Source organism: Ovis canadensis, chromosome 14, assembly GCF_042477335.2.
Source record: "Ovis canadensis isolate MfBH-ARS-UI-01 breed Bighorn chromosome 14, ARS-UI_OviCan_v2, whole genome shotgun sequence".
Lineage (NCBI taxonomy): Eukaryota > Metazoa > Chordata > Mammalia > Artiodactyla > Bovidae > Ovis > Ovis canadensis.
In genome coordinates this window covers 78,342,459-78,411,996 of record NC_091258.1, presented here as the reverse complement: position 1 = coordinate 78,411,996, position 69,538 = coordinate 78,342,459, and the positions used below count along the sequence as shown (strand labels likewise).

Sequence of the window (69,538 nt, the reverse complement as noted above, 5' to 3'; positions counted from 1 at the left end):
CATGTCCATCGAGATGCCATCCAGCCATCTCATCCTCGGCCGTCCTCTTCTCCTCCTGCCCCCAATCCCTACCAGCATCAGAGTCTTTTCCAGTGAGTCAACTCTTCGCGTGAGGTGGCCAAAGTACTGGAGTTTCAGCTTTAGCATCATTCCTTCCAAAGAAATCCCAGGGCTGATCTCCTTCAGAATGGACTGGTTGGATTTCCTTGCAGTCCAAGGGACTCTCAAGAGTCTTCTCCAACACCACAGTTCAAAAGCATCAATTCTTCAGCGCTCAGCTTTCTTCACAGTCCAACTTTCACATCCATATAAGAACACTGGAAAAACCATAGCCTTGACTAGACAGGCCTTTGTTGGCAAAGTAATGTCTCTACTTCTGAATATGCTATCTAGGTTGGTCATAACTTTCCTTCCAAGGAGTAAGCGTCTTTTAATTTCCTGGCTGCAATCACCATTTGCGGTGATTTTGGAGCCAGAAAAAATAAAGTCTGACACTGTTTCACCATCTATTTCCCATGAAGTGATGGAACTAGATGCCATGATCTTTGTTTTCTGAATGTTGAGCTTTAAGCCAGCTTTTTCACTCTCCTCTTTCACTTTCATCAAGAGGCTCTTTAGTTCCTCTTCACTTTCTGCCATAAGGATGGTATCATCTGCATATCTGAGGTTACTGATATTTCTCCCGGCAATCTTGATTCCAGCTTGTGCTTCCTCCAGCCCAGCATTTCTCATGATGTACTCTGCATAGAAGTTAAATAAGCAGGGTGACACTATACAGCCTTGATGTACTCCTTTTCCTATTTGGAACCAGTCTGTTGTTCCATGTCCAGTTCTAACTGTTGCTTCCTGACCTGCATATAGGTTTCTTAAGAGGCAGGCCAGGTGGTCTGGTATTCCCATCTTTTGAAGAATTTCCCACAGTTTATTGTGATCCACACAGTCAAAGGCTTTGGCAGAGTCAATAAAGCAGAAATAGATGTTTTTCTGGAACTCTCTTGCTTTTTCCATGATCCAGTGGATGTTGGCACTTTGATCTCTGGTTCCTCTGCCTTTTCTAAATCCAGCCTGAATATCTGGAATTTCATGGTTCACGTATTGCTAAAGCCTGGCTTGGAGAATTTTGAGCATTACTTTCCCAGCATGTGAGATGAGTGCAATTGTGTGGTAGTTTGGGCATTCTTTGGCATTGCCTTTCTTTGGGATTGGAATGAAAACTGACCTTTTCCAGTGCTGTGGCCACTGCTGAGCTTTCCAAATTTATTGGCATATTGAGTGCAGCACTTTCACAGCATCATCTTTTAGGATTTAAAATAGCTCAACTGGAATTCCATCACCTCCACTAGCTTTGTTCGTAGTGATGCTTCCTAAGGCCCACTTGACTTCACATTCCAGGATGTCTGGCTCTAGGTGAGTGATAATTAAGCATACAAGTAAATGAATACATATTTATCTCTGATGGCATAGACAGGAAATTGGCTAACGGTAGTGGAGGTTACCTTCAGTAGGAAACATGGCCGGGAGAGCTGGAGGGGAAGGAGATTTTCTCGTTTCTGTATAATATTTTATCCTGTTGGAAGGTTTCGCCACTCTTGCTGAACCCAAGCCTCCTCTGGATCCATTCCCCCTTTCTTCCAGGACATGAAAGCTCTGAATCTCAGCTGGAATCCTGCTCCCGGAAGGGAAGACAGCATTTCTCCGTGAGCACCCCTGGGCTTCCCAGTGGCGCAGTGGTGAAGCATTGGCCTGCCAGTGAAGGAGGCATGGGTTCCCTTGGCTGGGAAAGATCCGCTGGAGGAGGAAATGGCAACCCACTCCAGTATGCTTGCCTGGAGAATCCCATGGACAGAGGAGCCTCGCGGGCCACAAGAGCTGGACATGACTGGGTGTGCACTCAGGGACCATCCTTAACAGACAGCCCAGGCGAGGTGTGCCCATCCACAAGTAGGTCTCAACTATCCCCAGCAGGCCTGGGAGGTTGAGGGGTCATCTTGGGAGTTTGAGAGTAGGCCATTGTGTGCAGCAGTGAGTGTGTGGGTGTTTGGGAGAGGGATCACCGCGAGCCTGGGGGTCACTGCGTATCTGAAGATTGTGCAGGGCGGGCCCCCAGACACCAGTGCCACCCCCGCCCCGGGCATCCAGGCCCTTGGGTCTCTGTTGCTCGGCAGTGTAACACGGTTCTTCCCTGTGAACCCCACGACCTGCCTCCTGGAAGACCTGGGCCCGGGCGGGGACCAGGTGGAGGAGGGGCACTGGCGGGGCCCAGGTGGAAGCCCCTCCAGGGAGACAGTGATGCCGGGACGCTGGCTCACGGGGTTGGGGGTGTGAAGGCAGAATTTCCAGTCCTGCAACCCTGAGGACCACAGAACCGGGCCAGCGCGAGCGCTTGGGGCACTTCGTTTCGGGCCCTGCTGGAGCCGCTCCATCTGAGCCCCTGCGGGCCGGGGCGGGGTCGCGGGGCGCGAGCCGCTGCTCCCGCGCCGCCGTCGCGGGGGTCCCCAGGGAGCCCCGGCGCGGGACGCCAGCGAGCGGCGCGGTGCAGCCCGCCCGGGCTCCGAGCCGCCGCCGGCCGGGGGGGCCGTCCCGCCGCCGCGCCTGCGAAGGGTCTGCGCCATCCGGGAGAGTGCGCAGTGCGGGGCGGGGGGCGGCGGGCGCGCGGGGTGGCCGCGGGGAGCGCGGCGGCGCCGGGCCGGGAGGTGCGGGTGCGCTGCGGGCGGCGGGGCGCGGGCGCGCGCGCCGGGGAGCCCCCCGAGGAGCCCGCGGCGCCCCGAGGGCGGCCGCAGTCCTCAGACCCTTCCGAGGCGCGAGGCGGGCGGCTCGTGGTCCGAGGGCTCCTCGGGCCGCCGGCGAGACAGCAGGCTGGAGGGCAGCGAGGAGGACTGGGCCGTGCGGGTGAGGGCCTGGCTGGGCCTCCTGCCGGGGCAGGTGCAGGAGGAGCAGGCGCCCGGCCCGGAGCCGCCCGGAGGTACGAGGGCTGGGCTGCGCGCCGCGCGGCGCCCGTGGCGGGCCCGGCGCCCCGGGGAGGCGGCGGGGCCGGGCCGGAGGGAGCCCGGGAGGCCGACCGGGGCGCGCCTGGAGGGGAGCCTGGGCGGGGCGGAGGGGCCAGGCGCCTCCCGCGGAGCCTTTCGGGGGGGGGGGGGGGCACCGGAGCAGGCGGGCGCGAGGCGCGCCTGCCAGGCGTTCCGGAGCCTCGGTGTCTGCGCGCCGCGCCTGCGGCCGGCGGGGCCCGGGAGGGCGCGGAGCGCGCCGCTGAGGGGGGCGGCCTCGGGGGGAGACAGAGGGTCTGCCCCGGGGGCCGGCCCGAGGGGACCCTGTGTCTGGAGGCCGATTCCGGCTTGGCAAGCGTGTCTGCCCAGGCGTGTGTGTCTTTATGCCCCCGTGTCCAAAGTATCTGTTTGGAAATAGGTGTTTCTGCAAGTTCGTACGTGCGTGTGTCTGTGTGTGACTGTCTGGACTGTCTGCTTTTTCAAGCTCCGCGAACCTGAATATGCACGTTTGTGCGTGTGGATTTGTGAGCGGGTCTTAGCGTTTCCAAAAGGCCCGCGAGCTGAGGCGGTGTCTGATTTTCCAGGAACGTCTGTGACTGCAGTGTGGGTGTGGATATGTGTGTGTCTGTGTGCATGCCTGGGTGTCTCTGAGGGTGTCTGAGAGAGACACGCCAGGGTGTCTTTCTGCATATCTGCCTGATTTGATTTCCTAGTAGGTTTCAATTGTTTCCAAGCCTATACTCCCAAAGGAGTGATTCTGAGGTTTAAAGAAAACCATCTGGAGAGAGTGCAAAGGGGAGGGACCGGGGTCTGAGAGGGGGCGTCCTCTGGGGGGTGGGTCCCCAGGTGAGACTGAGGGTGGACCCTGGGGTGTCAGACAGAGGTGGTCTGGGTGTCCCATAGGGTGTCCTTTGAGATCAGAGCGTGCAAAGGTGTGTGTCCTCAGTGTGTGTGCCTGGAAGTGCCCAGTATTTGAAGCTGTATCTGCACGTCTGCGTGTGTGCGTGTGCCTGAGTTTCCCTGAACCTCAGGATGTTCCTGCCCATCTGCGTGTGCTTCAGGATCTACAAGTGTGTCTTCATTTGCACACGTGGGGCTCTGGGGCCAGGGGTGTGTCTGGGAGTTGTTGAGAGTGTCATCCTGGGAGTCCCGGGCAGGGGGTCAGCTCCCAGGAGGGAGTCACTGTGTGTCTGTGATCCTGCAGGAGCCACCCCTCCCCCCACCCCCGAGGGTCCCCAGCGCCCCCCACCCCTGGGTCTCTGAAGGCCGAGCCTCTGTGCCTTTCCCAGGAAGGCCTGGCCTGGACAGTGGGGGAGGGGCGCTGGGGGAGGGGCTTTGTGCTGAGGTCCAGTAGGGACACCTCAGAAGAGGGACAGTGGTGCTGGCAGGCTGGGGGTCTTCCTGGATGAAGAGGCCCGGGACCCCCCGCTCCAACGAGTAATGAAATTGCAGTGAACATTCCAACGACGCCTGTGCGGGTGTCAGAGACCGTGTTAACCACCTGACTTGCTGTTTGGGGTTTGCCGGGGGGCTTGTGTCGCCGAGCAACTGAGCCGCGTTCATTCTCTTGGGTTTGTCCACAGGCTCCGCGGGCATCCCCAGAGCCAGCCCTGTCCGGGTGTCAAGGAAAAGCACCGGCCCCCCCATCCCGCTCGTGCCCAGGGTCGAAGAGAGACCCGGGTCGCGATGTCAGTCTCGAGGTCAGTTCTGTGGCTGCGGTCATGAAGGGTCTCCGCCTTTCCAGCAGGATGGCACTGCGGGGGGTCTCCGCGGGGAGCACGGGGCGGGGGCACCCAGGGAAAATGTGCGGGGGCCTCCTGGACGGTGGGGCGCAGGGGCGCCGGCTGGGGGCCACTGAGGCACAATGGGACGGGCAGAGGGGCCCCTTGAGGAACCAGGTCTCCCTGAGGGTGGCCTCACCTTCTGAGCCTCGCGGCCCCTCCCAAGTCTGAGGGTTTCTGGGGTCACCAGGAGGAACAAAGACTGCAGCCGGCAGAGAAGGCTGGGGTGTCTGCAAGAGGGGGTGGCGGGGACCCCCTCCTGCTCCCCTGGTTTTCAGTTCAGTTGCTCAGTCGTGTCCAATTCTTTGCGACCCCATGGACTGCAGCACGCCAGGCCTCCCTGTCCATCACCAACTCCCAGAGTCCACCCAAACCCATGTTCATTGAGTGGGTGATGCCATCCAGCCATCTCATCCTCTGTCGTCCCCTTCTCCTCCTGCCCTCAATCTTTCCCAGCATCAGGGTCTTTTCAAATGAGTCAGTTCTCCGCATCAGGTGGCCAAAGTATTGGAGTTTCAGCTTCAACATCAGTCCTTCCAATGAACACTCAAGACTGATCTCCTTTAGGATGGACTGGTTGGATCTCCTTGCAGTCCAAGGGCCTCGCAAGAGTCTTCTCCAACCCCACAACTCATATTAGGGACCACAGGGGCAGGCCTGTGGACTTCTGAGTTTGCAGGAGGAGGCAGGACTTTGCGGGGGGCCACTACAGGACCCAGGAGAGGTCAGGTGGGGGTCATGGTCCAGGCACAGCCCTGACCGAAGAGAATATCCAGAAATTATTTCTGGGGGGCAGTCCAGAGGGGAGTCTGCGGCAAGGGAACTTCTGAAGGCTTTTGGAGGTCCTCCGGGACGCCTGTGATGATGCCTGCTGACTAAGGCCTTGGAAACGGGCTTGTCGACCTCCAGGGATCTCGGGCGTCATGTCTGGTTGTTGGGCGGGGGGGGCGCCTCTCAGAGGGGCAGCCTCCGGGGAGGCTCCGGTTTGTGTTTTCATCTCTGGGATGGCAGGGCGGCGTGTCCCCAGGTGGCTCTCGGTTCTTTTGAATAAACCTCTTGGCGCCCCGGGTGCCTCTGCCTGGAGAGCGTCCTGGAGAGCCGGAGCTCAGGAGAGGCCCCGAGGGGTCACCGAGATCCTGGGGGGGGGGTCATCCTAGCTCTGAGGGCTCCGGAGGGCTGGCCCAGTTCTGAAGCCCACCTGACCTGGTGACCCGCCCCTCGTCCCTGTGCCGCAGCGGCTCGGTGACCCAGGGGGCTTCTCCCTCCCGCAGGGTTCCTCTCCCCCGGACGACCTGGCCCAGAAGGAGGCCCTGGACTGGTGGGGAGGGGCGCCGGGGAGGTCAGGGTCAGCCTGGAGGGTCCCAGCATCAGAGACAGTGATTCAGGGAAGGTGGGTGGGAGCCGGTGGGGGGAGGCCCCCTGACCCCCTCCCCCAACAGCGATAGAGTTGGAGCCGACACACGACTGCCTGGGTCTGGGTCAGACTGTGTGCTCAGCACCTGACATGCATTTAATCCTGTTTAATCCTCACGTTTCATCATTCTGCTCATTTTGTGGAGGGGAAAGGTGACAGCACAAGAGGTCAAATACCCCCAAACGGGGGCTTTCCAGGTAAAATACATGATAAATACTTAAATTGAAATTTCAGATAAATAATGAATTACCTTTTAGTATAGTAAGTGAGTGAAGTCGCTCAGTCGTGTCCGACGCTTTGCGACCCCGTGGACTGTAGCCTACCAGGCTCCTCTGTCCATAGTACTAAAGTGGATTGCCATTTCCTTCTCCACCGTTTAGTATAAGTACGTCCCAAATATTCCCTGGGACTTGCCAATACTGAAACACCATTTACAAGAATAAATACAAAATGAATTCTCATGTCATGTGGAGACACGACCCATGCAGTGTTTGGAGACCCTTATGCTAAACAGTGATCTGAGTGTCTGAAACGCAAACCTCAGGGTGCTGTGTCTTTCTTGCTGCTGTTGTTAAATTTTGAGATCCCCAGCCAGTGACTGGCAGGCTGGAATCCCCCAGTTCTCACCCCAGACACACTGGCCCACGTCCTGCCCAGGGGCAGAGGTGAGGTCCCCACACTGAGCCTGGGCCAAGCCCCCTCCCTGCAGGGCTGGCCCCGCCCCAGGGCTGTGCTGGGGGGTCTGGGGCCCGGCCCCTCCCCTCACTGTGGTCCTGAGGGCGGGACCGAAACCTCCTGTACCTGGAAGGGCAAGGACAGGAGGGGAGGGCCTGTCTGAACCCGTTGGGCAGGCTGCCTGGTAGCCCCCTGGACGGAGCTGAAAGACAGCCCTGGTACTGCTCCACAAGTGCACTTACTGAGTGCCTGCTGTATGCCAGACTCCAGAGGCCGAGCTGCAGCTTCCTGGTCCCAGCACTTCGTGTCACGGTTGTTCTAGTTTTAAAGGGGGGTGAGCCCCAGGTACCACGAGCCCTGCCCTTGTCCTCGCCGGGCGCCATGACCACCGCTGTCCCCAGATCACACCCTGGGCCTTGGAGGAAACCAGCAGGAGGCATTGGCAGCTGGTGCCCTTGGATGCTGGGGACCTGGAGACGTGGGAGGGGATGGAGCTGCTGAGGCCACCCGAGCTCTGAGAGCCACACCCGGGCCGCCCGGCTCCACCGCCCAGGCACTAACTGCTCTGTGTCCTGTCTGCAGGGAGCAGTGGTGCCATGATGCTGCCTCTGAGCACCATCGGGGGCCAGGGAAGGGAGGAGGTGCAGACCAGGCCTCCGCAGAGAAGAGGTGAGACTCGCGTGGGGCTGAAACTGTGGGCAGGGGGGAGTGGGGAGGTCTCCAGGCGATGGGGAAGCATGGAGCCTGAAGACTGGCCCCAAGCCCGAGTGCCTGCCGCTGCTCCTCTGAGGGAGGGGTGCCTGAGGGGCGCCCGGCCGCTGTAGCTGATGCGACGATGGTAGGACAGATACTGGCCCAATCCACCGTGTCTTCCCCCACGTATTCTATCAAATCTGTAGCAGTCTGTAAGCATCACATAAAACACAGACATGCCTCTCCATCGCTCAGCTTTATAGTTCCTTCCCCAGACACAGCTACTTCCCAGCTCCTTGTCCAGTCTTCCAGAATGTTCTGTGCTCACTCATGGAGACAAGGATGTGTGTGTATCTGTTACTGTGTATTTATGTCTGATATGTGGGTGTGTACCACACACGCAACTTTCACTCCCACAGTGTTTCGTTTCATTTATTTCTGCTCTGACACTGAGAATCTTCCGGTCACAGTCCCAGGGCTTTCCACACATCCAGTCACGCATGCTTCACAGTGAGGGAGGGACAGGAATCACCTCCTTTTCCAGATGGGAAATCTGAAGGGTGAAAAGTGCGAATCATCAGCTCACGGTGGGATCTGAAGCCGTCTGGCCTGGGGGTCTCGAGGACCCTCCCCCACAAGATGGCCACTTTGTGTTCCAGCTGCCTGGGATCCCACGTCCCTCTGTGCTAGATGTGTGCTAAGTTGCTTCAGTCATGTCTGACTCTTTGCAACCCTACAGATTGTAACCCTGCGTGGCTCCTCTGTCCATGGAATTCTCCAGGCCACAATACTGGTGGGTTGCCATTTCCTTCTCCATGGGATCTTCCCGACTCAGGGACTGAATCCTGGTCTCGTGTGTTTCCTGCACTGGCAGGCGGATTCTTTACCGCTGAGACTTCAGGGAAGCTTAACCAGGTTCCTGCAGGTGGCCATCTGGGTTCTTCCCAGTCTTTGGCGATGACAATAAATGCAGGTGGAAGTCAGACAATGCTTGGGTCACATTGCACACAGCAGAGTGGATCCAGGGCTACATGTTCAAAAAGGGAGATGGCAGCGTCTGAGGGGACGTTTGCACAGGTGGCCTGGATGGTCCTCCAGAGAGGCCAGCTTCTGTTCCCAGGAATGGAGGAGGCTGTAAGGAAATAGATGGATTTGCGGGCAGCTTGGAAATAGCAGGGACTCTCACTCCAAATCGACATGTCTGTCTTCTTCAGGGAATCCCAAGTGTCTTCTGGAGAGATGTGCCCCACGGGCACCTGCGTATCAGCTGTGCCTTCCTCCTGGGCACGGGTGCCCCAGGGCATCACTACCTCCAGAGCCCCTGTTGTCCAAGTCCAGCCCCTCCACTCACTAACGTTCCCTGCCTGTTCCCTGCGGACCTTCAGGATGCAACTTCATGCATCTCTGCAGGCATTGCTTTGCAACCTCCTGCCAGTGTTCTACCCTCTCTGTTTCCTTATCTCTAAAGTTGGATGAATACAGTGCCATCTCAGAGAGTTATCATGAATAACCAAACAAGCTAATACCTGCAAAATACTTAAAAGCGTGCCTGACACACAGCAGGTCCTCCACAGGTATTAGCCATCGTCACTGGTTTCACGATGAACATCTTATTATTTTCGAGTTTCGCAAGCCTCAGCAGGCGAGAGGGCCTCATGCCTCTTTCTTCCTTGCTCAGCCCTGCCTTTTGAGAGCACTACTGGTCAGCGAAGGGAGCCCAGCAGGAAGAATGCAAGAGTGTCAGCCAAACGGGTGCCGACGTGTCCCATGGTGAGTCTGCTTGTTTTCTCCTTTGACTAGAGAACCCTGGGCCTGAGAGGTCAGGCTTATCGGCCACCCTCTCTGCCCAGCAAGGACCCTTGGGTAGTGGGTGCCCCTTGCCCCTCCCTCGTCCCAGATGTGGCCCCATCCTATGAAGAGGATGGTTTTCCTTGAGGGTGTTGCCCTCTTTGCTGCCTCCTTCTCTTTGCTAATTCCAACCTCTGCTCCAATGTCACCTCCTTCATGAAGCCTCCCTTCTCACTGCCTCCCCAACCCCTTGCCTTGCTGAATTTCTTCCGCATTATAATTGCTACTTGAGATTAGACCATCTATCTATTTGTTCCTAATCCGTCTCCCTTATGAGAGCAGTTCAGGGGGAGGATGGCAGCAGGAAGCCCCTGTGTTGCTCAGTGATATACCCCCGTCTAGATCAGATGTAACCCGTGTCTGGCGCCGTATACACTCGGGCTGATTAAGTGAAGGAATGAATTAGGGACCGGTCCCTCCTGCAAAGGCAGCTGTGGCCTTGTCCACCTGGGTACCAGCCCTCCTTCTCCTGCTAACCCCCTTGACTTTTCTGGGGGGACCACCTGTCTCCACGCACTTTGGGTGGATCTGATCCCATCCTCTACCCCTCCAGGTACACCCCTGACCAATCAGGGCCGGCAGTGCCGAGGTTCCCAGTGATTGGCCCTGGGCTGGCACGTGACTCACCCTTGGCCAATGAGGCGTCGGCTCTGTCTCTGGGCTTCTTAACGGGCAGGAGGGGAGGCTGGAGGGACCCTGGTGAGAGGAGTCAGGGGAGGCCCTGGGTCAGATGCCTGCGAGAACGTCTTTCTTACAAGTGCTTGCAACAGTCCCCGGGAGGACTCTTTAGAAATTATATTAGAAAAGAAAGTACGAGTCACAGACGGTATAAAGATCATCCAAATTCACCAGTTGCTAACATTTTTTCTATTTACATATTTTCTTTAATAAAATAAATAATATCTATGTATATATTATACACATATATGTATATTTATTACAGTATATATACACATAATATACCTAAGTGTGTATCGCCTTAGAAAGATAATATTCTATTACATAGGGGTGGGGATATTGTCACCTTCCTGCATTCAGCCCCGATGCACACTTCATCTTATCCCTGTACTGGTTTTGATATTAATAATTTGCTACATACTGTCCATTTGGCATTCTTTTCCCTCCAACACAAGGCCTAGTCCAGGGCAGAGATTGTACTTAGTAACGTATCTGTAGTTTTCTTTAAGCTAGACAGTCTCCTAAGCCTTGTTTGCCTTTTACGGCACTGACCATTTTGAAGTCCAGAGTCACACCCATTCCATATTGTGGTTTATTGGGTATATTTTTGACCATCTCCCTGTGAATGAGATTCAGGATAAGCTATGATCTCTGGAGCACCACCTAAGTGATGCCGTGTCCTTCTCAGAACATCACACTTTGATGCACATGACGTCTGTGCGCCATCACTGGTGATGCGAGTTTTGATCCATTGGGCCAAGATGCTTGTGCCATTTCTTCACTGAATAATATCTGACTTTCTCATTTCTAATAGGAACTCATTGGAGAGACACTTGTAGATGCACTAAATAACTTAGAGAGAATCTGATTGGTCCTTCCAGGTCCTTTGCTCACCACTGAACCAATCATCAGCTATCCTAGAAGCAGAGACCATTCTGATTGGTCCTTCCTGATCCTTTGCTCACCACTGAACCAATCATCAGCTATCCTAGAAGCAGAGACCATTCTGATTGGTCCTTCCAGGTCCTTTGCTCACCACTGAACCAATCATCAGCTATCCTAGAAGCAGAGACCATTCTGATTGGTCCTTCCAGGTCCTTTGCTCACCACTGAACCAATCATCAGCTATCCTAGAAGCAGAGACCACTCTGATTGGTCTTTCCAGGTCCTGTGTCCTCCACGGAACCAATCATCAGCTGAGGTGATGCAGGACCCTAATGGCCCCAGGCCGGGTCACCTGACCATGGGAATGCGAAGGGAAGCCGATCCCTCCCTTTCCCCATACCTGGAGAACACAAGGAAGGATGAGGCGGTGATTCTCAGCCAGAGATGGTTTGTCCCTCAGGGGACGCCTTCAATGTCTGGAAACATTTTTGTTTGTCACAATTGAAGGGGTCGTGCTAATGACATCCGGTGGCCAGGAATGCTGCTTAGCATTTCTGCAATACTCAGGACGCCCCTGCCCCACCCACCGCAAGAAAGCTCTGGACCCCAAATGTCACAAGTGGGAAGGGCTGGTAACCTGGGAATAGGAGAAGGGCGGTTCTGCAGAGGTGAGGGCACCGTGTGGAGGGAACGCCGTCCTGCCCACACCAAGCTTTCCAGCTGGCATCCCAGCCCTCTGAGGCTAAGGGCCCCAACTCCAGAGTCTCAGCGCTGAGTTCAAACCCGGCGTCAGCCACTACCAGCTGTGGGACCGGGGACCAGTTCTTGAACTTCTCTGTGGCTCAGTTTCCTCATCTGTGAAACAGGGCGGTAGGAACTGCACATGGGATTACTAGGAGGATGGAGCGGGTTCACAGCTGTGCTGCGCTTACCTGGGAAAATGGGCTTCCCAGGTGGTGCTAGTGGAAAAGAACTCACCTGTCAGTACAGGAGACACAGGTTTCATCCCTGGGTTGGGAAGATCCCCTGAAGGAGGAGGGCATGGCAACCCACTCCAGTATTCTTGCCTGGAGAATCAAAAAGCTTATGTTCTCATTTCTAATCCTGAGTGCTGCATGTTTCCCACCTATACGTCTGATCAAATGCCAGAGTGGGAAAGCTTACCAGTGCCTCCCTACCCCCATTTCCTCATCTGCAGGATGGAGAAACAAGATCAGAGGCCACCTCGTGAGGATTAAATGGGACCTGATATGTCATTCAGGCTAAAAGCGTCCTAAATGCTCAAAAACCATTGGATAGAAATAGCAGTCCTCCCAGAAATCACTACAGCTTCAATACTGCCAGCACCGTGGGTGATGCTTTCTATTGGGAAGAAGTGTTTAATTTTTTAGGAAAGCAGATGGTTTTAAGAAAACCAGCAAAGCAAACATTGTCACAGCTGACGGGTTTCCAGCTCTCACAAAGCGGCAAACATTGTTACATTTAATGATCCTTTTTTTGGATTACCTTGTTCAGTCCTTACACGCCTCTGTGAGGGAGCAGTTACTTACAGTCCATTATACAGAAATGTAAACTGAGGCCAGGGAAGGGCAGGTTATCTGCCTCAGGATCCCCAGCTGTACTGGGCGAAGAAGGAATTCAACCCCAGGTGGGTCGCCCCTGAAGTCTGTGCTCAGCCCCTCAAACTAAGGGCGAGGGGCCCCTCCCCCCAGGGCAGTAAAGCTCTCCTCTCTCCTCCCTGTTGTCTTTCCTTCCAGCCCGGCTTTTGCTTCACTTTCTACATGGATTCGAAAGACTCCGAGTTTGATTCGCAACCTTCTCCTGGAGGTTCGAGAGCTGGCTCGAAGTACACCTCCCCTTCGAAGCCTCGCGCAAAGTACCAGGAGATCCAGGCCTGGGAGTGTCCCCTGTGCTGCCTCAGCGTCCTCTACATCTCCTGAATCCTGAGGGCCCCCCGGCCTCCCGCTCCAGGCCGCCTGCGCGCCCCCCAAACATGCATGCTGGGCTTCTGTGATGTGAAACCCCCAATATGGCGGCTTCAATAAACCCAACTTGCTGTCTCTCTCAAGGCTGTGGTCTGTGTGTGAAACTCCAGGGCTGGGGCGGTGCAGCACCGTGGAGTTGGGCAGCCAGGGTCCTTTGACCTCGGTGCTCTGTGCCACGTGGCTGGAGAGGGCTCACCCCCACACCCAGTCCACATTCTGGTTCGGGGCAAGTTGGGGGACGAGGAGAGGGGAAGACACCTTCCGTCCTTCAAAGGGCGACTCCTACAAGAAGCCCAGAGCACTTTTCCTTACAGCTCATTGGCCAGAGACGGTCACGTGGTGACATCTAGTTGCAAGGGATGCTGGGAGGTGTAGTCCCTAGCCGGGCAATCCTGTGTCACGTAACAGCTGCCATCATTAGAGCAAAGTTGTGTGTGTACTTAGGGCAACTCGGCGACCCCGTGGACTGTAGCCCGCCAGGCTCCTTTGTCCATGGGTTTTCCAGGCAACAACAGTGGAGTGAGTTGCCATTCCCTTCTCCAGGGGATCTTCCCGACTGTGTCTCCTGCACTGCAGGCAGGCCCTTTACCCTCTGAGCCATCAGGGAAGCCCTTTTATATCAAAGGAGAATGGCTATTGTCTCCACCACTGACGAGATCTGTTCTGTTCATTTATCCTCAGCACCAGGCTGTGGTGATTACACGAGTGAATAAACTTCTTCAGTTCTTCTCTCCCACGGACTAGGATCTCCTCCCTTTCTACACAAATATTTAGAATGATGAACATTTTAGAGCACCCTCCATGTGGGAGGCACTGAGCTAATGTCTTTACACATTTTGATTTCCTTAATTGCCTTCTATTATTACCCCTCTTTCTGAGATAAGAGAACAGAGAGTCCTCATCACTTGCTTCAGGTCACACAGATCAGAAGGAGCCAAGCCAACGTTCAAACCCAGGCAGGCTGGCTCCAGGATCCACGCCCTCAGCCATCATCGTATCCACCTCACAGAGGTGCGCCTGTGGAGATATCCAGGTGGTCACACAATTGTGAGTCAAAGAGCCTCTTTCAACACTCAGACCTTCCAACACTCCCTTCGCATAACTCTTCAGATGCTGCAGAAATACTTGGAACATTTGTGTAGCGTGTTTCTGTAGCCAGTTCACAACCACCACCACAAAATCCATAGAAGGTGTTCACTGAGGTGAGAACGCATACGGAGAGCTGTGAGTTTTCATTTTATCCTGGGGATTTAGTGGGGATTATAGCCCAGGAGACAGCCTCTCGGAGAGCTGTGAGGAACTGCTCCAAACAGGTAGGTGAGAGGTCAGTTTATATGGGATTTTTGGAAAAGGGGTCCACGCAATCACGTGCACCCCTTATTACAAGGTTCATGTTGGTTATAACGCATGGACATCTCCATTAAAGACTGTAGTTCTTTTCTAAGTAAAAGATGCAGGTTGGGCAGAAATGTGAACAGACATGCTTTTTTTTAAAAAAAAATAGTTTATGAAAATTTAAATCCTGTGAAGTAAAATATAAAAATAGTAACATATTCTTGCTATATGGGCAAACTTTGAAACAACCACCTTTAAAAACAGCTTTCATGAGCCTGGGTATCTTTCCTATAAATTGGGGGTCATTTTTGTTCCTGTTTCCCAGGACTCTGGTGAAGGTTACCTGAGCTCGTCTATGTAGAGTGCTCAGCACCACACGTGAGAGATGGAACGTGCCCAGGACGCCAGTCACGCCACAGACCCTTCAGTGGCCATGGAGTTGCATTCAAGAGGGGTCCGGGGTTCATTTTGTTGCCTTCCGCACAACAGCTTCCTGTGGATCCTTCAGTGTGAAGGCATCCCAGACATTTCAGTGGCCCAACAGGGCCAGCGCTGCTGCACTGGACACCACAGTCACAGAACATGTCCGTGGACACTGAAGGATCTGTGTGAGCACTGGCTTAGATCTCTTGTGCTGTGCTGGGTGCTCAGTCATGTCCAACCCTTTGCAACCCCGCAGACTGTAGCCCACCAGGCTCCTCTGTCCACGGGATTCTCCAGGCAAGAATACTGGAGTGGGTTGCCATTTCCTTCCCCAGGGGATCTTCCTGATCCAGGGATTGAACCTGCAACCCCTGCATCTCCTGCACTGCAGGCAGCTTCTTCACCAAGGAGCCACCAGGGAGACGCTTTCGATCTCTTAGGTTATCAGAATGACCATACACTGTAGCCCTCAGAAGTGAGGCTGTGGGCTCATTGCTGTGAGAGCCTGAAGGCGCACGGTCTCATGGAGCAATCTCATTGGTGGATTTTGGGGACTCTTGGCTCCAAGCAAGGTCCTCTGGGCACTTTGAATCTCAGGCTGCCCAGTACCCTGTCCACAGGGCACCTCCCCTGCCTGGGCCAGATTAACCAATCGGTTACTGCTGATGTTAGATGAATGGTGACATTTCCCAGGCACTTCCGCCTGTCACTCATGGTGCTGAGCACTTTACGTAGATGAGCTCATGTAACTGTCACCAGAGCCCTAGGAAATATGAGCTAATATGATCCCCAATTTATTGGAGAGAAAAGGATGGCTCAGAGGAGTTTTTTTAAAAACACCACCACTTTAAATTTTCTGCCAAATTCCACACTATGTGCCTATTTGTATGTTCAGTTCAGTTCAGTCGCTCAGTCGTGTCCGACTCTTTGCAACCCCGAGTCGCAGCACGCCAGGCCTCCCTGTCATCACCAACTCCCAGAGTTCACTCAGACTCATGTCCATCGAGTCGGTGATGCCATCCAGTCATCTCCTCCTCTGTCGTCCCCTTCTCCTCCTGCCCCCAATCCCTCCCAGGATCAGAGTCTTTTCCAATGAGTCAACTCTTCGCATGAGGTGGCCAAAGTACTGGAGTTTCAGCTTTAGCATCAGTCCTTCCAAAGAAATCCCAGGGTTGATCTCCTTCAGAATGGACTGGTTAGATCTCCTTGCAGTCCAAGGGACTCTCAAGAGTCTTCTCCAACACCACAGTTCAAAAGCATCAATTCTTCGGTGCTCAGCTTTCTTCACAGTCCAACTCTCATATCCATACATGACTACTGGAAAAACCATAGCCTTGACTAGACATTCAAATTTTCATAAAATGTTTCTTTCTTTAAAGCAGTTTATCTGTTCACTTTTCTTCCCAAACTGCCCTTTTGTGAGAGAGCAGCTTGGCTTTATATACTATAGGAGCTGGTACAGAAAATTCTCCAGGTCAGAGGTGGACAGACTATGATCATCCAGCCCAGAGGCTGTTTGTGTAAATAAGGGCGTGTGGGCACAGCCACATTCATCCTTAGGTACCGTCTGGGATGCTTTCATGCAAAAAAGGAGCAGCTGCGACACAGACCTGATGGCCCAGGATTCTAAAACACCTGCCACACACCCTCTGGCCAAGAAAGGTGACTGACCCGGAACTGATGAGAGGCCAAACTGAAATCAGTATGGGTGAGGGCATGAGAACGGTTAGAAAAGGAGGGAAACCCTTGAACTACCCTGAATGCGGTGCACACTGTAAAAGATATTCTGTGTTTGAGCCCAATAAACATGCTATTAACACATACATGTGTTTCTACTTGTGTGGCATCTCCTCCTACTCTAAGCACAAGTTTAGAACCACTACTTACTCTTACTGAGCTGTTTCAAATCCTAAAAGATGATGCTGTGAAAGTGCTGCACTCAATATGACAGCAAATTTGGGAAACTCAGCAGTGGCCACAGGACTGCAAAAGGTCAGTTTCCAATTCAATCCCAAAGGAAGCCAAAGTCAAAGAATGTTTAAAATACCACACAATTGCACTCAACTCACACACTAGCAAAGTAATGCTCAAAATTCTCCAAGCTAGGCTTCAACAGTACATGAACTGAGAACTTCCAGATGTTCAAGCTGGATTCAGGAAAGGCAGAGGAACCAGAGATCAAATTGCTGACATCTGTTGGGTCATAGAAAAAGCAAGAGAATTCCAGAAAAATATCAACTTCTGCTTCATTGACTATGCTAAAGCCTTTGACTGTGTGGATCACAACAAACTATGGAAAATTCTTCAAGAGATGGGAATACCAGACCACCTGACATGCCTCTTGAGAAATCTGTATGCAGGTCAAGAAGCAACAGTTAGAACCAGATATGGGAAAATGAACTGGTTCAAAACTGGGAAAGGAGTATGTCAAGGCTGTATATTGCCACTCTGCTTCATTAACTTATATGCAGAGTATATCATGTGAAATGCCAGGCTGGATGAAGCACAAGCTGAAATCAAGATTACCAGGAGAAATATCAGTAACCTCAGATATTCAGATAACACCACCCTTATGGCAGAAAGCGAAGAGGAAGTACAGAGCCTCTTGATGAAAGTGAAAGAGGAGAGTGAAAAAGTTGGCTTAAAGCTCAACATTCAGAAAACTAAGATCATGGCATCCGGTCCGATCACTTCATGGGAAATAGATGGGGAAACAGTGGAAACAGTGACAGACTTTGCTTTCTTGGGCTCCAAAATCACTGCAGATGGTGACTGCAGCCTTGAAATTAAAAGATGCTTGCTCCTTGAATGAAAAGCTATGACCAACGTAGACAGCATATTAAAAAACACAGACATTACTTTGCCGACAAAGGTCCATCTAGTCAAAGTTATGGTTTTTCCAGTAGTCATGTATGGATGTGAGAGTTGGACTATAAAGAAAGCTGAGCACCAAAGAACTGATGCTTTTGAACTGTGGTGCTGGAGAAGACTCTTGAGAGTCCCTTGGACTGCAAGGAGATCCAACCAGTTCATCCTAAAGGAGATCCGTCCTGAATATTCTTTGGAAGGACTGATGTTGAAGCTGAAGCTCCAATACTTTGGCTGCCTGATGCAAAGAGCCAGCTCATTGGAAAGATGCTGGGAAAGATGGAAGGCAGGAGGAGAAGTGAGCGACAGAGGATGAGATGGTTGGATGGCATCACCGACTTGGTGGACATGGGTTTGAGCAAGTTCCAGGAGTTGGTGATGGACAGGGAGGCCTAGCATGCTGCAGTGTATGGGGTCTCAAAGAGTTGGAGACGACTGAGTGACTTAACTGACTGATTCACTTATTCTTATGACCTGCACAAGGTCATTCTCGTCCCCTTAAGACCTGCCCATCACGACCTCCAAAATCGGTTTCACTAACGAACCCAGACGAGAGGCCCCCGACCCTCCCCCCTAATAACCAAGTTGCCGAGAACCTTCTGACGCCTGTGCTGCTGTCAGAGGCGTTTGAACCACCTGACTCGGCCTTGGGGGCGGGCTTGGGGCTTGTGCGTGACGCCGAGCCGCTCAGCGCTGTTCATTCGCGCGCGTTTGTCCACCGCGTCCCCGAGCGTCTCCGGAGCCGGCTCTGCTCAGGCGCCAAGGACGCGCGCGGAGCCAGCCCGCCTGCCCTGCCCAGCAGCCCAGACCGAAGCGGGTCCCGAGGTCAGTCCCGCGGCCGCCGCTCCGCGGGGTCTGCGCCCGCAGGGCGGAGGCGCGGCGCGGGGCGGGGGGCGCGGGCGGGGGTCCCCGCGGGGAGGGCGGGGGCGCCCCGGGAGGAGGTGCGGGCGCGGGAGCTGCTGCCTGGGGCTCCCGAGACCCCAGGGCGCGGGCGGTGCGGGCTCTGCAGGAACCCGCGTCTCCCCTAAGGGCGATCGAGACCCTCGAATCCTCTGAGCCGCGGGGCAACTCCGGGCCCCAGGATTTCTGAGGCCACTGGGAGGAGCGAATCCTGGAGGGGACAGAGGAGTGGGTGCCCCCTGGAGTGGGGTGTCTGGAGGCGGGGATGGCGGGGACCCCCTCCAGGACAGGCCTGGGGGGGCGGGTCCTGGTCCCCAGGCTTTAGGGGCGGGAGGGGCGGACCCGGGGACTTTGCGGTTTGATGGGGGAGGCGGAGGTCCGGAGGCTGCTCCCAACCTGGGAAGCCAGCGGGGTGTCAGGGGTCAGCGAGCAAATGGGCCAAGCAGAACACGGGAAGTCATGCCATGGGGCTGTTCTGGGGAGTCCGGGGGGCACTTTGAGGGGTAGGGAGCAGGAGAGACCCTCTGGACGTGTTTGCAGGTGCGCTGAGACGCATCAGAGGCTCGCAGATGAGGAGTGCGCGTGGAAAACAGCTTTTGCGCCCCCAGTGGCTCTGTGCGCCTGCGTGGCTGCGGGTGGGGGCTGGGAGCACGTTTGGGGCGCGCGGCTTTGAGGGGCAGCCTCTGGGGGAGGGGCCCGGGCGAGGCTGAGGGTGGGCCTGGGTGTCCCCCAGAGGGAAAGTGTACTGGGGAGGGGGAGGGGTCATTTCAGCCTGTGGGTCTGCCTTTGTGCCTGCCTGGAGGGTGCGTGTGTGTGTGTGTGTGTGTGTGTGTGTGTGTGTGTGAGTGTGTGAGAGATCAGGACTGCCTGTGAGGAGTGTGCTCGGCACTGAGAAGCAGGCCTGCCCACCTGAGTGTGGGGGTCTCTGAATTTCCCTGCACTTGTCTGTAGGTGTGTTTGTGCAATGAAGCCCTGGTTTCCGCAGTCTGTATCTGAAAGTGTGCATTACTAACAATCCTGTGTTTGTGCAACTGGTCAAGTGTTCCCACTGTTTGACGCACCTTGTATTTGTACAATTAACGTGTGAGGGTCTGCGGTGGGTCAAAGGATTCTTGAAAAGGCTTAAAGGAAGAGGTTTGACTGTAAGTTACCAGAGTGTTCTGAGATGTGTGTGTATTTAATTACATTTAATTTTCACGTTTAATCATTTATAGTCCTCATTTTCATGAGGAGAAAGCTGACAGCCCAAGAGGTTAAATAGCCCCTGAATCTGAGCTGCAGGTAGAATGCAGTGCACATGGTTAAATATGAATGTCGGATAAATAATGAATTATCTTTTGGTATAAGCACACTCCAAATATACCGTGGGACTTGCATATACTTAAACATGATTTAGCCAAATAAATAAAAACTTAGTTTTTAGTAGGTACGACCCATATAGTGTTTGGATATGGCTAATACTAAAAAAAAAAAAAAAAAAAAAAGATCTGTGTGTCTGAAACGCAGATCTCAGGGTGCTATGTCTTTCTTGCTGCTGTTGTTAAATCCCGAGATGCCCCAGCCAGTGACTGTAAGAGTGGAATCCTCCAGTTCTCACCCCCAGACACACTGGCCCATGTCCTGCCCAGGGTGATGCTGGGGCCGAGGTGAAGAGCCCACACTGAGCCTGTGCCGAGCCCCCTTCCTGCAGGCCTGGCCCCTCCCCTCACCGCAGTCCTGAGGGCAGGACTGATGCCTTCTGTACCTGGAAGGGCAAGGACAAGAGGGGAGGGCTTGTCTGAACCCCTTGGGTAGGCTGCCTGGTAACCCTGGGATGGAGCTAAAACACAGCCCTGGGACTGCTTCACGAGTGCACTTACTGAGTGCCTGCTGTATGCCAGACTCCAGAGGCCCTTTTGATACCCAGTTAGCCGAGCTGCAGCTTCCTGGTCCCAGCACTTCGTGTCACGGTTGTTCTAGTTTTAAAGGGGGGTGAGCCCCAGGTACCACCAGCCCTGCCCTTGTCCGCGCCGGGCGCCATGACCACCGCTGTCCCCAGATCACACCCTGGGCCTTGGAGGAAACCAGCAGGAGGCATTGGCAGCACGTGCCCTTGGCTGCTGGGGACCTGGAGACGTGGGAGGGGATGGAGCTGCCTGAGTCCACCCGAGCTCTGAGAGCCACACCCGGGCCGCCCGGCTCCATCACCCAGGCACTAACTGCTCTGTGTCCTGTCTGCAGGGAGCACCTGTGGTGCCATGATGCTGCCTCTGAGCACCATCGAGGGCCAGGAGACCGAGGAGGTGCAGACCAGGCCTCCGGAGAAAGGAGGTGAGACCCGCTTGGGGAAGAAACTGTGGGCAGGCTGGAGTGGGGAGGTACCCAGGGCACAGGCGATGGGGAAGCATGGACCCTGAGGACTGGCCCCCTCACCAAAGGTCTCCACTGGCTCTTCTGGGCAGGGATCCCCAGGATGCGGCCTCCCTGACATCACCTCCCGTCAGCAGGTCATGGCCCTGCTCAGAGCCTGCAGGGAGCTCCTGGGAGCTGAGCCCGTTTGGGCCCCTTTTTGTGGCCCAGACACCCCTGTTTTGTTAGCCCAGCCGCTCCCCTCCCTGACACTTCCTGTCTGTTCCCTGGGGGCCTTTGGGGTACAGCTGAATGCAGGTCTCCCTCACTGCTGGGCCACCTCCAACAAGCGTCCCTGCCTCTCTGTGCCCCGGTTCGCTCATCTCTAAGTGGGTTGGGGATAATGCCCACCCCTGGGCGCTCAGTCAGTAAAGAGTCCGCCCTCAATGTGGCAGACCAGGGTTTGATCCCTGGGTCGGGAAGATCCCCTGGAGAAGGAAATGGCAACCCCCTCCAGTATTCTTGAGAGTTATTATGAAGAACCACACAAACAAATACGTGTATAATACTTAAAAGCATGTCTGGAACATACTTCAGCGTACTAGCTCCTGTTACTGGTATCGTGATGAAGACTGTATTATTACCGAGTTTCTCAAGTCTCAGGGTCAGATGGTCTCATGACTGTTTCCTCCTCCCTCAGTCTTGCTTTCTGTGAAGGCTGATGTTCCGCGAAAGAAGTCCAAGAGAATGAAGGGAACGGTGTCCTTCAGAGTCCTGCCGTTCTGCCCCGTGGTAAGCCTGCCTGCTCCCTCCCTTCTCACTGGAGGCCCCTGGGCTGAGCGATCACGCGGATTGGCCACCCTCTCTGCCCACCAGAGACCCTTGGGTGCCTGGGTGCCCCTTGCCCCTGCCTGGTCCTGGATGTGGCCCCATCGTGTGGGGGCTGGTCTTCCTTGAAGATTTTGCCTGCCTTTCTGCCCCCTTCACTTTGCTGATTCCCACCTCTGTTCCTGTGTCACTTCCTCCGTGAAGCCTCCCTTGCTCACTTTCGTGCCATTTCTCTCCAATCCACTGCTGCACTGAGCTTTTTTCAGAGTGGTTATTGCTGCTTGACAGCATAGCTTCTGTCTGTGTGTTCATCATCCGTCTCCCCTACCAGAGTAGTTCTGTGAGGGCAGGGCCCTCCTCTGTTTTTCAATGACTCATTCCATGCCTAGCACTGATGTAACCAGCGTCCTGCGCTGTATACACTCGGGCTGATTACATGAAGGAATGAATTAGGGACCGGTCCCTCCTGCAAAGGCAGCTGTGGCCCTGTCCACCTGGGTACCAGCCCTCCTTCTCCTACTAACCCCCTTGACCTTTCTGGGGGGACCACCTGTCTCCACGCACTTTGGATGGATCCGATCCCATCCTCAGACCAGCTCCAGGTACGCCCCTGACCAATCAGAGCCGGCAGTGCCAAGGTTCCCGGTGATTGGTCCTGGGCTGGCACGTGACTCACACTTGGCCAGTGAGGTGTCTCTGGGCTTCTTAACAGGCAGGAGGGGAGGCTGGAGGGACCCTGGTGAGAAGCAGGGGGCCCGTGGGGAGGGGTCAGGAGAGGCGCTGGGTCAGATGCCTTCGAGAACGTCTTTCCTGTTAGTGCCTGCAGCAGTCCTGGGGAGGACGCGTTAGAAAATCTTATTGGAAAAGAACGCGAGAGTCACAGGTTTACAAAGTATTTCCTGGGCAACTTCGACCTGTCAGGCGTGGTGCGAGCACTTAACATAGATGATCTCACATAACAGTACCGAGTCCTGTGAAACAGGGATTAATATGATCCCTAATACAGGAGAGACACCCGACTGTCATGAGTGCGGTTTTTAACGGTTATTTCAAGTTTTGTACATAGTGAAGACCCAATGGCTCCTTTCATATTAGACTCTTTCAATTCTCAGGATTCGTATCTTTATAAAGTATTTCTTATTTTTAAAGAAAAACCACAAAGTGTACCCTTTCACGTTGCTGCCCTAACTGCCCCTTCTCCAGAGAGTGCTTTGGCGTTGTCTACTCCAGGAACTGGCACAGAAGATTCTCTAGGTCAAGGGGGAGCCGATTAAGGCCACCCAGTCCACAGCCTGTTGAGTAAATAAGAGCTTGTTGACACACTACGCCCACGTCTTAGGGAGAGTGTGCCATGCTTTCATGTCAAGTCCAGTAGCTCTGGCAGAGTGGATGGTTCAGGAAGACTGAGCGATTTCCCATCACACCTTTGACCACCAGAGTGACCGATCTTGCTTGGAATAGGTGCAAACTGAAATTAATACCGGTGAAGGTGTGAAAACGGTTAGAAAAAGGAGGGAAATCTTGAGCTACTGTGAGTGTGATGCCGTGCGTAAAAGATATTTTGTGTTTGGATCCAGTGTACACGCTACACGTGTTTCTAGGTGTGTGGGTGGGTGTTTCCTCATATTCGAGAAAGGTGTTTAGAACCACTGCTTACCTTGCTACCTGCACTACTGAGTCTCCTCCACCTAAAAGCCGCCCGAGGCCACCCTCTGCATCAGTTTCTCTAGGCGCTGAGGAGGAGGAGGCCCGGGACCCTCCCCCCAGTAATAAAAGTGGAGCGAGAACCCCGGTGCTGGCGGCGGGCACGCTGTTAACCACCCGCTTGTGTTGGGCGTCGCGAGTAATGCGGAGCCGCTCAGCGCTCTTCATTTCTGCGAGTTCACCCGCAGGTCCCCTGGACTTCTTCGGAGCCAGCCCTGCCCGGGCCCCCAGGACAAGCGGTGAGCAAGCCGGCGCGCTCCAGCCCAGACGCCCAGACCGAGCCCGGGGCCGGAGGTCAGTCCCGCGGCCGCAGCTCCGAGGGCTCTGCGCCAGCAGGGCGGGGGGCGCGGGAGGGCGCTGCGGGGTCCCCGCGGCGAGGCCGGGGGCGCCCGGGTAGGAGGTGCGGGCGCGCTCTGGGCTGCTGCCTGGGGGCCCCGAGACCCCAGCGCGTGGCGCTGTGCGGGCCCTGCAGGAACCCCGGCTCCCCTGAGGGCGGGGGGCGTCCTCAGACCCTCGTGAGCCGCGGGGCGACTCGAGTCCGAGGGTTTTTCTGGCCACTGGGAGGAGGGGAGCCTGGAGGGAACACAGGAGGCTGGGGTGTCCGGAGGCAGGGACCCCTCCAGGGCAGGCGGCGGGGAGCCCGGGTCCTGGTGCCCAGGTTGTGCGGGCCGGGCGGGAGGGGCGGACCCGCGACTTCGCAGTTTGCTGGAGGAGGCGGGAGGCACAGGTTTGCCCTGCACACCAGAGAGGGCAGTCGGTATCGGGCTCAGGTAAGGAACTGGCCACACAGAAGATGGGAACACGACTCTGGGGGATCCAGAGGGCGGCGTGACGGGTGGGGAGCCGGGGAGACCCTCTGGGTGAGTTTGGGGTTCACTAAGGGCGCAGAGCAAGGTTCGCAGATGAGGAGTGCCCGTGGAAAACAGCTTTTGCGCCCCCAGTGGCTCTGTGCGCCTGCGTGGCTGCGGGTGGGGGCTGGGAGCACGTTTGGGGCTCGCGGTTTGGAGGGGCAGCCTCTGGGAGAGGGGCCCGGGCGAGGCTGAGGGTGGGCCTGGGTGTCCCCCAGAGGGCAGGTGTACTGGGGAGGGTGAGGTGTATTGATAATTTCAGCTGATGCGTCTGCAGCTGTGTGTGTGTTCGGGGGTGTGTGGGTGTGTGCATGACCAGGACTGCCTTTGAGGCCCTTCCTTCAGTTCTGAGAAGCAGGCCTACCCACCTGCTTCACGGGTCTCTGGGTTTCCTTGCAGCGTGTCTGCAGGTATCTTTGTGTCAGTAAGCCCTGGTTTCCACAGTGATCATCAGAACACGTGCGTCTCTAACAATTGTGTTTGTGTGTGTATCTGGCCGGGTGTTCCCGCTATTTGACGCACTTGTATTTGCACGATTATGTGTCAGGATCTCTGATGGGTCTTAAGCATCTTACAAAGGCTTCGAAGAAGAGGTTTGACTCTAAGTTAGCAGATAGTATGTTCTGAGTGTGTGTGTGTGTGTATTTAATCATATTTAATCCTCATGTTTAATCATTTATTTTCCTCATTTTCATGGACGGGAAAGCTGACAGCACAAGAGGTTAAAAAACCCCTGAATCGGGGCTTGCCAGGTAAAATACAGGATGCTTACTTCAATTTGAATTTAAGACAAATAGTGAATTCCCTTTTAGTATAAGTATGTTCCAAATATTTCATGGGACTTGCCTATACTTAAACATCATTTAGCAAAATAAATTTAAAAATGAGTTTTTATGTAGACCTGACCCATATGGTGTTTCAATATGACTTATAGTAAAAACTGGTTTGTGTGTCTGAAATTCAAGTCTCAGTTTGCTATGAATTTGTTGTAATATCATTTTGGGAAGTCTGGCAAACTTGATCCTTGAGATCTCCCAGCTAGTGACTGGCAGGCTGGAATCCACCCAGTCCACAGTCCCCAGAGACACTGACCAGGGTTCTGCCCAGGAAGGGCTAGGGTCAGCCTGTTCCAAGCCCCCTCCCTGCAGGGCTGGCCCCACCCCAGGGCTGTGCTGGGGGTTTGGGGCCAGCCCCTGCCCTCACCACGGTCCTGAGGGCAGGACTGAAGCCTCCTGTACCTGGAAGGGCAAGGACAGGAGGGGAGGGCCTGTCTGAACCCCTTGGGTAGGCTGCCTGGTAGCCCCTGGATGGAGCTGAAAGGCAGCCCTGGGACTGCTCCACAAGTGCACTTACTGAGTGCCTGCTGTATGCCAGACTCCAGAGGCCCTTTTGATACCCAGTTAGCCGAGCTGCAGCTTCCTGGTCCCAGCACTTCGTGTCACGGTTGTTCTAGTTTTAAAGGGGGGTGAGCCCCAGGTACCACGAGCCCTACCCTTGTCCTCGCCGGGTGCCATGACCACCGCTGTCCCCAGATCACACCCTGGGCCTTGGAGGAAACCAGCAGGAGGCATTGGCAGCACGTGCCCTTGGCTGCTGGGGACCTGGAGACGTGGGAGGGGATGGAGCTGCCTGAGTCCACCCGAGCTCTGAGAGCCACACCCGGGCCGCCCGGCTCCACCGCCCAGGCACTAACTGCTCTGTGTCCTGTCTGCAGGGAGCAGTGGTGCCATGATGCTGCCTCTGAGCACCATCGAGGGCCAGGAGACCGAGGAGGTGCAGACCAGGCCTCCGGAGAAAGGAGGTGAGACCCGGGAAACTGTGGGCAGGGGGGAGTGGGGAGGTCTCCAGGTGATGGGGAAGCATGGACCCTGAAGACTGGCCCCAAGCCCGAGTGCCTGCCGCTGCTCCTCTGAAGGAGGGGTCCCTGAGGGGCACCCGGAATGGAGCCTCCCCGACGTCACCCCATGTCGGTGAGTCCGTCACTCCCCTGCTCAGAGCCTGCAGGGCTGCGTCCTGGGAGCTGGAATCAGCCTGGGCTCCTTTGTGTCATGTGGCCACCTGCATGGGCCGGCTGACCCTCCACTCAGTTGCCAGGTCAAGGGGCTGTAGGGTCATACATCTGAGATGCAATGGAGGCCTGAACCAAGGATTTAGCAGTGGGAAGGAGAGCGGTGGGGGCTTCCCAGGTGGCGCTCGTGGTAAGAACCCACCTGCCAATGCAGGAGTCAGACGTTTCCCTGGGTGCAGAAGATCCCCTGCAGGAGGAAATGGCAACCAGCTCAGTGTTCTTGCCTGGAGAATCTCATGGACAGAGGAGCCTGGCGGGCTTCAGTCCATGGGGTCCCAAAGAGTCGGACAGGATTTAGTGACTGAACACAGAGCTCCTTGCTGGTCCTGTTGGTGGTCTGGTCTCATGAGGGAGGGCTCTTGGGTTTGCTGTGACACTCCCTTTTTTGAAAACTTTTACTTTGCAATAATTTTATATTCACAAGACAGTGCCATCATAATTCATCGAAATTCCATGGACCCTTTATCCCGTTTCCTCCCAGTAATTTGATCTTATTGGATGATGGTCCAACGTGAAGACTAGTCCACTGATACTGGCACAGCCCCCATGTGTGTTTTTACTTCTGTTTCAACACATCTGTAGCTGCGTGTAACCAGCATACAAAATAAGATGGAAGCCACTTCCTTAGCTACCCACTTCCTTGCCAGAGGTAGCTGCTTCCCAGCTTCTCATCCAGTCTTCCAGAATGTTCTGTGCCCACTCATACAGACAAGGATGTGTATGTGTCTGGCACTGTGTATCTATGTCTGATATGCGGTATGCACTGTATATCTCACTTCCGCTTCTTATTTTGTCTTAATTCTCATCGGGCTCGTAGTGCCAGGCCCAGTCTCCAAGTTTTCCCTGCATCCAGTCACCCACACTCCACAACAGCCCTGTGAGATAGTGACACCAATTACCTCATGTTGCAGATGGGAGATCTGAAGGGTGACAAGTGCGAATAGCCAGCTCACGGTGGGATCTGAGCCCGTCTGGCCTGGGGGTCTTTGGCCTTCAGCATCCTGTCCCCGTCCATCCCGAGGACCCTCCCCCACATGATGCCCGGTTTGGGGCCCAGCTGCCTGGCACTGCACGGTCTCTGTCAGTGCTGCGAGCACTAAGTGGCTCAGTTGTGTCCGACTCTTTGCGACCCCATGAACTGAAGCACGCCAAGCTTCCCTGTCCATCACCAGCTCCCAGAGCTTGCTCAAACTCATGTCCGTCGGGTTGGTGATGCCATCCAACCATCTCGTCCTCTGTCGTCCCCTTCCCCCGCTGCCTTCAACCTCCCCCAGCATCAGGGTCTTTTCCAATGAGTCAGTTCTTCTCATCAGGTGGCCAAAGTATTGTCTTCTTTGGGGAAACCTTCTTTGGGGGAACCTGTCTTCTCTGGGGAAACCTAAGTATTTTCTGCAGAGATATGCCACAGGGGCACCCGTGTATCGGCTGTGCTTTCCTCCTGGACATGGGCGCCCCAGAGCGTCACTATCTCCACAGCCCCCTGTTGTCTGACTCCAGCCCCTTCAGTCCTTGACATTCCGTCTGTTCCCTGAGGGCCTTGAGGATGCAATTTAATGCATGATTGAAGGCATTGCTGTGCAACTTCCTGCAAATGTCCTAACCTCTCTGTGCCTCAGTTTCTTCATCCATAAAGTTGGATGAAGATAATAACCAAATTAGATATTACAGTATAATATATGCAAGAGTGCCTGGCACAGGGCAAGTACTCAACACGTGTTAGGTTTTGTCACTGGTTTCATGATGGCGATCTTATTATTACTGAGTTTCTCAAGCCTCAGAGGGCACAACTGCCTCACGCCTCTTTCCTCCCTGCCCCACGCAGCCCTGCTTTCTGAGAACCCTGATGAGCCTCGAAAGAAGCCCAGAGGAATGAAGGGAAGACTGTCTTTCAATGTGCTGCCGTTCTGTCCCATGGTAAGCCTGCTTGTTTCTTCCCTTTGACCAGAGATCCCCTAGGTTTGAGAGGTCAGGCCTCTCTGCCACCCTCTCTGCCCAGGAGAGACCCTTGGGTGGCTGGGTGTCCCTTTGTCCCCCACCCCAGGATGTGCTCCCATCCTCTTGGGGTGCTGCTCTCTTTCCTGCCTCCTCTCTTTCCTGATTCCAACTTCCAGTATCACCTCCTCCATGAGGCCTCCCTTGCTCACTTTTGCCCCATTTCCCTCTGACCTCTTGCCTTCCTGAATTTTCTTCAGTGTTATTATTGCTACCTGAGAGCATAGCTTGCAGCTATCTTTTTAATCATTTGTTTTCCCTCCTAGAGTAGTTTTGTGGGGTCAAAAGCCTCCTCTGTTGTGCAATGACATACCGCCCACCCCCCCCCCCCCACGGTCTAGATCAGATGTAACCCGTGTCTGGCGCCGTATACACTCGGGCTGATTACATGAAGGAATGAATTAGGGAACGGTCCCTCCTGCAAAGGCAGCTGTGGCCTTGTCCACCTGGGTACCAGCCCTCCTTCTCCTACTAACCCTCTTGGCTTGTCTGGGGGGACCACCTGTCTCCACGCACTTTGGATGGATCTGATCCCATCCTCAGACCAGCTCCAGGTACGCCCTTGACCAATCAGAGCCGGCAGTGCCAAGGTTCCCGGTGATTGGTCCTGGGCTGGCACGTGACTCGCACTTTGCCAATGAGGTGTCTGCTCTGTCTCTGGGCTTCTTGACCGGCAAAGCGGGAGGCTGGAGGGACACTGGTGAAAAGCAGGGGCCCCGTGGGGAGGGGTCAGGGGAGGCAGAGGGTCAAACGCCTGCCAGAACGTCTTTCCTATTAGTGCCTGCAGCAGTCCTGGGGAGGACTCTTTAGAAAATCTTGTTAAGAAGTAATGTAATCAAAGATTTTACAAAAACAGTGCAAAGATCATCCGACCACCAATTGTTATCATTTTTTTCTATTTGCATGTTTTCTCATATATGTACTATGCATATATGTATACATGCTCCGCGTGTTTCACTTTAGAAAAAGAATATTCTCTTATGTAGCTGCGGGCCTGTTGTGACCTTTGAGGTTTTAACCCTGATACACACTTTCATCTCACCTGCTGTCCGTATTCTTGGTTTCTTCACTCACTACATGCAGTCTGTTTGGTGTTCTTTTTCATCCTGCCTGGGGGAAAACTGGGGCCAGGTATTGCACTTGGTAATGTATCTTTGGGATTCCCAGGTGGCACTAGTTGTAAAGAACCTGCCTGCCAGTGCAGGAGATGTAAGAGACATGGGTTCAGTCCCTGGGCTGGGAAGATCCCCTGGAGGAGGAAATGGCCACCCACTCCAGTCTTCTTGCCTGGAGAATCCCATGGACAGAGGAGCCTGGAGGGCTACTGTCCACGGGGTCGCAAAGAGGTAGACACGACTGAAGCAACGGAGCACACACACAGTATATCTGTATATCGAAATATATCTTTGAGCTGGTCAGTCTCCTCAGTCTTCCTTTGCCTCTTATGACAGATGATTTTGAACACCTCGCACAATATTGATTGCTTTTTCTGTTTTGTTTCATTTCTACACTTGTTTGATTTTTCTGCTGTCCCCCTAATGAGATTCAGGGTAAGCTATGATCTTTGGAGCACCACCTAAGTGATGCCATGTCCTAAGCACTTGAATTTTGATCCACTCAGTTGAGATATTTATCCCATTTCTCCACTGAATACTTACTGATTTTTCTTTTCTCTGTGCAACTAACTAATAAGAAATCAGTGGGGAGATGCTTGTAGATGAGCCAAATAGTCTAGAAAGAAAGAGCTTTCTGACCAGTTCATTTTGGGTCCTGTGCCCACCATGGAACCAACCGTCAGCTTATGAGATGAGAACCCTACATCTTGTATCCATGGGCGTGTATGGGGCAGACGGTCCCTGCCTTTCCCTAACCACTGTAAGGATGGGACGAAGCAGTGATTCTCAACTAGAGGCAATGCATCCCCCAGGGGACACCTTCAGTGTCGGGAAACATTTCTTCTTCGTCAGGAGTACAGGAAGGAAGCTACTGGTACCTGGTGGGTAGAGGGCAGTGATGGTGTTTAACATCCTGCAACGCACAAGATGCCCCCCAGACACACACACTGCGCAGAATGGCCTGACTCTGAAACATCGCGAGTGGGATACCACCATTCTTTCCCTGCGCCTCTGTTCTCTTTCCTTCCAGCCGAGTGTCTGCTTCACCTATTACGTGGAACCCGATGACCCCGAGCCCGAGCCCCAGGTGGCTCCTGACGCTTCGAAATCGGACCCGAACTGCAGCTTCGTCCCTCTGCCTGTGCTGGAGTTCCGCGAGGTCAAGGTGTGCGAGTGTCCCCTGTGCTGCCTCAGCTTCGTCACTGCTTCCTAAACCCGAGGGCCCTCCGCCTCCCGCGCCTGACCGCGCGCGCCCGAATCATGCATGCTGGGCCACCGCTATGTAGAATCCCCCAGTACAGCGGCTTCAATAAACCCGACTTGCTGTCTCTCTCAAGGCTGTGGTCTGTGTGTGAAACCCCCAGGGCTGGGGCGGTGCAGCTCCGTGGAGTTGGGCAGCCAGGGTCCTTTGACCTCGGTGCTCTGTGCCACGTGGCTGGAGAGGGCTCACCCCCGCACCCAGTCCACATTCTGGTTCGGGGCAGGTCGGGGAATAAGGAGAGGGGAAGACACGCTTCAGTCCTTCAAAGGGCGACTCCTACAGGAAGCCCAGATCACTTTTCCTCACGGCTCATTGGCCAGAGACGGTCACGTGGTGAGATCTAGTTCCAAAGGGATGCTGGGAACTGTAGTCCTTATCTGGACAATCCCATGTCATCTAATAGCTTCTGCTATAGCAAAGGAGAATGAATAATGTGTCCACCTCGGATCAGGCCTATCATGTTAATTTATCCCCAGCACATGTTGTGATGAACACATAAGTGAATAAATGTATTCTTCAGTTCTGTATCTCTCTCCCATTGATTAGGATCCCCTCCGTTTTTAGAAGGATAAACGTTTTTGAGCATTCACCCTGTGTTAGGCACTGAGCTAATGTCTTTACACACTTTGAGCCACTTAATTCTCACAACCTGTGGCTGGTTCTACTATTAGCCCTCTTTCTGAGATAAGAGAACAGAGAGTCCACGTCACTTGCTTCAGGTCACACAGATCAGAAGGAGTCAAGCCAACGTTCAAACCCAAGCAGGCTGGCTCCAGAGTCTCCGCCCTTAACCATTACAGCATCTGCCTCACAAAGGCGGACACGGGGAGATTCCCAGAAGGTCACACAATTGTGAGTGAAAGAGCCTCTTTCAACACTCAGACCTTTCAATTCCCTTCACTTACCTCTTCAGATACTGCAGAAATACTTCGAATATGTGTGCAGCACGTATCTGTAGCTACGATAGTGCCAGTTAACAACCACCACCACAAAATCCATAGAAGGTGTTCACTGAGGTGAAAATGCACAATGTGAGAGTTTCTGTTTTATCTGGGGGGTTTCGTGGGGATTACAGCCCAGGAGACAGCCTCTTGAAGAGCTGTGAGGAACTGCTCCAAACAGGTAGGTGAGAGGTCAGTTTGCATGTGATTTTGGAAAGGGGGCCCATGCAATCAAGTACGTACCTCAGCACAAGGTTCATGTCGGTCATGGTACATGGATATCTCAGCTCATGTGATCAGTGCTTTTCTAAGTCAGGAAGAATCTAAGGCTCTTGGGTCCTGTTATCTTCCCCTGAACATATCTAGCATCTGAGGTGTAACAACCCAAGTTTGGCCACCTGGCACTCATAAGTCAATCATTCAAGAGGCAGGTGTTAGTAGATAGGAAAGGTGCTTTAATCAGAAAAGAGGACACCTGGGGAGATGGTGGACTTATGTCCAGGGACCAACTCAAGAGATTCTACTCAGCCTTTTGTTTGTTCAGTTGCTAAGTGGTGTCCAACTCTGTGACCCCAGGGACTGCAGCACACCAGACATCCTTATTCTTCATTATCTCCCAGAGTTTGCTCAAACTCATGCCCATCGAGTTGTTGATGCCATCCAACCATCTCATCCTGACATCCCCTTCTCCTGCCTTCAATCTTTCCCAGCATCAGGGTCTTTTCAAATGAGTCAGTTCTTCGCATCAGATGCCCAAAGTATTGGAGCTTCAGCTTCAACATCAGTCCTTCCAGTGAATATTCAGGGTTTATCTCCTTTAAGCTTGACTGGTTTGATCTCCTTGCTGTCCAAGGGACTCTAAAGAGTCTTCTATAGCACTGCAGCTTGAAAGCATCAATTCTTCGGTGCTCAGCCTTCTCTATGGTCCAACTCTCACGTTCGTACATGACTACTAGAAAAACCATAGCTTTGATTATACGGACCTTTGGGAAAATGGAGGCATCTCTGTGAATCATCAAGGGAGGAGGTTGGGTTCTACACCATTCTCCATTGTATACAGAAGTGGCTGAGGTCTCTTCAGATGTTACCTTGCCAATTCAATCTGCCTTCTGGATGCTTAGGGGCACTTTGGGGGAAAAGAGCTAACCAGCTTCTACTGATCCAGGAAAAGTATCAACAGGTTAGAAAAGGCATTCAGGAGAGCATATTAGTTCAGTTCAGTTGCTCAGTCGTGTCAGACTCCATGCAACCTCATGGACTGCAGCACACCAAGCTTCCCTGTCCATCACCAACTCCCAGAGCTTGCTCAAACTCATGTCCATCGAGTTGGTGATGCCACCCAACCATCTCATCCCCTGTCGTCCCCTTCTCCTCCTGCCTTCAATCTTTCCCAGCATCAGGGTCTTTTCCAATGAGTTTGTTCTTCGCCAAAGTGTTGGAGTTTCAGCTTCAGCATCAGTCCTTCCAATGAATATTCAGGATTGATTTCCTTTAGGATGGACTGGTTGGATCTCCTTGCAGTCCAAGGGGCTCTCAAGAGTCTTCTCCAACACCACAGTTCAAAAGCGTCAATTCTTCACAAGTCAGGAGTTAATTACTTAGTGATCTCATTCCTACGATTAGTTTATTTTAGGGGGGAGGGACATAAATGAGCAGACAGAAAATGGAAAAAGGACTTGCTTTCAGAGGGTCCTTTCTCCCACTTCTCCCGGAACATGAGTGCCTCAGCCAGATCTCCACTCTGAATCCGTTTCAGGGTGTGCTGTAGGTGGAGGTGCGTGCTGGGGAACACCCTCTAGTTGGCAATCTTCAGGAACAAAAGACATATGAGGTCAGGGAGGAGGCTCTGCTGCCATCTCTGAGCTCCTCCTGGCGCCTGTTGTACACTGGTCCTCAGCTCTCCAGGCTGGCTTCTCCTGGGGGACTGGGGAGACCTGGCCCTGCTCTCAAAGTCTTTTCTCCTCCAACAGGCTGGCTTGGGCAGGTTCAATCTCATGGCACTGGTATAGGTGCAGGGGAGAAACAAATGTCGTTTCACAAGCACTTTTCAACCTTCTGCTGGATCATATTTTGCCAGCCTCCTCTGCCGAAAGCACGTGCCATGGCCAAATGCAAATTCAGAACAAGGGGGGCACTGCACACTTAAGGGGCAAAGGGGGTAGACATGAGGCAGGGGGGAAAACAGGCCATGTCTGCAATCTACCCAATGCAGAGTTGTGATTACATTCCCAACTTCCATGGGCTTCCACCTGTCACAACACAAGAGGGTTCCCCAGCCTGACACCTGGGAGAGAAGCCGGGAATTGGGGGAGAGCCTTCAGCAGCCAGGTGACCCTTCTCAAGCGACAGAAGAGCCTCTGGGAGGATGCAGTTATCAGTGTGAGGGATGAGGAGGAAAGACTTTCTGTGTAAGTCAAATGTCCAGAGACCCCAGAGCCTGCCTGCCACAGAGAAGCCCACAGGAGTCCTGAGTGTGGGAAGCTTTAGCAGAGGGCTCACCCCGTACTCAACACGGCAAAACCTACACCTCCAGGAAGCTGTGACGATGCACCGAGGATTGGGGGGTAGGGATACTTCAGGCAGGTCTCCTCCCTGCTGCTCCACCAGAGAGTTCAAGCTGGAAAAGACAGTAAACTTTCTGAGTGTGGAAAAACCCTATAACTGAAACGTACACGAAAACCATGGAGAGCCTCTGTGAATAGAGATTCTGTTCCTTCCACCGTCAACATCTTCGGGTAGACCAGAAGTTCTCATGTGGGGTGATACTTCAGCGCCCCCTTCTGGAACTTCCCTGCAACGTTGGCGCTATTTCAGGTTGTCCCAAATTGGTGCCCCGCTACTAGGCTAAGAAGAAGCAGCAAATGGCAACCCACTCCAGTATCCTAGCCTGGAGAATCCCATGGACAGAGGAGTCTGGTGGGCTACAGTTCATGGGGTCGCAAGGAGTCAGAGATGACTGGGCAACTAACACACTAGACCCTCATGGATAGAGACCGTTCTAAACATGGAGCAAGACGCCACGAAGACCCCCTGCACAAAGGATGTTCAGGTCCCAGATGACAGCCACACTCTGGGGGATGCATCTGAGAAGGAATCAGGTACAATTTTCTGGCTCTTCAACACAGTAACCACTAAGTAACCACACGAAGCTGATCGATGTAAACAAATCAATCTTAAGTAAAATTCAAAACAGAGTTTCTTGGCAGCTCAGGGCAGGATTCAGCAGACAAACATGGCTCTGGACACTGCAGATACACAACATTTCCGTGGTCACTGAAGGGTCTGCATCAGGACTGACTGAGATCCCTTAGGTTATCACACACCGTGGCCCCCAGAAAGTGAGGCTGTGGGCTTGCAGCTAGGAGGTGAAAGAGCACAGTCTCCTGAAAAAAATCCTATCAGTGCATCTTGGGGACTCTTGGCTCCTTGCACGGTCCTCTGGGTACTTTGAGTCTCAGAGTGGCCAGTGCCTGGCCCAAAGGGCACCCCCTCTCCTGGGAGAGATTAACCAACTGGTTACAGATAGTGTTAGATAGACCCTAACACTTCGCGGGCACGGTCCATCTGTCAGGTCCCGTGCTGAGCACTTTCCATAGATGAGCTCATGTAACCTTCACCAGAATCCTATGAAATAGGAACGAAAAGGATCCCCAACTTATAGGGAAGTCACCCAGGCTCACCAGAGCTATTTTTAAAGGCGGTTGTTTCAAATTTTGCACATATATCAAGAGTATATTGCTATTTTTATAGTACACTTTACAGGATTTAAATTTCTATAAAACTATATATATATATACACACACAGATAAAACACATATCTGTTCACCTTTCTGTCCAGACTGCACTTTTCACAGCAACTTTTTGGTTTATCTACTCCAGGACCTGGCACAAAAAAATTCTTTAGGACAAGGATGGGCAGATTATGACCATCCAGCCCACAGACTGTGAAAATAAGGGCATGTTGACATAACTCCATCCATCCTTAGGACTGTCTAGGATGGGTTTCTGCAAAGAGGAGCAGCTGCGACACAGACCTGATAGCTCAGGAGTCTGAAATACCTGCCACACACCCTGGCCAAGAAAGGTGACTGACCTGGAACTGAATAGACACAAACTGCAATCAACATGGGTGAAGATGTGAGAATGATCAGAAAAAGGAGGGAAACTCTTGAACTTTCCGAGACCGTGATGCCCAACGTTAAAAAGATATTTTGTGTTTGAGTCCAGGACACACGCTATCAACACATACATGTGTTTCGACCCGTGCGGCATTTCTTCATACTCTATGTACAAGTTTAGAACCACTGACTTACTCTTATGACCTGCACAAGGTCATTCTCGTCCCCATCTCGTCTCGTGATGGGTCGTGCCCATCACGACCTCCTATATCGGTTTTTCAAAGCAAAGAAGACAAGAGGCCCCCGACCCTCCCCCCTAATAACCAAATTGCCGCGAACCTTCTGACGCCTGTGCTGGTGTCAGAGGCGGTCGAACCACCTGACTCGGCCTTGGGGGCGGGCTTGGGGGTTGCGCGAGTCGCCGAGCGGCTCAGCCTGTACATAAGCGCGCGTTTGTCCACCGCGTCCCCGAGCGTCTCCGGAGCCGGCTCTGCTCAGGCACCAAGGACGCGCGCGGAGCCAGCCCGCCTGCCCTGCCCAGCAGCCCAGACCGAAGCGGGTCCCGAGGTCAGTCCCGCGGCCGCCGCTCCGCGGGGTCTGCGCCCGCAGGGCGGAGGCGCGGCGCGGGGCGGGGGGCGCGGGCGGGGGTCCCCGCGGGGAGGGCGGGGGCGCCCCGGGAGGAGGTGCGGGCGCGGGAGCTGCTGCCTGGGGCTCCCGAGACCCCAGGGCGCGGGCGGTGGGGGCCCTGGAGAAATCCAAGTTTTCCCCTGGAGGCGGTGGAGACCCTCGGATCCCTTCCACCTCGGGGAGACTCCAGGTCTGAAGATTTCACTGGTCACTGGGAGAAGCGAAAACTGAAGGCGACAGAGGAGGCTGGGGTGTCCGGAGGCAGGGATGGCGGGGACCCCCCTCCAGGGCAGGCGGCGGGGAGCCCGGGTCCTGGTCCCCAGGTTGTGCGGGCGGGAGGGGCGGACCCGCGACTTCGCAGTTTGCTGGAGGAGGCGGGAGGCACAGGTTTGCCCTGCACACCAGAGAGGGCAGTCGGTATCGGGCTCAGGTAAGGAACTGGCCACACAGAAGATGGGAACACGACTCTGGGGGATCCAGAGGGCGGCGTGACGGGTGGGGAGCCGGGGAGACCCTCTGGGTGAGTTTGGGGCTCACTAAGGGCGCAGAGCAAGGTTCGCAGATGAGGAGTGCGCGTGGAAAACAGCTTTTGCGCCCCCAGTGGCTCTGTGCGCCTGCGTGGCTGCGGGTGGGGGCTGGGAGCACGTTTGGGGCTCGCGGTTTGGAGGGGCAGCCTCTGGGAGAGGGGCCCGGGCGAGGCTGAGGGTGGGCCTGGGTGTCCCCCAGAAGGACAGTGTACTGGGGAGGGTGGGGGGTCCTTTCAGCCTGTGGGTCTACCTTTGTGCCTGTCTAGAGGGTGTGTGTGTGTGTGTGTGTGTGTGTGTGTGTGTGTGTGTGAGTGTGTGAGAGATCAGGGCTGCCTGTGAGGAGTGTGCCGGCACTGAGAAGCAGGCCTGCCCACCTGAGTGCGGGGGTCTCTGAATTTCCCTGCGCTTGTCGGCAGGTGTGTTTGTGTTGTTAGGCCGTGGTTTCCGCAGTCTGCGTCTGAAAACGTGTGTTTCCAGCGATTGCGTGTGAGTGTGTGTGTATCTGGCCTGCGGTTCCCGCGCTATTTGACGCACCCTGTATTTGCAGGATTATGTGTGAGGGTGGGCGATGGGTCTCATGCCTCCTCAAAAAAGGCTTAGAGGAAGAGGTTTGACTCTAGGTTACCAGATAATGTGTGCTGAGTATGTTTTTAAGCATATTTAATCCTCATGTTTAATCATTTATAGTCTTAATTTTCATGGAGGGGAAAGCTGAAAGCCCAAGAGGTTAAAAAAACCCCAGTCAGGGTGTGCCAGGTAAAATGCAGGCTGCCTTCTTAAATTCAAACTTCAGACAGATACTGAATTACCTTTTAGTATAAACGTGTCACAAATATTTCCTGGGAGCCCATCTGTAAAGGTAACTAATAAATTTTAAATAATTGTTTTAAATGTAGATATGACTCACGCAGTGTTTAAAGACTACTTAAACTAAACCTTGATTTGTGTATCTGAAATTCAAACCTCCATTTACTGTGTATTTATTATAACATTGCTGTTGTTCAATGTGGCCAACTTGATCATTGAGATCCCCAGCTAGTGACTGGCAGGCTGGAATCCCCTAGTTCTCACCCAAGACACATTGGCCCACGTCCTGCCCAGGGTGATGCTGGTGAGAAGCCCCCTCCCTGCAGGGCTGGCCCGGCCCCAGGGCTGTGCTGGGGGGTCTGGGGCCCGGCCCCACCCCTCACCTAAGTCCTGAGGGCGGGACTGAAGCCTCCAGTACCTGGAGGGGCCGAGGACGGAGGGGAGGGCCTGTCTGCACCCCTTGGGCAGACTGCCTGCTAACCCTGGGACGGAGCTGAAAAACAGCCCTGGGACTGCTCCACAAGTGCACTTGCTGAGCGCCTGCTGTATGCCAGACTCCAGAGGCCCTTTCTGTACTAGTTTACTGAGCTGCACACCCAGGGTTCTGGCCCCTTGTGTCATATTTCTTGTGTTTCTCAAAGGATCATAAACCCACGGACCCTGCCCTTTCCCTTGCCAGACACCATGCCACACACTCTCCCCGAATCAAACACTAGACCTGGAAGCAACTCTGTGGGGGTGGCATTGCCAACATGTCTGTTTGGCTGCTGGGGACCTGAGGACTTGGGGAGGGGATGGAGCTGCCTGAGTCCACCCGAGCTCTGAGAGCCACACCCGGGCCGCCCGGCTCCACCACGCAGGCACTAACTGCTCTGTGCCCTGTCTGCAGGGAGCACCTGTGGAGTCACCATGCTGCCTCTGAGCACCATTGAGGCCCAGGAGCCCGAGGAGGTGCAGACCAAGCCGCCGAAGAAAGGAGGTGAGACCAGAAAACTGTGGGTAGGTGGGAGTGGGAGGTCTCCAGGTGATGGGGAAGCATGGACCCCTCACCAAAGGTCTCCACGGGCTCTTCCGGGCAGGGACCGCCAGGATGCGGCCTCTCTGACATCACCTCCCGTCAGCAGGTCACAGCCCTGCTCAGAGCCTGCAGGGAGCTCCTGGGAGCTGAGCCCGTTTGGGCCCCTTTTTGTGCCCCGGACACCCCTGATTTCTTCCCCCAGCCGCTCCCCTCCCTGACGCTTCCTGTCTGTTCCCTGGGGGCCTTTGGGGTACAGCTGAATGCAGGTCTCCCTCACTGCTGGGCCACCTCCAGCAAGCGTCCCTGCCTCTCTGTGCCCCGGTTCGCTCACCTCTAAGTGGGTTGGGGATAAATCCCGTCTCAGAGAGTTGTTATGAAGAACCACATGGACAAATGCGTGTGCAATACTTAAAAGCACGTTTTGAACACGCGCCACACGCATTAGCTCCTGTTACTGGTTTCATGACGGAGACGGTTATTACCGAGCTCCTCAAGCCCCAGAGGATCAGATGGTCTTGTGACTCTTTCCTCCTCCCTCAGGCTTCTTTTCTAAGAAGAAGCCTGATGTTCTGCCGAAGAAGTCCAAGAAAATGAAGGGAACGGTGTCCTTCAGAGTCCTGCCGTTCTGCCCCGTGGTAAGCCTGCCTGCTCCCTCCCTTCTCACTGGAGGCCCCTGGGCTGAGCGATCACGCGGATTGGCCACCCTCTCTACCCACCAGAGACCCTTGGGTGCCCAGGCGCCGCTTGCCCCTTCCTCGTCCCGGATGTGGCCCCAGCCTGTGGGGCGGGATGGTTTTCCTTGAGGATGCTGCCCTCTTTCCTGCCTCCTCCTTGCTAATTCCGACTTCTGCTCCAACGTCACCTCCTCCATGAGGCCTCCCTTGCTCCCTTTCACCCCGTTTCTCTCCAGCCCCTTGCCTTCCTGAATTTTCTTCAGAGTAATCATTGACAGCATACCTTGTATCTATGTTTTAACCATCTCTCTCCCCTACGAGAGTAGTTTTGTGGGGTCAAGAGCCTCTTCTGTTGTTCAATGACATATCTCCTCTGCCTAGGACAGATGTAACCAGCTCCAGGCACGCATACTCTCGGGCTGATTAAATGAGAGAATAAGTCAGGGAACGGTCCCTCCTGCAAAGCCAGCTGTGGCCTTGTCCACCTGGCTGCCAGTCCTGCTCCTACAACACCCTTGTCCCTCCGGCAGGAGCAGGCACAAAAGTGTCCCTAGGTCAACGGTGGGCAGACTACGGTCATTCAGCCCACAGCTTGTTTGCGTGAATAAGGGCTTCTTGGCACATCCACCCCCAACCTTGGGTAGGGTCGGGGCTGTTTCCACGTAAAATCCAGTAGCTGAGACGCAGACCGGATGATCCAGAAAGGCCGTACAATTTGCCATGACGCTTTCCACGGCAGTGGTGAATGACGGTGCTTCAAACAGATGCAGGCTGACATCAGCTCAGGTGAAGGTGTGAGAATGCTTAGAAAAAGGAGGGAAGCTCTTAGACTCCTGTTGACTCTGATGCGCAGGGTGAAAGATCCTTGCAGTTTGGGCCCAGCACACATGAGACATACATGTTTCTACGTGTGGGGCGTGTGTTTCTTCATATCTGAGTAAGAAGTTTAAGAACCACTGCTTACCCTTGCTACCTGCACTACTGAGTCTCCTCCACCTAAAAGCCGCCCGAGGCCACCCTCTGCATCAGTCTCTCTAAGCGGTGAGGAGGAGGAGGCCCGGGACCCTCCCCCCAATAATAAAAGTGAAGCGAGCACCCCGGTGCTGGCGGCGGGCACGCTGTTAACCACCCGCTTGTGTTGGGCGTCGCGAGTAATGCGGCGCCGCTCAGCGCTCTTCATTTCTGCGAGTTCACCAGGAGGCCCCCTGGACTTCGGAGCCAGCCCTGCCCGGGCCCCCAGGACAAGCGGTGAGCAAGCCGGCGCGCTCCAGCCCAGACATCGAGACCGAGCCCGGGACCGGACGTCGCTCCCGCGGCCGCAGCTCCGAAGGGTCGGGCCGTGAAGGTTGGAGCAGCTCGGGGCTGGGGGCGGCGGGAGGCCGGAGGGGGATCTCCGCAGGGAGGGCGGGGTCGCCCGGGGTGGGGGATCCCCGAGGGCGGCGGGCGGCCTCGGACCCTTCCGAGCCGCGCGGGGACTCCGGGCCCCAGAATTTCTGGGGCCACTGGGGGGAGCGAATCCTGGAGGGGACAGAGGAGTGAGTGCCCCCCGGAGTGGGGCGTCCGGAGGCGAGGATGGCGGGGACCCCCTCCAGGACAGACCTGGGGGTGCCGGGTCCTGGTCCCCAGGTTTTGGGGGCGGGAGGGGCGGACCCGGGGACTTTGCGGTTTGATGAGGGAGGCGGAGGTCCGGGGCTGCTCCCAACCTGGGAAGCCAGCGAGGGGTGTCAGGGGTCAGCTAGCGAGTGCGGAATGAAACAGGATAACAGCTTTGTGGGGAGTCCAGAGGGCAGTTTGAAGGAGGCAGGAGGCCCTGTGGATGTGTTTGGGGGTTCACGGAGGACGCATGAGAAGTTCGCAGACGAGGACTGCGCGTGGAAAACAGCTTTTGCGCCCCCAGTGGCTCTGTGCCCCTGCGTGGCTGCGGGTGGGGGCTGGGAGCACGTTTGGGGCGCGCGGTTTTGAGGGGCAACCTCTGGGCGAGGGGCCCGGGCGAGGCTGCGGGTGGGCCTGGGAGTCCGCCAGAGGGAGTTCCCCCAAACTGATGCGTCTTTTCTTTGCGGGATTAAAAGTGAGGGTCTCTGATTGCATCTTATGTTTCTTTGAAATGTTTAAAGACGGTTTAAAGAAGGCAGAGGTGTTGATTTTGTTTCCAGATAATGTGTTTTGAATATGTGTCAATTTAACCATATTTAAGCTTCATGTTTAATAATTAATTTTACTCATTTTTTTCTGGAAGGGAGAGTTGACATAACACGAGTTAATAACCCCTGAATCAGAGCTTATCAGGTAAAACTCAGGATCAGTTTAGTTCAGCCGCTCAGTTGTGGCGGCCTCTTTGCGACCCCAGGGACTGCAGCGCACCAGGCCTCCCTCTTCATCACCAACTCCTGGAGCTTGCTCAAAACTCATGTCCATCCAGTGGGTGATGCCATCCAACCATCTCATCCTCTGTCGTCTCCTTCCTCTTCTGCTTTCAGTCTTTCCCAGCATCAGGGTCTTTTCTAATGAGTCAGTTCTTCTCATCAGGTGGCCAAATATTGGAGCTTCAGCTTCAGCATCAATCCTTCCAATGAATATTCAGGATTGATTTCCTTTAGGATTGATTGGTTTGATCTCCTTGCCATCCAAAATGTAGGAGGGTTACTTACATTTGAATTTCAGACAAATAATGAATTACCTTTGGACATAAGTATGTCCCAAGTATTTCCAGGGATATATACATAAACGTAGGTCAGTATATTAAATAAATGATTTTTAGGTAGATACTTACCACGCAGTGTTTGGCACTTGCTATTGTACAGCATGATCTGTGTATATGAAATTCACACCTCAGTGTGTATTTGTTCTAATGTAGTTGTTAAATCTGGCGAACTTGATCCTTGATATCCCCAGTTAGTGACTAGCAGGCTGGAATTCCCCCAAGTCCACGCCCCAGACACACTGGCCCAAGTCCTGCCCAGGGTGATGCTGGGGCAGAGGTCGGGTCCCCACACTGAGCCTGGGCCGAGCCCCCTCCCTGCAGGGCTGGCCCAGCCCCAGGGCTGTGCTGGGGGGTCTGGGGCCCGGTGCCTCCCCTCACCATGGTCCTGAGGGCGGGACTGAAGCCTCCTGTACCTGGAAGGGCAAGGACAGGAGTGGAGGGCCTGTCTGAACCTCTTGGGCAGGCTGCCTGGTAGCCCTGGGATGGAGCTGAAAGACAGCCCTGGGACTGCTCCATGAGTGCACTTACTGAGTGCCTGCTGTATGCCAGACTCCAGAGGCCCTTTTGATACCCAGTTAGCTGAGCTGCAGCTTCCTGGTCCCAGCACTTCGTGTCACGGTTGTTCTAGTTTTAAAGGGGGGTGAGCCCCAGGTACCACAAGCCCTGCCCTTGTCCTTGCCGGGCGCCATGACAACTGCTGTCCCGAGGAAACCAGCAGGAGGCATTGGCAGCACGTGCCCCTTGGATGCTGGGGACCTGGAGACGTGGGAGCTGTCTGAGTCCACCCGAGCTCTGAGAGCCACACCCGGGGCCCCCCGGCTCCACCACCCAGGGACTAACTGCTCTGTCTCCTGTCTCTAGGGAGGGCCTGCCGCGTCATGATGCTGCCTCTGAGCACCATCGAGGACAAGGAAACCGAGGAGGTGCAGACCAAGCCTCCGGAGAAAGGAGGTGAGACCCACGTGGGGAGGAAACTGTAGGCAGGTGGGAGTGGGAGGGTCTAGGGCAAGTGATGAGGAGGGGTGACCCTGGAGACTGGCCCAGTCCCACCCAGGTATCTCCTCGGGGCTCCTCCTGGGGAGGGGGCCCTGAGGACACACAGGATGGAAGTCACTGACATCACCTCATGTCAGTGTGTCTCTCACTGCTCTGCTCAGAGTCTGCAGCCTGCAGCAGGCGCCTCACCTCCCTGCCTCAGTTTCTCTAAAGTGGGACAATGATAGTATCCATCTCAGAGGGACGGATAACTGATTGTTATGAACAGTCAGTTAAGCTAATACATGTAAAATACGTGAGTGCCTGGACATGGCAAGTACTCAGCATGCGTTAGTTTTTGTCACTGGTTTCATGATGAAGATACCATTATTGAGTTTCTCATGCCTCGGCAGGCAAGATGGTCTCACACCTCTTTCCTCCCCCTCCACACAGCCCTGCTTTCTGAGAACCGTGATAAGCCTAAGAAGAAGCCCAGAGGAATGAAGGGAAGACTGTCCTTCAAAGTCCTGCCGTTCTGTCCCATAGTAAGCCTGCTTGTTTCCTCTCTTTGACCTGAGATCCCCTAGGTTATGAGAGGTCAGGCACATCTACCACTTTCTCTGTGCAGCAGAGACCCTTGGGTGGCTGGGTGCCCCTTGTCCATCCCCCCACCCATCCCAGGATATGGCCACCATCCTCTGGGGGGTGTTGCCCTCTTTCCTGCCTTCCTTCTGTTTCCTAAATTCCAATCTCGGCTCCATTGCCACCTCTTCCACAAAGCCTCCCTTGCTCACTTTTGCACCATTTCTCTCTAACCCCCTGCCATGCTGAATTTTCATCAGATAATTATTGCTACCTAAGAACATACCTTGAATCTGTGTGTTCATCATCTGTCTCCCCTCCTAGAGAAGTTGTTGTTCAGTGACCTATCCCCCGTCTAGATCAGATGTAACCAGTGTCAGCCACTCTATACACTCGGGCTGATTAAATGAAGGAATGAATTAGGGACCGGTCCTTCCTGCGGAGGCAAGCATGGCCTTGTCCACCTGGCTACCAGTCCTCCTTCTCCTACTAACCCCCTTGACTTTTCTGGGGGGCGCCCCTGTCCCCATGCACTTTGCATGGATTTGATCCCAACCTCAGACCAGCTCCAGGTACGCCCCTGACCAATCAGAGCCAGCAGTGCCAAGGTTCCTGGTGATTGGGCCTGAGCTAGGCACGTGACTCACCTTTGGCCAATGAGGCGTCTGCTCTGTCTCTGGGCTTCTTAACAGGCAGGAGGGGAGGCTGGAGGGACCGTGGTGAGAACCAGGAGGCCCGTGGGGAGAGGTCAGGGGAAGCCCTGGGTCAGGTAGGTGCCTGCAAGAATGTCTTACCTACTAATGCCACTAGTACTACGCTTAAAGAAGTTCTTTTTAGGAATTAATGTGAGAATCCAAGATTTTATAAAAACAGTACAAAGATTATCAACATTCACCGAGTGTTTCCGCATATTCTATTTGCATGTTTTTTATATATATTTAGATATAATATTGATGGTGCTCAAGATTCTGCAAAGCACAGGATGCCCCCCCCCCCCCACTCTGCAAGGAATGACATGACCCCATGTCACTAGTGTGACGCTGACATTCCCCTCTTGCTTCTCTGTTCGCTTTCCTTCCAGCCGAGTGTCTGCTTCAGCTATTACCTGGAGCCGGATGACGCTGAGCCCGAGCCCGAGCCCGAGCCCGAGCCCGAGCCCGAGCCCGAGCCCCAGGTGGCTCCTGACGCTTCGAAATCGGACCCGAACTGCAGCTTCGTCCCTCTGCCTGTGCTGGAGTTCCGCGAGGTCAAGGTGTGCGAGTGTCCCCTGTGCTGCCTCAGCTTCGTCACTGCTTCCTAAACCCGAGGGCCCTCCGCCTCCCGCGCCTGACCGCGCGCGCCCGGATCATGCATGCTGGGCCACCGCTATGTAGAATCCCCCAGTACAGCGGCTTCAATAAACCCGACTTGCTGTCTCTCTCAAGGCTGTGGTCTGTGTGTGAAACCCCCAGGGCTGGGGCGGTGCAGCTCCGTGGAGTTGGGCAGCCAGGGTCCTTTGACCTCGGTGCTCTGTGCCACGTGGCTGGAGAGGGCTCACCCCCGCACCCAGTCCACATTCTGGTTCGGGGCAGGTCGGGGAATGAGGAGAGGGGAAGACACGCTTCAGTCCTTCAAAGGCGACTCCTGCAGGAAGCCCAGATCACTTTTCCTCACGGCTCATTGGCCAGAGACAGTCACGTGGTGAGATCTAGTTGCAAGGGATGCTGGGAACTGTAGTCCTTAGCCGGTCAATCCTGAGTCATCCAATAGCTTCTATCACTGTAGCAAAGGAGAATGGAGAATGTGCTCACCTCTGACTGGGCGTGTTATGTTAATTTATCCCCAGCACATGTTGTGATGAACACCCAAGTGAATAAGTATTCTTCAATTCTGTATCTCAACTCCATCGACCAGAATCCCCTCCCTTTTTACGCAGATAATTAGAAGGAGGAACGTTTCTTGAGCGTTGACCATGCGGTAGGCAGCAAGCCAGTGCCTTTACGCATTTTGATTCCCTTAATGCTCACGACCATGTGGCCAATTCTGTTATTGTCTCTTTCTGAGGTAAGAGAACAGAGGCACAGAGTTCCTGTCACTAGCTTCATGTCACACAGATCATAAGGAGCCAAGCCAGGATTCAAATCCAGGGAGGCTGTGCCAACAGGACTTAGCAGCTAAAAAACAACAGTCCTTTGTATCAGACTCCTTCGGTGGCAAGCAACAAAAACCCTGACTCCAGCCAGGCCTTTGCACTGGCTGTTTACTCCCCTGCAGTGTGCTTCCCCCAGGGTTTTCCTGTTGTTGACTCATTCAGCATCTTTTCCAGTTCCTCCTTCTATGCAGGTATTGGTGACTTTACAGCTTATGAGATATTTATGACAGTTCTTTGGTGCTGGCTGGTTTTTGATTATCACCAGTTTCCAGCCCTCTGTTACTTGGGAAAGCAGCCACTCATTTCTGAGAAGGAAAATGATCACCCATGAGCTTCAGCACCTCAACAATTTAGAAGACTATAGAGCGAGTTTTCTCTTTAAGATAATGCATGCATTTCACAAGAATCCCAAGTCGTAACAAGGTGTATTCATTAAAACAAAAAAAAGTCTCTCTCTCTTTCTCTACCTTCTATTTTTGAAGTTTTAATTTTGCTGATATTTATAATCTATTCAGCTTGAGAAATTTCTTTCAAAAGTTTTGCTTTCAAAAGCCAGATTCCAGGGGTACAAGCACATATCCCTCAGACTGACTAAAGGAAAAACATGAGGGTTGGTGAGGCAGTGAAACCCCTGGAACTCTCGCACATTGTGGAAGTGTAGATTGGTGCTGCTCTTTAGAAGAGAAAGCTGGTGTCTGGCATAAGTGCACACAGGCATGCCCAACCCCAACAGCCCCGTTCTTACATATATTCCCGATAGAAATGCGTATTAAGCTAACAGAGGGTGTGTACAAAAATGTTTCATGGTACCTCCTACGCTGTTGGTGGGAATATAAACTGGTGCAGCCACTCTAGAGAACAGTGTGGAGGTTCCTTAAAAACTAAAAATAAAGCTATCATATGATCCAGCAATCCCACTCCCAGGCATGTATCTGAAGAAAACGCTACTTGGAAAAGATACATGCACCCCTATGTTCAGAGCAGCACTGTTTACAATAGCCAAGACATGGAAGCAACCGAAGTGTCCATCAGCAGATGAATGGATGAAGAAGACGTGGTGCATATACGTGGTGCATATTACTCAGCCCTCAAAAAGAATGAAATTATGCCATTTGCAGCAACATGGATGGACCTACAGATGATCCCACTGAGTGAAGCCAGAGAAAGACAAATACCTGATGATATAACGTATAGATGGAATCTCACACAAATGAACTTAGGAAACAGAAACAGACTCACAGACATAGAAAACAAACTTATAATTACCAAAAGGGAGAGGGGCTGGGGAAAGGATAAATTAAGCATTTTGGATTAGGAGCTACAAACTGCTATATACAAAAATACATACGGTCCTGCTGCATAGCCCAGGGAGTTCTATTTAATATCCTGCAATGAAAAACAATCTGAAAAATCATATATATTTCTGTCCTAATCACTTTGTTGTGCACTAGAAACTAATACATCATAAATCCACTATACTTCTATAAAACAAAAACAAAAATTAACTCACATATATATGTGCTGTTGCTCCAGTAGTGTCTGCTCTTTGCGACCCTATGGACTGCAGCCTGCCAGTATATATAGGCTTATAGGCTTCCCTCGTGTCTCAGACAGTAAAGAATCTGCCTGCAAAAATACAGGTTAACTCACGTATGTATCAGTTCAGTTCAGTTCAGTCACGTCCGACTCTTTGTGACCCTATGGACTGCAGCACGCCAGGCCTCCCAGTCCACCACTAACCCCCAGAGTTTACTCAAACTCATGTCCATCGAGCCGGTGATGCCATCCAACCATCTCATCCTCTGTCGTCCCCTTCTCCTCTCGCCTTCAATCTTTCCCGGCATCAAAGTCTTTTCAAATGAGTCAGTTCTTCATATCAGGTGGCCAAAGGATTGGAGTTTCAGCTTCAGAATCAGTGTTTCCAATGAATCATATATATATACATGCTGCTGCTGCTGCTGCTGACTCTGTGCGACCCCATAGACGGCAGCCCACCAGGCTCCCCCGTCCCTGGGATTCTCCAGGCACGAACACTGGAGTGGGTTGCCATTTCCTTCTCCAATGCATGAAAGTGAAAAGTGAAAGTGAAGTCGCTCAGTTGTGTCCGACTCCTAGCAACCCCATGGACTGCAGCCCACCAGGCTCCTCCGTCCATGGGATTTTCCAGGCAAGAGTACTGGAGTGGGGTGCCATTGCCTTCTCCGATATATACACATATATGTATGTATATATAAACTTTACATATATATGTGCATACATATGTATAAAGAATGTTCATAACAGGTCCATTCATAACAGTCCCAAAGTGCCAGCTACCCAAATGCCTACATCATTTCTCATCTTTTGTGCTGGGAGTCCATTTGATTAAGGTCTGACCAGAGACCACCCTTAAGGGTAAGGACCATCCTTAACAGACAGGCCAGGCGGGGTGTATTTCCACAAGTGTGTGCCCATCCCAAGAGCGGCTCAGTTGCCACCATCTTGGGGGTTTGAGAGTAGGCCATTGTGAGCAGCAGTGAGTGTGTGGGTGTTTGGGAGAGGGATCACCGCGTGCCTGGGGTCACTGTGTATCTGAAGATTGTGCAGGGCGGGCCCCCAGACACCAGTGCCACCCCCGCCCCGGGCATCCAGGCCCTTGTGTCTCTGCGGCTCGGCAGTGTAACACGGTTCTTCCCTGTGAACCGCACGTGCCGTCTCCTGGAAGACCTGGGCCCGGGCGGGGACCAGGTGGGGAAAGGGCGCTGGGGGGTCGAGGGAGAAGGTGGAACCCCCGCCAGGGAAACAGTGATGCCGGAAGGCTGGCTCACACAGAGGGCGTGAGGCCAGAATTTCCAGTCCTCCAACCCTGATAGCAACAAATTTGTTTCAGGCACTGTTTTAACCGCTCGATCTGAGTACCCGTGTGGACCGGGAGGGTGCGGGGGTAGTGAGCCGCTCCTTCCGCGCTTTTGTCCTGGCGGTCCCCAGGCACGTTTTTAGGACCCCCGCCCCGCGCGGGATGCCAGGACCAGCACTGCGCCAACCGCCCCCCCTCCCCGACTCCGTGCCCCTGGGCACCAGCGCCAGGTCACAGCCGGGTTGGGGGGGCGGGGGGCAGTCCCCCGCTGCAGCTCTGAAGGGTGGGGCGCAGTGCCCGCCGCTGGGGACCGGGGCTGCAGGGGGTGGCGCTGCAGGCGCAGAGGGAAGGCGAGGGGGCGCCCTGGGAGCGGGTCTGCGGGTGCGGGGTGGTCTCGAGGGGGCGCTGCCCGGGAGCCTGGGGGGGGCCGACCGGCTGGGCGGGCGCGCGGGGTGGTCTCCCGGGAAGGCCCGCGGTTCTCGGCCGGGCCGGGCGCACAGGCGGCCTGGGCTCCCGCGGAGGCCTGCTGACACCTAGCGGGCCGGCGCCGAGGGGCCCTCGCGGCGGCGTCTTCCCGCCCGCGGGCAGCGCGGGGCTCAGGGCCGGGGGCACAGCAGGGGATCTGAGACCCCTCCCCCGGAGAGCGGGTGGCGGGAGAGGTCTTGTGACCCTCACCCCCTAAGAACAGTAAAATTGTCGTTTAGTCGCTCAGTCGTGTCCCACTCTGTGCGACCCTGTGGACTGTAGCCCGCCAGGCTCTTCTGTCCGTGGGATTCTCCAGGCAAGAATACTAGAGCTGGTTGCCACGCCCGCCTCCAGGAAATCTTCCCCACCCGGGGATCCGAACCCGCGTCTCCTGCATTAGCGAGCATGTTCTTTACCCCAGTGCCACAGGCGAAGCCCGAGTGACACGTACTCAGAATTTTTCACTTTTGCAAGTATGTATAAAAGAAGCAGAGGCTGCTCTGACATGCCCCCGAGGGGTTGCAGGGGGGGGGGTGGGGGGAGGTGCGGGTGTGTGTGCCGCTCCCCGCTGTTTCTGTTCCCAAGCCTGGAGAGGGCAGGAAAGGGATTGAAGGGGAAGGAACTGAGGCTGGTTTCTAACTCCTGCTGGAGATTTTCCAGTTGCAGTCACCCAAAGCGAGACCCTGAATCCTTGAGCTGAACCCCCTGAGAGGCAGATAACAGAGTGGGGGAGGGGAGGGGGTGCTAAGCCTACATCAGCCGCAGCCGCCAAGTGTGTATTTTTAAAATAATAAACGTGGACTTCTGGTTTCAGAAATGCCATCCGCCTCACGTGGTACTCAGGCCAGGGTTTAAAGTCACCTAGAGGCACAGCCTCCTGAGATGAATGTAAAGTCACGACTGGGGAAATCCTCGAGGGCGTTTGGAAATGATGTCGCTCTGCTTTCGGGGGTAATGAGGCGAGAAGGGGAGATGAGCACCTGGGGGTCACGTGCTCGAAGGTCTCCATCCTGCGGGGCCTGCCCGTCTCCTCTCCCCGGGGAGGCCGGGAAGTGACTCCTTTCACCAGCCCCCTGGGAACCTGTGTTTGCTGTGTCCCCATGAGGGAAAAATGAACCCGTGTTTGCCACCTTTTTGCCAGGTATTAAAATGGCCTTTCTGAGAACGGATTTATGCATCTGTATGACTGAGACCCTTCTCTGTACACCTGAAACTGATACACAGCACAGACCTGCGCAACAGTCTCCAGCCTCCCCAGCCAGTGGGAGAGATTCTTTAATGTCTCAGCCACCAGGGAAGCCCATAGGTTAGGTACACAGACTGCAAATTCTGACCCCTCTTTGAGTCACTCATCTCTGGGTGCTTCTGTGTGTCTCACACTCGACAAGACACATGCTAACAAGTCTTTGTTGGTTTTGCTGTCATTTGCCTGCCTTGGCCCAGTTTCTTTCACAGAATTTGGGATCTATATACCTAAACTCCAGTACTGTGGACATCTCATTCGAAGAGTTGACTCATTGGAAAAGACTCTGATGCTGGAAGGGATTGGGGGCAGGAGGAAAAGGGGACGACAGAGGATGAGATGGCTGGATGGCATCACTGACTCGATGGACGTGAGTTTGAGTGAACTCCGGGAGTTGGTGATGGACAGGGAGGCCTGGTGTGCTGCGATTCATGGGGTCACAAAGAATTGGACACGACTGAGCGACTGAGCTGAACTGAACTGAACTGATACCTAACTTGGTGGGGGGTGCACAAGACTGCCCTCTCTTTAGACACCAGATGAGTGTTCTGGGCTTTGCCAGGCTGCCCACACTTCTGATCAACTGGCTACAAATTTGGGATTCCTCAATTCCCTCAAGTTCTGTTATTCACTAGAGGGGCTCGCAGAATTCAGGAAAGCGCCGTGCTCACAATGTGATGTTATCTATATGGATATATACATTAATAAGTATTTTTATTCATTTGGCTGTGCCTGGCCTAAGTTGCAGCAGGCAAACTCTTACTTACAGCATGTGGGATCTAGGTCCCTGACCGGGGATGGAGCCTGGGCCCCCTGCACTGGGAGCGGGGAGGCCCAGCCCAGGGACCACCAGGGAAGTCGCTGCGATGCTCAAATGCAGAGAGGCACTGGGCTTTGGGGTCCTCGGGGTGCCTCCCCTTCCTGCACATCCAGGAGTGTCCCCAGGGAGGCTCATTCAAGCATTGAGGGTCCCGGGTCTTTGTTGGTGTCCCATCATGGGGGTCCCGGGTCTTTGATAGTGTCCCATCATGGGGGTCCCGGGTCTTTGTTCCATCGTGTTCCATCATGCGGGCTGGGTTGATTTCATCATTTGCCACATGATGAATTCCATCTCCGGTGCCTCCATCTCCTCCCCAGAGGTCAGGGTGATGTTTATCGGCTGCTCAACATTCTCCATCACTCAGCTCACGGCCCTTCAGATGTGGTGGGTGTTTGCGTCTGTGCTCGGGCTCATAAATGTTCAAAGATATGCAGGAGATAGATCACACTGTACAAAAACACATTCTTCACATCGCTCTGGCCACTGTTTCTCAGCTGGGAGTGGTTGTCTGTCCCCAGAGGGCGCCTGGCAGCATTTTATCACAGTTTGAGGACAGGGGATTAGTGGGTAGAGGCGGAAGATGCTGCTTCCAACGGCCTGTGATGCACAGGATGGCCCCCAGTCATCCAGGCGCCAGCGAGCAACGCTCTGAGGTTAAGGAGCCCTGAACTAGGCTGAGTGGGATATGTTATAAAATTCACTTGAACATTCAGCTTTTCTATGGATTTGGGTATTTATTAGATCTTAGGGATACTAATTCTAAAGAGACAACATAGTAAATCACATAAAGTGTGAAATATCCCCTACAATAAAAGCTGTACACAGTGCAGTGGACTATCAGGCAGTAAAAAGAATGGAATAATGCAATTTGCAGCAATATGGATGGACCTAGAGATCGTCATACTGAGCGAAGAAAATCAGACAGAGAAGGAGAAATATCATACGGCATCCCTCATATGTGGAACCTAAAATGAAAGGATATAAATTAAGTTACAACACAGAGAGACTCTCAGACTTAGAGAACAAACTTATGGTTTGCTCTTGTGGATAAACTTATGGATAACCAACAAAGTCCTACTGTATAGCACAGGAAACTTTGCTCAATGTTACGTGGCAGCCTGGATGGGAGGGGTATTTGAGGGAGAATCCCTTCACTGTTTACCTGAAACTATCACAACATTGTTAACTGGTTATAGCTCAATACAAAACAAAAAAAATTTTTTTTTAAGTTGTATAAAGATATGATGACTAAGTAAAATATTTGCACCGGAGCAAGAACCGCAGGGGTAATATCATGTTCAAGGGGATGATTTTCCTTTTTTGTCTTAACAATATTTTCTTTCAGCAAATAAAAATCAAGAGTAAAATGTGCATAAATTGTTTTTAGGTGATTGCATATTGTGACATCTTAAATATGTATGAACATATATCCGTTTATCTATTCTTGCTGCTCTGATTTTAACATAAGGAGTCAGAAAACCATTTAAGACAATGTAACCTCCTAGTTATGATCTCTTAAGAGGTGCTGCTAATATATCGAACATGAAGTTTTTAACTTTTTATTTTACACTGGAGTACAGCCAATTGACAATGCTGAGATAGTTTCAGGTGGACAGCAAAGGGACTCAGCCATAGATACACCTTTTTCCGTTCTCCCCCTCGAATCCAGGCTGCCGTTTAACACTGAGCAGAGTTCCTCATGCTTACAGTAGGTCCTTGTTCATTCTCCATTTTAAATACAGCAGTGTTCACGTCTGTCCCAAACTTCCTAACCATCCCTTCCCCCCATCCTTCCCCTCAGCAACCATAAGCTGAACATGCAGCTTTTTAATGCTGATTCTGTGTCGTGCCCCTGGCAGGCACCCTGGACAAGACCCCTACCATAAGAAAATATTTGTGAGTTACCTTCAGCCTAGAAAATAAGAAAAAGTGAGAAAAACAAGATCCAGAACAAGATACGAACTTCCAAGAAGTTGACGTGCACTTAAGACACATGTGTGACTTAGAGATGGGAGTCTCCTGACCTCTGGATGTTTCATGTGGCTGCTGCTGCTGCTGCTAAGTCGCTTCAGTCATGTCCAACTCTGTGCGATCCCATAGACAGCAGCCCAGTAGGCTCCCCCATCCCTGGGATTCTCTGGGCAGGAACATTGGAGTGAGTTGCCATTTCCTTCTCCAATGCATGAAAATGAAAAGTGAAAGGGAAGTCGCTCAGTCGTGTCTGACTCTTAGTGACCCCATGGACTGCAGCCCACCAGGCTCCTCCGTCCATAGGATTTTCCAGGCAAGAGTACTGGAGTGGGGTGCCATTGCTTTCTCCGGGGGTTCAGGATACCTCACCCCAAAATATGGCACCTGGCATATTGAAGGTGAAGCAGTTTGAGAAAACAGCAGAGGCAGGAAGTTCACTATCACTTCACGTTCCCCCTTCTTCCGTGAAATAAGTCATAATTCCCTTATAGGAGTGGTACCCGCCCCCCCCCCCACCATACCAGGAAGAAAAGAACATTCTTATCTCCAAAGGCTGAGGAACACTTCCAAGAAGAAAACTAACACACAGGCCTTGCTAAGTTTCTGCCAGCTTATTACACTTACCTCTTATTCCATAATCTATCATATTCTTCCACAACTGTCCACGCCTCATCAAACCTAGTTTGAAATACTCAAGTCTGTTTCTTTAGGTCTTCATTTCCTTAGGAAGGCTCCTGTGTCAGCTAAAACATATCAAAATAAGTTGTAAGGTTTTCTCCTGTTAATCTGTCTTTGTTGGTTAATTTTCAGACCTACCCAGCGACCCTCACCAGATGGAGGAAAAGATTTTCCACCTCTACAAATTTTAATCCTTACATTTAATAACTTGCTGTCCTTTCATTTTAGAAGGACAAAATGAGGCTCAGAGAGCTTAAATGACCTCCAAATTGTAGATTTTCAGATAAATCCCGCACACCAGGGGTTTGTGAGCAGCATGTGTATACCTAAAAAGTTATCACCAAATCTCAGGTTATAGGTTTTCTCTTATGTTCTCTTCCTGGAGTTTTCTAGTTTTGGTTTTACATTTGGGTGTGTGATCCATTTTGAGTTAATTTTTGTCACAGGTATAAGGTCAGTGACAAGAATATTAACCATTATGTCATCAACATCATAATCCACATCAGAATGCATAAAATAATTATGGCACGTTTCACTATACTTTCCCTACATATCTTGAGGCCCTGATAAAGGTTCTCTACATAAACACAAACAGCTCCTCAACACAGGAAAACATTCTACCTTGCTCATGAAAAATTTCTCAACCCTCGTGTTGGAAAAACTGAAAAAGCATCCTGTAACACTGAGAATACAGGTTTGCTCACACAGGCTGGTAGGGGTCTGAGATGCAAGTGTCTATGGAAGGCAGCTTAGAAATCTCTATCCAAATGACACACACGTGTGCACCGTGGCTCAGCAATTCCACTCCAGGCGATTTATCTTCCCGGAAGGTTTACACATCAGCAGAACTGCTGAAGCTCAGTTTTCCACAGAATACTGGTAGCAAAGGGCTGAAAAGAACTCAACCACCCAGTAGTCAGGGACAGGTTAAATAAATCAAATCACAACAACAGTACAACAGAATTCAAACAGCCGTTCAAAAACGGTAGGCAAATTCTCTTTGTACTGATATAAAAAGCTCTTTGAGATAAGGAAAAAATTAAGGCATAGAACAATGTGTACAGTCTGCCACCTTCTGTATAGAAAAGGTAGGAAATGAGACTATGAGTATTTTTGCACACACACAAATATATTTTTTATATTTGTACAAATATATAATTGTATATAATACGAATCTGTGTGTCATCATGATATATGTATTAGAGTCGGTCAGGCGTGTCTGACTCTCTGAGACCCCATGGACTCTACAGTCCATGAAATTCTCCAGGCAAGAATACTGGGTAGCCATCAGCCAATACTGAATAGTAAGTGGGTAGCCGTTCCCTTTGGAGAAGGCGATGGCACCCCACTCCAGTACTCTTGCCTGGAAAACCCCATGGACGGAGGAGCTTGGTAGGCTGCAGTCCATGGGGTCGCGAAGAGTCGGACACGACTGAGCGACTTCCCTTTCACTTTTCACTGTCATGCATTGGAGAAGGCAATGGCAACCCACTCCAGTGTTCTTGCCGGGAGAGTCCCAGGGACGGTGGAGCCTGGTGCGTTGCCGTCTATGGGGTCACACAGAGTCGGACACGACTGAAGCGACTTAGCAGCAGCAGCAGCCGTTCCCTTCTCCAGGGGATTTTCCCAACCCAGGGATCGAACCCAGGGCTCCCTCATTGCGGGCGGATTCTTTACCAGCTGAGCCACAAGGGAAGCCCAAGAATACTGGAGTGGGTAGCCTATTCCTTCTCCAGAGGATCTTCCTGACCCAGGAATCGAACCAGCATCTCCTGCATTGCAGGCGGATTCTTTTACCAACTGAGCTTCCAGGGAAGCTTTAGTACTATCAAGGAAGTATTTATATGACTTAAGTATACATTTTAAGCTACTGTATATACCACATTATAGATTGTGTTATATCGTCACGTTTCTTATTTAGAAAATATATTTTATATTTTAAAATATTTATATCTATTACAGATATATGTGCCGAATGTGTAGTATATTTATTATATCAATAATAGTCACGTGTGTGTATAATGCACATATGTATATACAGATACCTCTATTCATATATACACAAAGACACTGTGGAAGGACACTGAAAACATGTTCAAGCTTTCGTAATTATTCAATATAATTATTCATAAATATTCAAATAATTACACCGGTCACCTGAGTGTTACGTGGTTTATAGCATAAAAATTTGGTCGGTGGCACACTTTCCCTTTTCACTTTCCTGCGCTGGAGAAGGCAATGGCAACCCACTCCAGTGTTCTTGCCTGGAGACTCCCAGGGACGCGGGAGCCTGGTGGGCTGCCGTCTATGGGGTCGCGCAGAGTCGGACACGACTGAAGCGACTTAGCAGCAACAGCAGCAGCACACCCACAGTGAGAAGGCTTTTCACTGCATACTGTTTATTAAGAAAATTTTTAAACCGCGTGCTAACTGCTGAAAAATTAGTAAAGCCCCTGAAGGAAGCAGTTCTCCGGCCCCGCCCAGCCCTCTGCGCGCAGCGCGGTCCTCGCGCGCCCCCCAGCGGAGCTAGCCGGAAGCGGCCCGCGTTTTCTGAGCGGCGCGCGGGCCGTCCCGCAGTGCGCACGCGCAGACCGTGTTGCGCATGCGTCGCGGGTTTGCGCGGCAAGTCTGAGGCGGAGACGGTCCGTCAGGCGAAGAGGTTCGCTCAGGCGAGGGTGTCCGTCTGCGAGGTGAGCGCGCGGCGGCCCGGGTCCGGACGCAAGGGAGAGGACCTGGGGGCGAGGGGCCGGCTCGTGGGCAGGGAGGCGCGGGCGTCCCTGAGAGGACGCCGGGGCAGACGCGCCCCTTCGCGGGGAAGTCGATGGGAAGGGAGGCGCGAAGTAGCGGCCCTGAGGGGAAGGGGTGCGGGAGGCCGCGCGGGCGAAGTCGGCTCTGAGGAGGACGCGGCGGCCTCCCTGCTGCTCACACCCCGCTTCCTGCCAGTGCTTCCTCGGCCTGAAGGCCTTCCGTAAGGACGGGTCCGTCCGTCCTCGTCCTCCCGCTTCGAGCACCTTCCTCCCCACACCCAGGACCCTGCAGACCCTCCCTTTTCAGGGCCCCTCCGCTCTCCGCTCCAAGAACTCGCTCCTTGGTCGGTGAGGACCCTCCCCCTCCTCCTCTTCGAGGACCCCACGGGCCTTCCCCTTCGGAGACACCTGTTGGCCTCAAGGACTCCTGCCCTAGAAAACCCTCCCCCTTGAGGACTCCTCCCTTCGCTTCCCGCCCGCCCCCCGTTTCGAACATCCCCCCAGTTTTCCCCCCTCAGAGACCCCCTGTCTTCCCCTCAGGACACCCGCCTTCCCCCTTGAGGACCTCCACCCTCCCCTTCGAGGATGCCCCTCAGCCCTCTCTCTAGGACCCCACTCTCGCTCTCCCCGACCAGAACCACCCTTGTTCCCCTTTGAAGACCCCCGTTCCTCTCCAAACCCCCTATCCATTTCCCCCAGCTTCCCCCACATTCAGACCCCCCCTTTTCTTTAGGCCCCCACCTCTCCCCTCAAGACAGTGCCCTCAGCCTTGTCCCTGCCTTTCTCCCTCCCCTCTCTCCTGCTCCTGCCTCTCTCCAGGCTCCCCTTTATCTACCTCAGGCGCTCCTTCGTTCAGCGTCCCCTTTACCTCCTGTCCCACCTTCATCTGTGTTTTCCCCCTGGCTCTGACCCACCTCTGCTCTCCCAGCCCTTACCTTCCCTCAGCCTTCCTGCTGTCCCCTATTTCTGCCTTGGCCCTGGTCCGTCCTTCCTGGGCCTCTTCCCTCAGCCTTCCTCCTCCACCTCTCTCACCTCTCCTCTCTATATCCTTTCCTTCAGTCCTGCCCCCCTTCCTCTCCTTAGTTCTGCCTGTCCTTTCTGCTCCGCCTTTACCTCAGCCCCACCCCTTCTCTCTGGGTGCCAGCTACTCCCTGGACACCTCTCTTAGACCAGATTGGTTCTTCTTCTTTACCTTGCCCCGCTCCCCTCCTCTGCTCCAGCTCTGCATTCTGCCTGGCCTTGCTTTACTCTTTTCTCCATACCTCAGCACTTCTCTTTTGGTGGCTCCCTTCAGTCCCTGCTTCCTCCTGCCACAGCCTCTGCCCACCTGGAATCTCTTGGTCTTTACTCCCTTCTCCCAACACTCATCCCGTTTTCTCTGGAATTTCTTCCTTACTCTGAAATCATGGAACCTACCACCACTCATGTTTTTTAGGGACTCTTCGGCTTTTTTTTTTCTTTTCCAAGTAACATTAGCTGCTTTTATCCTTACTTTTCCCTCTCTGGGCAAGGAGAAAGGATTGTGACTCTCTGCTCTAGCTTGGGACCTGGCTAGCCTAGGAAGGCAGGCTGCCAGGATTTCACAGTCATTTCTGCTACTCCTTTCTCAGAATTTTATGCTTCAGCCTGTAGAGATAGAAATTCAGTTCAGTGGGGGTATCATACATCCAAAAAAAGGAAGTAATAACAAATTTAAAATTGATGGTAGACAGAAAAGTATTTAGAAAAAAATTAAAATCTTCTCATATGTTATTCCAGACTAACTTCTAGCTAAGAATTAAAATGTTTAAATAAATAAGAAAATATATTTGAATATTTAACTGATCACTGCCTTTTTCTTACAGATTTGTATGATTTCCTTATATGTTTTGCATAGGAATCCAGCCCTTTGTAGGATGAATGTAATGATCTTTCCTCATTTTGTGTTAACTCATTTTTAAAATGATATTCTTATGTAGTTTATCAATTAGTTCAGTTGATTGTGGTTTGGGGTTCAAGTCTCTTTCCTTCAGTGCCATTACTGAGATTTTTCTAGCCTGTGTCTGTGGATCTTCCAGACCTGATATTGTGACTGAGGCAACAACCTGTCTGTAGATGTACAAATCTGTGTGAATATTCATTTAGGCATTTGTGTGAAATGAGCTAACTTCCTTTGATTCACATAACCTCTACTGTCCAGTTAAACTGTGTAAACCATTTGTGAGTCTCTCTGTGTAATTTCTGCAGATCCTAAGGTTTCCAACTCTTTTGTTCATCTGATACAGCTCAGCCCACCATCTTCCACAACAGTGTGCTTTGAAGCAGCCTGCCTTTTAGAGTATCTCCATCCTTTGAAGGGTCAAGCTGTAAAAATGTTCCACGTGAAAGAGGTTTTGGATGATATCTCGAGGAATCCCCAGCTTGTTCATCAAGAAGAAAATCCAGAAACCACCCCTGTAAGAAACCCAGAGGCTCCGAGAGTTTCTCATCAGGACTTCAGGTATTTGCAGTCCCTGTCGGTGACAGGACCTCACCAGGCTGTGAAGCAGATCCAGGAGCTCTGCTGGCGATGGCTGCAGCCAGAGATGCACACCAAGGAGCAGATGATGGAGCAGCTGGTGCTGGAGCAGTTTCTGAGCGCCTTGCCAGAGAAAGTTCAGATGTGGGTGAGGTCAAAACAGCCCAAGAGCAGCAAGGAAGCAGGAGACCTGGTGGCAGACTTGATCCAAGCATGTGAGGAGGAAGGTGAGAGGAGGGACTTTTTGAACATTTGCTGTATGCCTGGCACGTAAGAGGGAGCTAAATAAAAACTTGTTAAATGAATGAATTTTACAATCTCCAGTCTAATCTACCTAATCTTATGTGAAATGAAAGAAACTTGAGGTTTGGCTTTTGCTTTTAATGCTATTTTCTGAGAGTATGCCTTCTCTCTGCTTTGTTCCCTGCCCTTCCACATTTCATTTTGAGCCTAAACTTTAGTGTCAACACAAAACAATACCCAGTCAACAAAAAAAAGATGGCATGCAATGTGGGAGATATGAGGCCTGAAATTTAAATTCTGTCAGAATTTGACTGGTCTCTTAGAAACTCAGAGTTACTAGACTGGAACTAAGGGCATTTCAATGATGATAGAAGAAAGCCATTTACTCCTAATAGCCCTTTGAATGATACTGATACTAAAAACAAAGCTGAATGAAATTGATACTAAAAACAAAGCATTGTTTATGTATATATAAATAGACAAGCAGAGAAAGGCAAGGGAACAAGACTAGGATGTGGACCAGTGGGATGGGTTGATTACACTGAAAAATATAAACAGGTAAATTTGAAATAAACATGAGGGTCATGTATGGCTGAATGCTGATGTATCAAGGATTATGATTAGTCCAATTCTGTGCACCTGCATTCATTAAAAGAATTGTGAAGATGCTAATAGTAAACACATTGGACACTTAAAATGTACTACATTCTAAATATTTTATAATAGTGCTTTACTTCTCTTAGTAGTTCTTGAAATAGGTATTACCCTCTTTCCACAAATGAGAAGACAGGCACAGAGAGGTTGAATAACTTACCTGTGAAAGTGTTAGTCGGCAGCTGTGTCTGACTTTTTGACCCCATAGCCTGCCAGGTTCCTCACCAGTGGAGTTCTCCATGCAAAAAGACTGGAGTGGGTTGTCACTTCTTTTTCCAAGGGATTACGTCTGAGCCACCAGGGAAGCCCAACTTCTCTGTGGTCCACAATTACCAACAGTAATTGGCAGGCAGGATTCAGACCTCTGGCTGGCTCCAGTCTGTCCTCTTATTAATCATGGCTGTTATACTGCCTCCAGTGGACATAGGGCATATTGTCCCACAGAATTTTTAAACTTGGTCAAAGGCATAGCCTTTGATGGAACTGGAATTCAAGGGAAGGGAAAGAGCTTGCTAGGGTATGAGAAAGAAACTATAGAATAGTGAAAGGTACTCTTGGAAAGAGACCACAAGCAAGAAAGGACTTCAGGTTTCGTAAGGGAAGGTGGTGGTTGTCTTCTAGATCCCTGAGTGAAAAAGATGTGATAAGAGTTGTCATTTTTTTTTTAAAATGCCTGCTTTGTGCTTCACATATGTAATGTTTAATCCTTACAGGAGCCCATAAAATTAGAGATATTATCGTAATTTCCATGTTACAATTGAGAAACTGAGGTTCCCTGGTGACTAAATGGACAGTGAAGCTAGGACCATTGATACCAATAAAGAGGGAACTTCTGCTTTATTTGGAAGGCACTGAAAATCAATGGAAGCGTTTAGAGGTGGGAGATAACCAAACCTCTTTTCTGGCATTGCCACACTGAGCTGAGAAATGGTTTTTTTTTTTTTTTTTTTTTTTGGTCTTTCTCTTGTCATAGGAAGTGCTGCTTCCGCCCATGGCAGGTGAGGGGTTGGCAGGCTACTCTCTCTTTGGGTGCTACCAGACTGGACTCAACGCTGTGGTCATTCCTTTCCCTTCTAGGTTTCTCTGCTTGGAACTCTGTTCTTGCAGAAAATAGAAACACCAATGAACACCAAAAGGAGGACGCAAAGATGTCTGACAGTAAACCATTTGTTAGATCTCAGGTGAGTCAGGTTTTCTTCTGACTTAGTTCCCCAGTATGAGGAGCTCCCCTTTCTGATTTCTAGACCTCCCCTATCTAATTAAACTTCCTCATTTCCTTAAGGTCTTTATACAAACTTTACCTAACTGAGCCTTTCCCTGGTTTCTGTATCAGAATTTTCTTCTGACTCTTTGTATTTGCTTTCCTGCTTTTTCTCACACTTATTGCCACCCCTATATACCATATCTTTAATGTTTTCTCTCTTTTCTTATCTCGGGAATTAATTTTTCATTGTTTATTATTCCATTTTATCTCCACTTTTGACTTAATCAAAGCAACCCTCATGTGATTTGTACTATTATTATGCTCCTTTTTATATATGAAATAACTGTTGTGAATTTTTAAAAATTTGCTCCTTAATGTTCTTGTTAAATCATGTTTTAAAACCTAGAAGAAGCTAACCTGTTGTGCTTCCTTTAGAAAAAAATTCATGGGTGGGGGAAGGCTTTTGACAGTTAGGAAAACTAAATGTTTAAAAATGCTCCTTGAGGGAGAGATAAGGGGAAAAGGGTTGAGAAACGTTCTAGATGATCTGTTGCTGAGAATAGCCCTCTGTCCCTACAGTGTTCATGTCAAGGATCCCAAGAGAAGATGCCCACAGAGACTACTGAGGTAATATAAAGGAGTTTGTAAGTGGATGGATTTTGACAAACTGGGGGGGCACCTGCCCCATCTAAGGGGCAGCTATGACTCAGCTTCAGCTAATGGTGCCATGTGAGAATGTGGACCCAGATCTCTAGATCTTCTGATTTTTTAAAGAGAAGTCAAAAAATCCAACTAATATGAATTATACCAATATTTTGGTGTTGGCAAATATTGAAAAAAGAAAACACATAAACTCATCTATAGAAGCTGGGCAGTCAGTACATGCTCTCTAGTTCATTGATCTGCATAATGTTTCCATGAAAACAGAACAGATGTATATTAGTGAAATGAGTGTCATAGTCTTATGTAGTCTTCCAGTACTTGCTTTTTACATTCACCCTTCTGTTACCAAGGATGTTGCATGTAATTGTAATTAATTAGTTTGTATTACTGCATTATTATTCCATGGTGTGATTATATGTGTGTTAGTCACTCAGTGATCATGGCATCTAGTCCCATCACTTCATGGCAAACAGATGTGGAAACAGTGGCTGACTTTATTTTTGAGGGCTCCAAAATCACTGGAGATGGTGACTGCAGCCATGAAATTAAAAGAAGCTTACTCCTTGGAATAAAACCCAAATAAATTAATTAAAAAAAAAAGAAATAGAGTTTTCACCAGCCCACCCTGTTTACCTGTTGTTCAAGTTCAACTGACTGCAAAACCAACCCCCACTATTGTTCCTTCTCTAAGAAAAATCTAGTCAAACCACCATCTGCTGGGTTTGGGTAAACTCCGGGAGCTGGTGATGGACAGGGAGGCCTGGCATGCTGCGGTTCACGGAGTCGCAAAGAGTCGGACGTGACTGAGTGATTGAACTGAACGCTCAGTTGTGTCTGACTCTTTACAACTGCAGGGACTATAACCTGCCAGTCTCCTGTCCATGGAATTCTCCAGGCAAGAATACTAGAGTGGGTTACCATTCCTTTCTCCAGGGGATCGTCTCGATTCAGGGATTGAACCTGGGTCTCTTGCATTGCAGGCAGATTCTTAACCATCTGAGCCACTGGGGAGCCCCAATATCATAATACATTTATTTCTTCCATAAATGAATGTTTGGGTCTTTCTTAGATTTTGGAGGTTACAAGACAGTACACATGAGCAGCTATACCTAGGAATAGGTATATTTCTGGACCCAAAGTGATTTACCAATTTACATTTCCCTGGTGGCTCAGATGTAAAGCATCTGCCTGCAATGTGGGAGAACTTGGTTCAATCCCTGAATCGAGAAGATCCCCTGGAGAACGAAATGGCAACCCTCTCCAGTACTCTTGTTTGGAAAATTCCATGGATGGAGGAGCCTAGTAGGCTACAGTCCACAGGATCGCAAAGAGTCGCACACAACTGAGCAACTTCACTTTTAGCATCTTTTAAGAGGTCTCAAAAGTCCACATTCTAACATTTTCCTTGGTGGCTCAGTCAGTAAAGAATCTGCCTGCAGTGCAGGAGATGGAGGTTCAATCCTTGGACAGAAAGATCCCCTGGAAAAGAAATGGAAACCGCTCTCTAGTATTCTTGCCTTGGAAATCCCATGGACAGAAGAGCTTGCCTCAAAGAGTCAGCCGTGACTGAGCAACTACACCACCACCACCAAGAGTCCATACTCTAGACAGTATTTGGTATTGTCAGACTTCTTAATTTTTGTTAGTTGAATGGGTATAAAGTCACACTTTGTCATTCTGAAATGCATTTTCTTGTTATAATAAGATTGGCTATCTCTTCATATTTTTGAGCTGTTTGTGTTTTATGGATGAGTCACTGAAGCTTAATCTATCTGCACTCACAGAACTTATAAAAGAGAACCAGAGCTTAAACCCAATTGTCTCTTTTTCCTGCGACTGAGGTATACCGCTCAGCTTTTATTTTCATTTTTCTCTCTTTATAAAGGAACTTAAAAGGATCTTTCTCCTCCAACATAAATCTCTAAAAATTAGCAGTGGGAGCTATCTCAGGAATGTTCCCACTTCTCTCAGACTTCAAGACCAAAGAAAGATATACTTCTTTTTTTCTTTCTTTTTTATGTTTTAAATTATGAAAGTATGATAACACAGTTACAGGAGTCTTGGAGAGTCCAAAACAAAGTTACATATAGTTCCACTATGTGGTGGTTGGTGGTTTAGCCGCTAAGTCGTGTCCAATTCTTGTGACCGCATGGACTATAGCCTGCCAGGATACTCTGTCCATGGGATTCTCCAGGCAAGAATACTGGAGTAGGTTGCCATTTCCATCTCCAGGGGTCTTCCCAATCCAAGAATCAAACCCAAGTCGCCTGCATTGCAGGCAGATTCTTTACCAACTGAGCTATGAGGGAAGTTCCACTATAAATTACAATTATTTTTAAGTAGATAAATTAAGATTTTTAGTTGGACTTTCAATATCAAACTCAAAATTAATAGAATGAATAAAAGTAGAAGGATATAGTAGATCTGAAAAGCACTATGAACCAGTTCAACAGAATTCAGATTTATGTAGTTTTCACACAAGAGAATCCAAATTCTATTCAAGTTCCCATAGACTATAAACTAGGAGACACTAGAACATGTCCAGGGACATAAAACAAAGTGCAAAAATTTCATGGTCTGAAGGTATTGAAAACATACAGGCTGTTCTCTTATCACTGTGGAATTATGTTAGAAATTAATACCAAAAGATATTAGAAAATAACCCACATATTTTCAAGTGCAGTGTGACATTTCCCAAGAGAGATCTTTGACTTAGGCATTGAAAGCCTCTATAAAGTTAAAAGACTGAAAAAAGCAGAGGGTGATTGCAGAGAAGAAAGCATTTTAATGAGAAAGACTTAAAGGAAAGATACACATCTAAGTCCCTAAAAGGAAAGATACACATCTAAGTCCCTAAAACCTTTGGATTAGAGTCTTTCTGCTTGTCTGAATGTCTGCTTCATGGTCAGTCCCCTCTTACCAGGCACCTTTCCCCTCTTTGGGATAATTCTGGATTTCAATCATTTAGGAGTTTGTCTGGCATTTCAGGAGTTGGTGACTTTTGAGGATGTGGCTGTGGACTTCAGTCCAGAGGAATTACCCTACCTCAGTGCTTCTCAGAGGAACCTCTACCGGGAGGTGATGCTGGAAAATTACAGGAACCTGGTCTCCCTCGGTAAGCTGTGATGACCAGAATTGTTTCCGGACATTGGCATATGTCCCTAGTGGCAAAATCTTTGGAAACAGGCTTTATGTTTCTTGTGTGTAAATTTGCACTTTTCCTATTATCTCAGAGTCTTTAGAAACCAGGCTGGGAGTTCTGAGGCTACAGGACAGAACCCCCAAGTTACAAGTCTCCTTCTTCAACAGGGTACCAGTTCCCTAAACCTGACATTATCTCACAGCTGGAAGAGGAGGAGTCACATGCTAGGGAGGAAGATGGGAGTACAGTGACATGTCAAGGTGAGCAGTGAGACCGGACTCTCGGGGAGACAACCCTGCTCAGTGAGCAGGGGCTGGGAGCTGGTCCTCAGAGCCCACTCAGCATAGGGAGGAGGCTGGTAGGTGCTTTCACGTCAGGGGCTCATGTGGCCTCACCGCATCATTCTCAGTACTTCTTTATCTCCTCTCCGAAGCTCATCTCTTCTCTCCTGCTCAGCTTCAGGGAGGCCAGTCTCCCTATCCTCTAGTGTTCAAGCCCCTGCATTCATTTTTGCCTTTCCCCTGACAGCTAGAAATCAGAGGTCTTTCCTCTCTCACTGAGACAAGTGAAAACCTTGGTGTGATACTACTGCTTTTTCCAGCCCCACTCAGGGAGTTGACTTTATAAAGCACAAACTTTTGATCAGGTTCTTACTACTCTCAAAAGAAAATGCAAACTTCTAGCAAAACATTTAAATCCATCCCAGTCTGGCCTAAGAGTCACATCCACCTTCATCTCTCATCAGTTCAGTTCAGTCACTCAGTCGTGTCCAACTCTTTGCGACCCCATGAATCGCAGCACGTCAGGCCTCCCTGTTCATCACCATCTCCCGGAGTTCACTCAGACTCACGTCCATCGAGTCCGTGATGCCATCCAGCCATCTTATCCTCGGTCGTCCCCTTCTCCTCCTGCCCCCAATCCCTCCCAGCATCAGAGTCTTTTCCAATGAATCAACTCTTTGCATGAGGTGGCCAAAGTACTGGAGTTTCGCTTCAGCATCATTCCTTCCAAAGAAATCCCAGGGCTGATCTCCATCAGAATGGACTGGTTGGATCTCCTTGCAGTCCAAGGGACTCTCAAGAGTCTTCTCCAACACCACGGTTCAAAACCATCAATTCTTCGGCACTCAGCCTTCTTCACAGTTCAACTCTCACATCCATACATGACCACTGGAAAAACCATAGCCTTAACTAGACGGACCTTTGTTGGCAAAGTAATGTCTCTGCTTTTCAATATGCTATCTAGGTTGGTCATAACTTTTCTTCCAAGGAGTAAGTGTCTTTTAATTTCATGGCTGCAGTCACCATCTGCAGTGATTTTGGAGCCCCCCAAAAATAAAGTCTGACACTGTTTCCACTGTTTTCCCATCTATTTCCCATAAAGTGATGGGACCGGATTCCATGATCTTTGTTTTCTGAATGTTGAGCTTTAAGCCAACTTTTTCACTCTCTACTTTCACTTTCATTAAGAGGCTTTTTAGTTCCTCCTCACTCTGCCATAAGGGTGGTGTCATCTGCATATCTGAGGTTATTGCTATTTCTCCCAGCAATCTGAATTCCAGCTTGTACTTCTTCCAGCCCAGCGTTTCTCATGATGTACTCTGCATGAAGGTGAAGGTGAAGTCGCTCAGTTGTATCCAGCTCTTTGCGACCCTGTGGAATGTAACCTACTAGGCTCCTCTGTCCATGGGATTCTCCAGGCAAGAATACTGGAGTGGATTGCCATTTCCTTCTCCAGGGGATCTTCCTGACCCAGGGATCAAACCTGGGTCTCCCACATCGAAGGCAGACGCTTTAACCTAAGCAGGGTGACAATATACAGCCTTGATGTACTCCTTTTCGTATTTGGAACCAGTCTGTTGTTCCATGTCCAGTTCTAACTGTTGCTTCCTCACCTGCATATAGGTTGCTCAAGAGGCAGATCCGGTGGTCTGGTATTCCCATCTCTTTCAGAATTTTCCACAGTTTATTGTGATCCACACAGTCAAAGGCTTTGGCATAGTCAATAAAGCAGAAATAGATGTTTTTCTGGAACTCTCTTGCTTTTTCGATGATCCAGCGGATGTTGGCAATTTGATCTCTGGTTCCTCTGCCTTTTCTAAAACCAGCTTGAACATCAGGAAGTTCATGGTTCACGTATTGCTGAAGTCTGGCTTGGAGAATTTTGAGCATTACTTTACTAGCATATGAGATGAGTGCAGTTGTGCAGTAGTTTGGGGATTCTTTGGCATTGTCTTTCTTTGGAATTGGAATGAAAACTGACCTTTTCCAGTGCTGTGGCCACTGCTGAGTTTTCCAAATTTGCTGGCATATTAGTGCAACACTTTCACAGCATCATCTTTCAGGATTTGAAATAGCTCAACTGGAATTCCATCACTTCCACTAGCTTTGTTCGTAGTGATGCTTTCTAAGGCCCACTTGACTTCACATTCCAGGATGTCTGGCTCTAGGTGAGTGATCACACCATCGTGATTACCTTGGTTGTGAAGATCTTTTTTGTACAGTTCTTCTGTGTATTCTTGCCACCTCTTCTTAATATCTTCTGCTTCTGTTAGGTCCATACCATTTCTGTCCTTTATCGAGCCCATCTTTGCATGAAATGTTCCCTTAGTATCTAAATTTTCTTGAAGAGATCTCTAGTCTTTCCCATTCTGTTGTTTTCCCCTATTTATTTGCGCTGATTGCTGAGGAAGGCTTTTTTATCTCTTCTTGCTATTCTTTGGAACTCTGCATTCGGATGCTTATATCTTTCCTTTTCTCCTTTGCTTTTCGCTTCTCTTCTTTTCACAGCTATTTGTAAGGCCTCTCCAGACAGCCATTTTGCTTTTTTGCATTTCTTTTCCATGGGGATGGTCTTGATCCCTGTCTGCTGTATAATGTCAAGAACCTCTGTCCATAGTTCATCAGGCACTCTGTCTATCAGATCTAGTCCCTTAAATCTATTTCTCACTTCCACTGTATAATCATAAGGGATTTGATTTAGGTCATACCTGAAAGGTCTAGTGGTTTTCCCTATTTTCTTCAATTGAAGTCTGAATTTGGCAATAAGGAGTTCATGATCTGAGCCACAGTCAGCTCCCAGTCATGTTTTTGCTGACTGTATAGAGCTTCTCCATCTTTGGCTATAAAGAATATAATCAGTCTGATTTCGGTGTTGACCATCTGGTGATGTCCATGTGTAGAGTCTTATGTTGTTGGAAGAGGGTGTTTGCTATGACCAGTGTGTTTTCTTGGCAAGACTCTATTAGCCTTTGCCCTGCTTCATTCTGTATTCCAAGGCAAAATTTCCCTGTTACCCCAGGTGTTTCTTGACTTCCTACTCTTGCATTCCAGTGCCCTATAATGAAAAGGACATCTTTTTGGGGTGTTAGTTCTAAAAGGTCTTGTAGGTCTTCATAGAACCATTCAGCTTCAGCTTCTTCAGTGTTACTGGTTGAGGCATAGACTTGGATTACTGTGATATTGAATGGTTTGCCTTGGAAACGAACAGAGATCATTCTGTCATTTTTGAGATTGCATCCAAGTATTGCATTTCAGACTCTTGTTGACCGTGATGGCTACTCCATTTCTTCTGAGGGATTCCTGCCCAGTAGTAGATATAATAGTCATCTGAGTTAAATTCACCCATTCCAGTCCATTTTAGTTTGCTGATACCTAGAATGTCGACGTTCACCCTTGCCATCTCTTGTTTGACCACTTCCAATTTGCCTTGATTCATGGACCTGACATTCCAGCTTCCTATGCAATATTGCTCTTTACAGCATCGGACCTTGCTTCTATCACCAGTCACATCCACAGCTGGGTATTGTTTTTACTTTGGCTCTATCCCTTCATTCTTTCTGGAGTTATTTCTCCACTGATCTCCAGTAGCATATTGGGCACCTAATGACCTGGGGAGTTCCTCTTTCAGTATCCTATCATTTTGCCTTTTCATACTGTTCATGGGGTTCTCAAGGCAAGAATACTGAAGTGGTTTGCCATTCCCTTCTCCAGTGGACCACATTCTGTCAGGCCTCTCCACCACGACCCGCCCATCTTGGGTTGCCCCGCGGGCATGGCTCAGTATCATTGAGTTAGACAAGGCTGTGGTTCCAGTGTGATTAGATTGACTAGTTTTCTGTGAGTATGGTTTCAGTGTGTCTGCCCTCTGATGCCCTCTTGCAACACCTACCATCTTACTTGGGTTTCTCTTACCTTGGACGTGGGGTTATCTCTTCACGGCTGCTTCAGCTAAGCACAGCCACTGCTCCTTACCTTGGACGAGGGGTATCTCCTCACCGCTGTCCCTCCTGACCTTGAACGTGGAGTAGTTCCTCTCGGTCCTCCTGTGCCCGCGCAGCCACCGCTCCTTACCTTGGATGAGGGGTATCTCCTCCCGCCACCCCTCCTGACCTTGAACGTGGAGTAGCTCCTCTAGGCCCTCCTGCGCCCGCGCAGCCACCGCTCCTTGGGCTTCCCTTGTGGCTCAGCTGGTAAAGAATCTGCCTGCAGTGCAGGAGACCTGGGTTCGATCCCTGGGTTGGGAAGATCCGCTGGAGAAGGGACAGGCTACCCACTCCAGTATTCTGGCCTGGAGAATTCCATGGACTGTACAGTTCATGGGATCATAAAGAATCAGACACGACTGAGCGACTTTCATCTCTCATAGATACTCCTAATATA

The 69,538-nt window shown here is 51.6% G+C and overlaps 3 protein-coding genes across 4 annotated transcripts in view; all 3 read left to right on the top strand.

The window, feature by feature from the left end:
* Positions 1-18,212: 18,212 nt before the first annotated feature.
* Positions 18,213-30,688, top strand: LOC138418311 (uncharacterized). Its single transcript, XM_069549505.1, has 7 exons — positions 18,213-18,394; positions 20,690-20,779; positions 21,498-21,589; positions 23,518-23,623; positions 25,892-25,978; positions 28,068-28,159; positions 30,383-30,688. The coding sequence occupies exons 2-7, from the start codon at positions 20,707-20,709 to the stop codon at positions 30,563-30,565; spliced, it is 633 nt and encodes a 210-aa protein (XP_069405606.1). The 5' UTR covers positions 18,213-18,394; positions 20,690-20,706; the 3' UTR covers positions 30,566-30,688.
* Positions 30,689-35,946: 5,258 nt separating this feature from the next.
* On the top strand, positions 35,947-45,006 carry LOC138418310 (uncharacterized). Of its 2 annotated transcripts, XM_069549503.1 has the most exons (8): positions 36,077-36,239; positions 38,523-38,612; positions 39,192-39,286; positions 40,523-40,670; positions 42,888-42,977; positions 43,455-43,546; positions 44,276-44,352; positions 44,665-45,006. In XM_069549503.1, the coding sequence occupies exons 2-8, from the start codon at positions 38,543-38,545 to the stop codon at positions 44,954-44,956; spliced, it is 864 nt and encodes a 287-aa protein (XP_069405604.1). In that variant the 5' UTR covers positions 36,077-36,239; positions 38,523-38,542; the 3' UTR covers positions 44,957-45,006. The 2 variants fall into 2 exon arrangements, with proteins under 2 accessions (XP_069405605.1, XP_069405604.1); XM_069549504.1 differs by lacking the exon at positions 44,276-44,352 and having other exon boundaries at positions 35,947-36,239.
* An 11,337-nt stretch (positions 45,007-56,343) lies between these two features.
* ZIM2 (zinc finger imprinted 2) overlaps positions 56,344-69,538 on the top strand; it is a 15,124-nt gene continuing 1,929 nt past the window's right edge. The window contains exons 1-6 of the mRNA XM_069552218.1: positions 56,344-56,417; positions 58,739-59,198; positions 60,946-61,049; positions 61,652-61,699; positions 64,724-64,850; positions 65,045-65,144. Of these exons, the coding sequence (XP_069408319.1) occupies positions 58,826-59,198; positions 60,946-61,049; positions 61,652-61,699; positions 64,724-64,850; positions 65,045-65,144 (752 nt within the window). The 5' untranslated portion in view covers positions 56,344-56,417; positions 58,739-58,825. The remainder of the gene's footprint in view (positions 56,418-58,738; positions 59,199-60,945; positions 61,050-61,651; positions 61,700-64,723; positions 64,851-65,044; positions 65,145-69,538) is intronic.

What these genes read in the sequence shown, in the direction of transcription:
- LOC138418310 (XM_069549503.1), top strand. Translation starts at nt 38,543, where the DNA reads ATGCTGCCTCTGAGCACCATTGAGGCCCAGGAGCCCGAGGAGGTGCAG. An exon ending in CAAGCCTCCGGAGAAAGGAG is followed by an intron (nt 42,978 to 43,454) that starts GTGAGACCCACG and finishes CCCTCCACACAG; the next exon opens with CCCTGCTTTCTGAGAACCGT. An exon ending in TCCTGCCGTTCTGTCCCATA is followed by an intron (nt 43,547 to 44,275) that starts GTAAGCCTGCTT and finishes GCTTCTTAACAG; the next exon opens with GCAGGAGGGGAGGCTGGAGG.
- LOC138418311 (XM_069549505.1), top strand. Translation starts at nt 20,707, where the DNA reads ATGATGCTGCCTCTGAGCACCATCGAGGGCCAGGAGACCGAGGAGGTG. An exon ending in GACCGAGCCCGGGGCCGGAG is followed by an intron (nt 23,624 to 25,891) that starts GTCAGTCCCGCG and finishes TCCTGTCTGCAG; the next exon opens with GGAGCAGTGGTGCCATGATG. An exon ending in TGCTGCCGTTCTGTCCCATG is followed by an intron (nt 28,160 to 30,382) that starts GTAAGCCTGCTT and finishes CTTTCCTTCCAG; the next exon opens with CCGAGTGTCTGCTTCACCTA.